We start from the raw sequence: 72,089 nt of genomic DNA on the forward strand, positions 1-72,089 counted from the left end.
CTTAAGGAAACCCTGTTCTAGTAAATTGCTTCTTCTGTCAATATTAAACTTTCACTTTTGTCCTCTAGTGAAATTTGAAATACTTTGTCAGATTGACATGAAGCTCATTCTGAAGAGTCAGCAATCTGAGTTCTCATAATTAGGGTCCAACCAGATGAAACATGACAATGAAACATATTTATTTACATGATGGAAAGATGCTCCCATTTTTTTTTTTTCTTTAAGCTTCCTTTGGGATGATGCTGGAAGGATTAAAAATGCCTTGGACACAAGAAAAATGTAGCAACAGATACTAGCACCATGGATTGATTGGCTGTAACAGCTGATGGTATTGCTTGTCATCTGTTGTTCAAGCTGTCCCCTAGGAAAAGATGCATGGTTATTGCTGTTTCTTGAACGCTCAAAAATAGGTGCAACACCTCAGCAACCTCTACAAGGTTTTATTTTTCAGAAATACAAGAATACTTTGGAAGGCAGAATGAACAAATCATCTGTAGAGAATTTCTAAACTATTTAATTTTCTGAGGAGGACAGAAATGGGTTGGAGGAGGAGAATTTTACTTGCTTTTATCATCTATTTAGAATTATTTGAAGTCTTTTAGACTTAGAGGGCACTATCTTTTAGACATAGTGGGAAAGGAGGTAAAAACTAAGAGAGGACAAGGGAAGGTACAGATGTCCAGAGGCAGGGGAAAAAAAAAAAAAAAAAAAAAAAAATCTAGCTTACTACTTTCTGTGAAGGAAACTTTGCCATAAGTCAGGCTCTATTTTCTTAAAAGGGAGGATAATATTCTGGATCTGTTCAAGTTAATAACATCAATTCCAAAGGGACCAGGCGCTGAGGTGGATCTCCTTCCATTAGTTTACAAATTATTTTGAATCTGATCATCATTATTCATATTCTAATATTTCTGACCTTTACCTGTTTCTAGTGAATATAGTTTAGCTGCTGAGGTGGTACTGGAGTTCAGAGTTTAGCTGATGGTGTACTTTTAGCATTTTAGCCTGAAAGAAAACCTCTTTCATGACATGACCAGTGTATATAAGAAAGCATATACTTGATTTCTAGAACTTTGCACTGTTCATCAAGTCATTAATTTATGGAGTAAAGTCTTGCTTGATTCACACTTATCTGTTGATAACTACATTGGATTAGGTTTACCTGAATTAATTTCTAGAAGTGTTATCCTGGTTGGTTTATACCTCATATGACTGTTAAAAAATTCTGTACTGCAGAGAAAAATACCACCAGATGATAGTATGTTTTATGTTTGTTTCTCTTTCTGCAATTTCATATCTGAAAATATGTACATACAACACTGTTGCAGTATCCTGAAAAATCAGCAATCTGAAAATCAGGTTACAGGATTTCCTTCTGCATCCACTAGCTTGCAATCATGTCCACTCCGCCGGCTTTTCTTCATAAAGCGTTTCAGGTCTAGGGCCAGTCAATGTACCTTCAGGAAGTAATTTTGTTTAGTGCATAGGAAGAAGTAGAGTCTGACTCATTCTTGCAAAGCTGTTGTAGGATGAATAGCAGTAAATATCACAGAAATTCTTTTAAGCATTATGTTCTAGTTTATCTGAAAAAAAAATTACTACAAAAATTACATATACTTAACTGAAATTTCTGAGTCATACCTGCTGAAATAAGTTTCCATTGTTATCTACCACTATTAGCTCTCACTCTATGTTCTTCCAATTTTCCTCTGGGTAGGAGTAGATTGTTTCACAGGTATTTACTAAATGGGGTGGAAAACTGGCAGCCTTTTTAAGTTAGCTAAGTAAATATCTCCTAGGGGTATCTCTGTTGATTGCCCTGAATGCTTTTCTTGCCTGTGTGAAGCTACTATAGAACAAGAAATACTAAGAAACTGCATGAAAAAGGAAGACTTTTCCCCTTTTGACAGGACACTCCAGAGGTCAGTAATTTATTATTTATCTATGATTTTTTAATATAAATATGTTATTTATTCATTACTTTTATCTACCCTCCAATAGACAAAAAATACATCAGTAAGGTCACTTATTATGAAATTTTATGTTTCTATGAAATGACAAAAGAAAAACTGAAGGATAAAAATTTCATTGTTTGAATAGCTGAATTTTCTGCCTTAGTCATTGTAATAGCTTATTTAAATGACAAATTTTATTCTTTCACTGATTTTAAAAAATAGAAACCTAGAAAGAATTAAAAGGATTTACATAAATTTCAAGTATGACTAACAGGTACTCTTCATAAGTTATTTAAATGATCTCAGTGTGTGTTAAACAAAATTGTGTTGCTTTGTACTCCCAGAGAATCAGCTGCATTTGACATTTTATAAAGGCTTTGTTAGAATCCAGTCAAGCAATTCAACATTCAAATTATAGCTAATGTAAGATTATATGAACTTTTCAAGGATCCTTTTCTCCTAACAAAGTTCACAACATTGAAGTGCTTCTGGAGTTTTATTTGGTTTTTGAAGTGAAAATTTATCCCTGGAGACACATACACAATCATTAAAATGTCTGAGATAGCCCTCCCACGATAGGCCTCCCCAGACATTCCTCCCGCCACTTCCTCTGGCTGCTGTATAGCAAAACTGATGGGATGAAGAAAGCATTTACTTATGCTTTTCATATGCTGAGCCATCTAGCATTTCTACATGCGTTTATGAAGGCTGCATTAATCTAGAATGCCTACCTACAGTACTGTGCATGCACACACATACAAATAGCAAGTTGCAAGTGAAAATCACTTAAATTCTTAGTAAGTACAAAACTGCTTCTTATTACACTAAGGTATTCTGCCATCATATACAATCAATCTGAATAAACTGTGCTCTGAACTCAATCCTTCACTGACTCCTGTCTTCACTTTAATTCTGTGAAGGGCAGAGAATTTAATAGCAGCTTCTCTTAATCACCAGAGTAATTTCACCTTGGAATAAGGAAAAGCTGTGGTGAGAGGCTTTTCCCACTTTCTTTGGTAAGCAGAACATATTCTTTGAATCTAAATGATTGACTAAATGCCCATCACTCTTTATAGTGCTTCTTTAGATGGACTTTCAATCAATACAGCAACATCCTTTTCACCCATACTGTCACAAAAACATGGCATCTGTTTCTAAATGTAAACCTGAACAATGAGCTCTCTGAGCAGGGGAAATAAAAAGGCTTCTAGAAGAATAATTTGGGATTGAAACCTGGTAAAGAAAGAGAATAGCACAACCAGGCTCTAGGCAGACTATAGTTCATGCCTATTCTAGCATTGTGTATTTGCTTTGACAGAATTCCCAGTCAATTACCAAACAGTTAAGATAGTAACACAGAGGAAAATATTCTGTGGAGCCTCACAGAATTGAGCCTCACAGTTGAGGTACCACCTCAACTTAGTTGTCTCCTACAAGAGAGAAGACTTGGACCAGGGCCGGTGTGGAACAGCTCCTTCCATCTGATGCTCTGTGGAAATGGGAAAACTCATCTGGCTTTTATTCAGCCCCTCTGAGATAATCCTTAACTGCTGTCTGCCACCTAGGATAATTTTCTGATGCTGAAAAACACATATTTCTGCTCCTTTTCCTTTCCTTTCTTCCCCACCTCTCTACCTGTATGTATAACATTGCTCAGCAGTTTAAATGCTCTCTAGGCAGAAGTGGGGTTTTATTTTGGCTGGCTGGGATCTGAGAAAGGGTGTTTGAAAATACAGAGAAAACATGACTGAAAAGAAAACTCAGTCCAACACCTGTGTGATGCAATGAAAGGAGCCTAGGAAGTCAGCTTTTAGCTCATAATCTCAGCTGCAGATTTGCATCTGGAACTGTTGCTGGTAGGTTGACTTTCCCTTGAAATGGAAGGACTTCATATGTTCTTCTAAACTGGCCAGGAGAGTGCTAGGAACATGCCACCCCAATGCCTTTTTTTTTCTGAAGTAGCCTGCAGTATCCCAGATTTTGGACAAATGAGTCCTAATGTAACAGTACAAAGGCATCTTAGCTGTCCTCTATACAGTGTTGAATGACTTTAGTTTTAGCACTTGAAAAAAGAAGAAGGATGCTATTCTCCAGAAAAGTCAAAGCCTCTAGGATGTATGCATTCTGAATTCTTTCCTGTTTAGAACAGGTAATTCCTTTCCTACATAAACTCTTTTTACATACCATTTCTTAATGAACAATGTTGGCTTTGCTCACCATCAGTTCTAGCAACAAAATGAAAAAAGCTACATAGTCAGAAAGTGTAGACTTGCATTAATTGTGCTCTGTAAGAGTGCTTATATTAAGAGACAGGCAACAAGCTCTCTCATGCTTTTCTAATTAGGCTACTGCTAGTAACAGTGTTAGAGAAGACACAGCTCTGCTGTTTTCTGCTGTTGAGCCAGGAGCAGTTCTGTTCAGGGAAAGCCCAACTTTCAGCCTCTTTCCCAACCCTGCTATTAAAGTCTCTTCCTGCAGCCTGAAGTATTTTAACAGCTACAGCCAGAAAATATTCAGTTGTCCCCATCCTGCTGAACTGTTTTGCATATTTACAATTTTTAGTTCTTTTCTCAGCTTGCAACAGAGGGTGATTTAATTTTATAATGTGATACCAAGCTTAAATTATAAATAATAAGTATAGCTTCATAAACACAACATAGTGATATTTAATGTATTCAAACCCACCCTGCAAGTCTAAAAACAATGATCAGTGATTAGAAAATAAGCTTAGCATGATTTTATTTAGGGAACATAGTTAATGAATCTGTTTTTCAGTGAATAATTGCAGTAATCATCTAAAATAATAGTAGAAGTGCACAGTAAATAGGTCAGATCAAGTAAAATTTAAAATGTTTATTCCCAGATGTCTTTTAACTAATTTCTGTCTCTGTATGGCATTTTCTTGTTGGCTTCTCTTTTCTTTTCTGCATGTTTCTGTCTGGAATTCTAGCACAGGTTCATGATAACCTCTATGGGCAATTACTTTGCTCTATTGGTAATAGAGCAAACAGTCAGTTTGCAGGGTTTTGTTTTCTTAGTGCCTTGCAGTATAGGAATGGCTACCAAAAAAAAAGTGACCGTTTGTAAGATTCTTTATGAAGGTGGCTGACTCTTCCACTCTACATCTTCAACAAAATTGTAAAATAATGTGCTTGTATTACGTGTTGTCATAAAATTCATTCACCTACAATTTACCCACAGTAGGAATTTAGAAGCTGTAAAATGAACTGCCATATGTGCCATAAGCCACTGCCAGGCACTGATGCCAGTCTGATGAGTGCATAAGATTACTTTGAGACACTTGTACACTGAAGCATATTCACTAACTCTTCAGACAGGCATTCTGTGGACCTCTACTTCAAACAAACAAAATAAAGCCAGAAAAATGAGAGATTTCCCTGAAGCGGACACTTTCTTTCCTTCCAAGAAAGGAAATCAGCATTTGGTAGTACTGGCTGATCTTAAATCAGCCAAGGAATTTAAAACATGCCAAGTAATGCTGGCCAACTTGGGTTTTATACTCATAAGCCTTGAAAAATGACAAAACCAGAATTTAATCTGCATATTGGTGACCTTTAGTTTAAGTCAATTATCTGGATTGAATCTTTGCAAGTTGCAAGAGGGTATCACACGCTTGTGCCTATTTGTAAGAGCTTTCTTTTTTCATTCTTCAAGATGTGCCACAAATTATTATTTGAGCTTTGTGGATCTTGCTGCCATGAGCCTTGGTTACAATGACTGCTCCTATACTTTGCTACTGACTTACATGTTTCATCTGCTGCTTAGGTTTTCACAATTTTTCAAGCTTGTCCACAATATGTAATGAGGCAAAAGTGCAGAGATCCTCAAATTAGCATCTACCCAAGCTAGTCATTCCACAAGGCACTGTCCTCTGATCAAGAAACAGCACTACTAAGAAGCAGAGCTTGTTAGTGTAGACCCAGACCTAACCCATGGCAGCAGTACTCTGGGACAGGTGCTCAGGACACACCAGATCAAAACCAAAAAGGACGTCAAGGACCAAAGAGCCACAGTAGCTGTCAATAAATTCTAAACATAAGCATGAGCATGATTTACTTTTTTGGTGCTTTTGTTCATCTCAGTAATGCCTGCTGAGTGTCATGACGAACACCATGGCAGGCAACTGCCTGGGGTGCATGCTGCCTTAATGGGGTCAGTAATCATAACCCAGGGCACTGGCAAATTTTTGTTTCTGTTTGTTTTGCTTATGTATCTATCTATGAGCAGATAAGTATACTAAACTAGGTTAATAACCTCAGGACTTAAACCATCTGTGGGAATGATAGGTAACTAAAAAAATTGTTGTATGCTAATATGTCTTACGTATGTGATTGCTAACCTCATTCATGCATGCTGACACCGACGATGCAACAACCAGATTTTTTGTTTGCTAGTTAAAATCTTCTTTTCAAAAACATTTGTAAACACTTATTCAATTATTTGTAAGCACTAACGGAGGCTGGCTGCTCTGAAGATCAGAGCAGAAAGGTATATTCAGTGGCTGCAACTGCAGCAAACATCTCAACAGCAGCCGCAACAAAGAAAAAGAAATAAAAGAAGTGCCTGGCAACTTAATTGAGGTCCTGCAATACAAAGAAACACTGTACCTGGGATTTCTCAAAGACCCAGATTTGCCTCTCTTTAGAAATACATACTGAGGTACCTTCCGCAAACTTCTCTCTTCCACACTCCCTCCCCAAATCTCTCTGAATCAGGAAAAACTAAAATCTTGGTAACCTGCTAAAAGTAACCTGTTTCAACTGGAGGGAAGGCTTCTACAGAGACAAATGTAATCTCTACAGAGAACTCTCCCCTGGCTGCTAAGGTTTCCTGGTTAATACATATAAAAATGCTTTTAATCTATGTTATAGGCAGCTATAACAGATGAATGGCTTTAACTTACTGAACTAAAAATATCAGCTTTTTTTTTTTTTAATCAAAAAATAAATACTTTCGTTGCAGCTACTACTTTTTACCTCAACTGAAAAGGCTTAGCAAGGCTTATGTTAACTCTATAGCAGATTCACAATACAGAGGACCTGTGGCTGGCCCCACTGAAAATGATGGTTAGTTTCTGTGTCTCTTAGAAAAGGTGTCACATGTCACTCGTTACAGGAACCAGATAACACAATAAATAAATTCCTGGTAGTTTTTTTTTAATATCTCTTATGTTTGAAATGTTAAGCAGGCATAGAAATTTGGCTCAAAATTCAGCCTTCCTTATCTCTAATTAGTCTCACCAAGATCTCACACAGGAGATGAAAGCTGGAGATGTTCCTTAGTTCTTGCAGCTCTTACCAGGTATTTTTTAGCAAATATTGAGTGTTCTCAAACACATTGAACTCAACTAAAAATTGCCACAATTACCAGGCTAAGTGTCATATGAAATACTGCCTGTGACAGCCTTAAAGGCTGACAGCATTACAAGGGAAAGGCACCAGATGGATAACCCCTGGCTGTATCCAGCCCTAAAGTAATACTGCGGCCACTAGCCTGTTTCTGTTTGCAGTATTATGAAAGGTAATCAGGTGTAGCAAGGAAATTATCTTTATTCTGCTTGCTTTTCCAATTGGTGACACTAATTACTTGTCACCATAGCTTAAATTTACAATCGGTTGTGTCATCTGAGACATGTATGTATTCCTAAGTAGCTTGGAACAGATATATCTGCAACTGACCCTTGTTATGTTATTAATTTCTCATTTGGAAATATAGTGCTTTGTCAGCTTGATGTAGATTTTGTTTTTGTTATTGCTCTCAGATGTCTATCCTCCCATTTCATCTGGAATTTAGGCAGCCTTAATAACCAACAGACCTGATGGCATTCTTCTCTTTGCCACTTCTACAGTTTCTCAGTCCCCAGAGGACCAACATTTCAAAGTCCTCATTGTGTAAAACTGAAAGCAAGAGCTAAGAGGCCAGATGATCAGTATGCTTTTACCAGTGGTGATACTGTTTAGTTGCAATTCCTGAGATATCCTTTGCAATACTATATTTTATGAGTAGAGATAGTATGTTCAACTAGAAAAGCCATTTGGCTATTCTCATATAATAGTAGGACTAGGACCTCTTTGGTGTTTTACTTCTTTTGTCACCAGCAAGAAAGATAACAGTAAAATATCACGCATTCTAACCCTGCCGGTTCTTTAATGCCGTGTTCAACTAAGTTCAATGACTATACTCTCTTTGTCTGATTGTTTAGTTTATTGACACGTATCAGTCCCGAGCTAATTGAAGTCACAAATGAAAAGACTGAGTTTTAAGAAAGCACAACTTCCAATTGAAATATTTGGTTTTAATTTTTTGGCAGGGATCACAAGATGGTGCTATTACACATGGCCATGAAGATCAATACTCATCTCTTTTGAGACATTCAAATTCTTCTTTATTGCAAGAAGAAATACTGTGTTACATTACTGTGCATTTGAGATTTTGTTTTTCTCATATGGTCTTTTGTAATCTATCACTTATCTCAGTTCCAGGTCTGGGATATAGTTTCTTAGTAAAATAAGTCTCCCAGAGTCTGTCTCACTGAGTCATTTGAAATGGAAGCAGATATTTAAGGGTATCAAGAGCACAGTCCACAATTAATTTAGGGCATTCTAGTTCAAAAATTGTGCATGAAAAGGTTGGTCTAATGCATATCTTACTAATCATTGCAAGCAACCAATAATCTAAAATTAAAACAATGAAACCACACTGTACAAGGAAATAGATCTGCTATATAATCTGCATAGTGAATCTGGGTTTCATTTTACTACACTGGTTTAATAGCTTATTACAGCAATCCAGCTGGCGTTCCAGGAATAGATTACTTTGCTGCTATGAGTGGGATTTTTTTTGTTCTCACATTTATCAAATATTCTGGCCAGCTGGCAGTCTTTGCATACTTGGCTCTATACTACACCAGTCCCAGTGAGTGCAAATAATCTATAAAACCTTGATGTGGGGACTTAGACGGGTTCTAAGAGGACATCTGTGAAAACATGGGTGAAAACCTTGGAGAATTATGCAGGCACTCGCCAAAGGTGTGTCTGCTGCTTTTCCACATGGCTGTGTATTATGTAACAACACACCATAATGCACTTGCCTTTAGAGAAGTTAAATTGCAAATAAATTCAAAACACATAATTCAACTGCACAAAAATATGATTTTTCAACGTGCGGGACTCCAGTTGAAACCTGCCTCTTTGACAAAGACCCATGTGAAAACCAAATGGGAAAAAAAAAAAAAAAAAGCATGTTTTCCTATTTTTACATTTTTAGTCAGGAACACAGTTCAGAAATTCCTGTTAAAGTCTTAACTGAAATTCAGGCATTCTGCTCTTCCAGTCAAGCAAATATCATCAACTTCTAAGGAGAGTAATAAGTATTACACTCTTAAGAGAAGTTTTGATATAGAGCATATAAAGGCAGTTTTAACAGGAGACATACTATTAAAAAAAAATATCCCCCCAAAATAGCAAAAAACACAGCCTGGGCTACTAAACTAGCAGATGAAAAGAACAAAACTTTTTGGCTTTCTTCTCACCTTTCAGTCCTTCTTTAGGATACAGAAAGGTGAGGATAAGGTAAAAAAATTGTAAACACATGACTCTCACAGCCTGAAGCAATGCTATGAAGGCCCAAACCACATAATCCCCACCACAGGAGCAGTGAGGCTGACTGAGACTGTGACTGAAAAGTAAATAGGTATAAACTAAGGAGCATTGCATTGTGATTCATCAGAGGTCTAGCAAACACATGAGACTCAAATGCTCTTGCATAAAGGAGAAACACAAACTGCAGAGGAAGGTATTTGGTTCACTACTGAGACTCTGAACTTTGAGAGTTTATGTGTGGGCATCTAAGTTTACAGTATAGTCTGTAGCGTGCTAGGCAGCAGAGCAAGAAAATGGTTCCACTGTTGGTAAATACCAACAGTGAGACTCGCCTCTCCCAAGGCAGGTGAGGAGCATCCTTATCTACATGCTGGAGAATGCTGCCTAGCCTTACACTCCCATCCCAGAGGGTTCTGAAGCACCTTTAGCTCCACCCCTGATGAAGAGCTGTCTCCACCCAAGGCAAGTAGCGTGTGATAGCAGACCTCTTAGTTGAAAGAGTCATGTTGATAACTCAGCTATATACACTGTACACTTACCAGGGGACCAACTTTGCTGAGCTTTAGTGAGGGATTCATCCATTAATCATCAAAGCTCAGTAGGAGTTCTCCTGCACCTCATGGTCTGAGAATGAAGTTTGAAAGAAATCTCACTCCTGGTGCTCCAAGACAGTTTTAGAATGTCAACCAAATGTTGGAAAGGGAGAAAAGAGGAAAAAAACATCAAAAGTATATCCAAATTAAAGTACTAATACTTAGACATTTCAGGGTAGCTCAAATGGATTTAGACACCTTTGTTTAGGCAACTGTATTTCTCTCTGGATGTCTATTTTATAATGAAATGAATTGTATTACTCCATTGATTTTCATTGCCCAGACCTTTTCTTAACATAACATGAACCTGGACACAAGTAGACCCCAAATCCCGCCCCCCCCCCCAGGATCGACCAAACATTAAGACGTATACAGCAGGACCTGAACAGGTGCTTTTACTACTAATTGAAGCTTAGGAGCATGTGTAACATATGGATAGGGTAATTAGTAAGTTAAAACATGTATGATAAAAGATTATAGCCAATAGAGAACATGTAGTATACTGCATATAGTGTTGAGTGCACTCCCATTAAGGACAGAAACAGCTCAGGTTGAATGGATAGACCCTATCGTGTGCTGTCAACAGCATTATGCTTATCAGTCACCACACTGCTCTGAATTAAAATAACCTGGGTAAAAAACAGGCAGTGATGAGGTAAATTGTGATGCTAGGAGTGTTAAACACATATCACCTGTGGAAGACATGGGTTTAGAAAGAGAATCAATAGCTACCTTCTGTGGTCACCTAAGAAAGAGATGCCCTTGTGCTGGGGAGATTTGAACTGGGTTTCCCACCAAGCCAAGAGACCTTGAGTGCTACTGGGGAGCGAAGGGATATATCCTGAATGAAAGTGTCACATTTGTGAGCATCCTGCTTGTTTGAAAGCAGTTTACAAACCTTGTTTTTTTGAAAAAAGCAGAAGTAAAAAGTTCATTAACTTCTTGCATTTTCCAAGAGCAGGCTTATACGGCCCAAAGTCAGTCAGTCCCTGTCCTCACTGCCTATGCAGTCTAATTCAACAAAAATCCTTCAGATCAGACAGATCTAGTTTTGCTTGCACTATGGATCCCCTGTCCACAGAGTAGACACAAATATTTAAAGAAATGCTATCTGAAAGCTTTCCCTTCTCCCTCTCCATTTCCCCCCCTCTGATCTGCCAAAGAGGTGGGTGTTCTTGCACCACACTGCGGGTGCATTGGGGAGTTCAGTATCTTCGCTGCCAGCATCCCATGATGTCAGGTGTCACCCTGCATGGGGCATTGCACATGGGGTTAGTGAACTTCAGCATCATCTACAGGTGTCCACAGAGCAGGAGGTCCCTCTATGTCAGCCAGGAGTAACTTGTAGCTTCATAATTCATACTGGATTTTAGGGAAAGTGACAGGGAGAACACTGATGTACCTTTTGTTCCCCATGAGCTGGGCTATCTCTTCAGCAGCAAGATTTATTGATATTTATCTCAGAATAAAATATATCCTCTCATTACAGATGAGCAATAATTCTCACTTTCAGCTTTACAGAAGTGCTTGTATCACACTGGGTTATATCAGATGTCTTGCTGGATTTTTTCAATGTTAGATACTATCCACTGTGTGGGTTGTACTGTTTAATAAACCAAAAGTAGATATGAATACATTTTATCATTTGTTTTCTATCTTCCTCCTTAGTAAAAGAGAGGAAATGCACTCAAAATTATGAAATCTTGTGTTCTTAAAAATCTAACCCCAAATTAATTAAACTGATATACTTTTTAAATCAAGTTAATAGGGAAAAGAAACGTAAAGCTAATATAAAGAAGTTTAGAAATATCTTTAGAAAACAAAGGGCCTCTGGCTTCTTTTTTTGGCGTTTGTTTTTGCACTGTTTTTCTTTCAAGCATGAATGTTACAAATTTATGTTATATTATGTTATAATGTTATGTTATGTTATGATGTATTTCTCCTTAGAGATTCCACTTCAGAATTTAGGATTTTCTAGTTCATGTTGGGGAGTAGTTTTCCCTTATTTAGGGAAATCTGGGAAAGCCATTTTCAAAAATCTTTCTTTTTTGACAGGCAATTTAATTTATAGAACTCTACCAGAAAGCTTAATAAATTTTAGCAGTGTCATTGCAACTAATAACAAACAGTCATATGATAAGCATTTTGCCCAAGGATTATTTACAGTCATTTTCAGCTCTATATTTTTCCAACTGCAAAAGTAAATATTTGCCAGAAAAGGGAAAGGAAAAGTTCTGAAACTGTGGTATATAACCCACCGATGTTTAGTTGGAATCTTATAGAACATCTCTTCCTAGTTTTCCCTACTTCCTGCTGTTCAGTTCAACTTCTGGAGAAAAAAAAAGCAAAATAAACCCACAAACAAAAATTAAATATTGATCCATGTGAAAAAAAAATTGCTTTAGCTCTGTCTGTGAAGAAAGAATCAAGATTTTCTACCAGACAAAAGACAGGTCAATATAGGGAATCAGCACAGGCTGCTCAGTTGAACTATTAGTTGAAATAATTACATCTGCAGGGGATTTGGTTTATCTATGAAGAACATGAGAATCTCTGAATTAAAGATATATGCCTTAGACGACAGGCTAAGTACTTTCAGCCTAACAGAGGGTGATACATAAAATGCAAAGAGAAACCAGTGTGTCTTTTTAATTTTTCCTGTTTGTAATTTTTAAGAATATTTGAATTATTTTACTTATTAACAATTCTTTTAAAATAGTATCATTCTGCAAAACTAGGTTAACTAACTTTAAAATCTTGTAGTTCAGACCTTTCTATAGTCAGGTTTATCCTGGCAGTAGTTTACTTTTGATTGTTCATGTTATCAAATATATCTCATTCTTGTCACAGATACTGTTCAGTCTGAATTGCCAAGAAATTGGAGTGCATTGCTGCACCATGGCATAAGAGAACTGAAACCAAAACTTTAGTGCAAGTGGGAAGGATAACAAAATTGTAAGATATGAAAGAACCTCTCTCCCAGATACCTGATAATATTGACGAACAAAAAAAGAATCTTCTTTTACAATCTTATCCTTCTTTACTTGTCATACAAAACTCAGGGTTAACACGAAAGCATGAGAACTCTCTCAAAAACTAGAGACACCTTGTAGGGCTGTAAAGCTTTGACCCAGATCTAATCTTCCAGCGGCTAAAAAAACTGGAATGTGTCACTTTTATAGACCTGGACTAACAACAACTAGACTTTTAATTTTAATTCCATTAGCTAAGAAAAATGAACAGAATGCGTAGTTTCTGAATAGTTATAGTTAATTGCTTTTTTCAGTATTAACAAATTATCTTTCTTTGGAAAACATTCACTTCCAAATATTTTGGAGATTTTTATGGTAATACAAAAGATAAAAGAATCTGTCTTCTACAGTGTACTGTGAAGATACTGATATAGGTTTGAAATCCCTAAAGATAGGTCAGTTAGTTAGAAAATCTTCTTATTGTAAGACATACACTGCTTATAAAAATATTATGGAAATACACAACTGAAAAGAAGACCTAGTTTTTTAACTGTTTCTATCCTATTGCTTTTCCAACACTTATTTCCTTAGTCTTCTCATTTATGTGGTAAAATTCACCCACAGGACTGACTTTTCAAACTGTTTTGCTATGGTTTCAGCTGTGTCTTTTCCACTGACTTCTAAATGAGAGCTATCTTGAAAAAAATCCCAAATAGCTTTATGAAAATGTAGCCTTTTGCAGCTTGCTCTGAGTGACGAGTGCTGTGATTGCAGAGGTGGGAGGTAAGAGACAGATAATAAGAAATTTCAGCTCAAAGTATCTTGATGACACATGAAAGATGAATTGAAAATGCTTTAGTTTAGAAATTAGTTTTCATGGCTTTTAAGGTGATTGATGAGACGACTTTGAACTAGATCTACCTAGCAGAGGTCGCTGTGTTGTAACAGCAGAAGACAGGCAGGGAGAGTGTGTGTATCATGAACTGCAGAAATAGCTGTCTGTCTATTTAGATATATCCAAATTGCTAAAGTTAATACATTGCTAGGATGCAAATACAGGCAATTGGAATTTTGGAAAATATTTTTTTTTCATAAGAAAAATGACTGTTATAAATAAAACTTGCTGCAGCATGTAGGCACCAGTTTCAGGAAGACAGGGTAGATAAAAGGTAGGCACATGTGGGGAAGATGAGAGAAAGGAAAAATGGTGAGTGTGGGGGTGGGCATCAAACTGAGCCCCAGATCTGCAAGAGCCTAATGGAGGAGACTCATCTGAGGCATGGCAGACCAAGGTTCAAGTCTTTGGTCTTCTGGTTCAGATAGGTTTGAACTTGGATTTCCTGTATTAGTTGGTTGTGCTCAATCAGTCTTCTTCTGTATAAAGGAGATCCTGGGAAGGGCGGGCCAAATCAGTCAAACCCTTATGTCCGTGCACTTGTCTGTGATGTGCGAGACCCTGCAGTGAGCTTTGGTCTCAGCTGACAATTCTGATATAAGAATCCACCTCTCTGTCTTTCCTTTTTTTCTTATGAAAAGATCTTAGAGGTTCATCTCAGTGGGGGATAAGGTTTTATTCTTTTTTTTAAATCTTGACAACTTTATCAGAGTAGGGAAAAGCTCTGAGTAGGATCAAGACTCACATGTTTCAGGCCAATTAGAAATTAAGCTTAAATATTCTGATGAATATTCAGCTAAGGATCATTATGTTTGTTAGAAATGGTCCAACACGACTGTTGATTTGAGCAATTAATTTTCTTATTGTTTTCCTTCTAGTAAATTCTCAGTTTGAGGTCTTGCAAATACTTTTCTTTGTGGTTCTGTCTTTAAGTATGTACAAAAAGCAATACACAGAAAAAAAGGATTATGAATGTCATTTAAATGTCAGGGTGCCACCATTCCCAACTCCTGACCATTACATCAACACAAGGTTTCTGCATGACCATGGCTGATGTGGTATTGCACAATCTCAGCTGGGAATGCGTTCCCAGGTCCTGTATTTTAAATGCAACACATGAGACAGCATAACTTCTGCTTAAAAGTAAGTTCAATCATGTTTTAATAGCATCCTCAGGCAGCCTGTTCTAGAGCTGATCGGTGTTTTTACAACTGGAAAGTTTTCCTGCTGTCTAATTAGGATCTCCCTTATTGCAACTTAAACCCCTTACTTTATTTTCAAAATCCTTTATTCCTTCCTATACACATTAGCCTTGCTGTCTTTCCCAAATCACTTCTTACAATACTGTCCTTTTTTTACTTTATTTTGTGGTCATGAGTCATGTTTCCTGGACGTGACACGGTAATATATGAAATCACAGGATTAGCTTTGTCCAGGTTTTGTTAGCTGACAAGACAGGTAAATATATAGAATCACAGAATAGTTAGGGTTGGAAAGGACCTTAAGATCATCTAGTTCCAACCCCCCTGCCATGGCCAGGGACACCTTACGCTAAATCATATCACCCAAGGCCTCGTCCAACCTGGTCTTGAGCACTGCCAGGGATGGAGCATTCACAACCTCCCTGGGCAGCCCATTCCAGTGCCTCACCAGCCTCACAATAATTTCTTCCTTATATCCAATCTAAACTTCCTCTGTTTAAGTTTTAACCCGTTACCCCTTGTCCTATCACTACAGTCCCTAATGAAGAGTTCCTCCCCAGCATCCTCATAGGCCCCCTTCAGATACTGGAAGGCTGCTATGAGGTCTCCACAGCCTTCTCTTCTCCAGGCTGAACAGCCCCAACTTTCTCAGCCTGTCTTCATACAGGAGGTGCTCCAGTCCCCTGATCATCCTCTTGGCCCTCCTCTGGACTTGTTCCAACAGTTCCATGTCCTTTTTATGTTGAGGACACCAGAACTGCACACAATACTCCAAGTGAGTTCTCATGAGAGCAGAGTAGAGGGGCAGGATCACCTCCTTTGACCTGCTGGTCACGCTCCTTTTGATGCAGCCCAGGATACGGTTGGCTTTCTGCGCTGCGAGCGCACACTGAAGCCGGCTCATGTTCATTTTCTCATCAACCAACACCCCCAAGTCTTTCTCCACAGGCCTGCTCTGAATCTCTTCTTTGCCCAACCTGTAGCTGTGCCTGGGATTGCTCCGATCCAGGTGTAGGACCTTGCACTTGGCATGGTTAAACTTCATGAGGTTGGCATCAGCCCACCTCACAAGTGTGTCAAGGTCCCTCTGGATGGCATTCCTTCCCTCCAGCATATCAACCGAACCACACAGCTTGGTGTCATCCGCAAACTTGCTGAGGGCGCACTCAATCCCACTGTCCATGTCAGCGACGAAGATGTTAAACAAGACCGGTCCCAACACCGATCCCTGAGGGACACCACTCGTTACTAGTCTCCATATGTGACAAACCTTGCTTGTTTACCATTTCTCACCCAAAGCATCTTTCTGGTCCTGTACCAACATGTAAGGAAAGCAGCAGCCTGTATTGGGATGCCAGTCCACAACTGGACCTCAGTGGTGAAGAAAGATAAATGTCAGCACAAAAGTGTCCAAACTAAGGGAAGCAAACAAAATACAAGGGGTATAAATAAAATCTCTTCTTTTTTTTATTTATTTTCCCCCAGAAGTATTTTGATGAGCAAGACTGTATACACTGCTGGCATGATCCCAGCTTCGCTACTCAGAAACTAATAGTTACACTATATATCAAGGTTTTGGAAGTTTTTAGACAAGAGATATTTTTGCATCTTTGACGTATGAAGTCTGGTCTGCTTTTTGTGAATGTTAAACATTCCAAAGGACTTTGGTTTTGACAGAAGGGTTTTTTTCCTGCCATCTTACTTGTACATTCATTTCTTTTCTTTTTCCTGTACCCTAATTTGGAACTGGTTCATGTGACATTCTTCCACTACAAATATGCCTAGGGTACAGCAGTGTTACTTTCTTATTGCTTGTTGGGTGTTATGCCACTGCTTGACCTAAAATGTTTATCTAAAATTTTAAGATGCCAGATGCAGGCGGAAAGGCCAGGGATGGAAGGTGGTAATTCAGCAGGGAAGAAGACACAATAATTTCTTACTTGTACTTTAAAAATGATGGTTACACCCACCAGTTTCAATAAGATTAAATCCTATCAGAAAGAGAAGTTTAATAGTATTTTTATTTGGGAATAAGAACGTTCCCATGGGAGGAGTATTTTTGTTTGCTTATTTGGTTTTAGGATTATTTGTATTTTAAAGTCATGCCCTGTCTTTAACTGCATAAACTAAGAGCAGACCCTTACTGGTAGCAATGGTATCTGTCCAGTAACATCCTTGAAGCTGAAACTGCTAGGAAGCAGCTTGTGAAAAGCATTGCTTCTTTTTTTATGCCTTATGGAATTTTCTGGCACACAGTCTGTCTCTTTTTGTTATCTGCCAGCAGATCTTTGAATGCATGACCCATACCAAAATCTACTTACAGGGTGAAAAACCTGAGTATCATTTTATGCTGATTAAAAAAAAAAACCCAACAAGCTACTGCTTGGAGAGACAGAATGCTGAGTTTGAGGGTTTTTTTTCTTTAAAAGGCTCTAATTATGTTTCACTTCATCATCAGCATCAAATAAGAAGGTGTAAGTACAGGAATTAATATTTACAGAAAAAAAAATGTCAGATTTCTAGAATGATTCAAACAATTTAGTTGTGATAATTAACCATTAAAGAAAAATATTAGCAGCACCACATAATAGTAGCACCATAAATATTCATAATTTAAAGCCTTCTAAAACAGTTTATCGTGTAGAAAACTAATTCAAATCTAACCTCATTTTTTAAATCAGCATATTCAGTCAGGCTTAAAAATGAATATGTATAAACTATTTATTAGATTCTGGATGTGCAGAATGAAGTGGCATGTGTTTAGCCTACTGGTATGAGGTTTCCATAGCCGTCCAAGAGGTCTTACTGCAAGAGGAAGTTTTGCATAAGTCACTTGAAGCAGCTCCTTAGCCAAATCTGTCCCTATGAAAAGCATGAACCCCACGGTGCTGTTAGAAATTCACTGAACTGGGGCTTTTTCAAGAAGCAGGCATGGCTCTGAGATAAAAGGACTGCGTATCCCTTTGTGCATCACCCAAGCTTGGCTTTGTGTCTACATCCACATGTTATTGTATCCTAGCTAAAGCCTTGACCTGGGGCTCTGACATCCTGTCTGATATCCTAACACCAAACGGGAAAGGAGTGAAGAAGTAGTAAGGCAAGCATTTAGGGAGGAAGACAATCACCCAGGTGGCTGTCAGAATGACAAAACCTGTCAAAAGTTTAAATCAAAGCTTAAAATTCAGGTACCTGTACAATGCAGACAGAGCAGTGTCAAGGACGGAATATGTCTTCCTGCTTGGAGTAACAACCAGGAGAGCATCTCTACTCTAGTAGCATGGATTTCCCATTTTTCCCATTGTCTACATTCAATAACTTAACATCACCTAAGAGAACCTCTACAAGGGGTCATCTGACCCTGTAGGTGAAGGTGACTTTCTGTCTACTTCTTGATGTCTTTACTATGTAGAACAGATCTGAAAGGGTAATATCATGGCCTTCTATATGCCATTTATCGTTTATATGTAATAGGACTGATACTGTTCAGCAGTTGATCACAGGGAAATATTGATTGTGGATTGCTAAGGCATCAGGAGACCTTAATGGTTGTAATAAAATATATTCATTTTTAGCCCACTGATAGCTATTTTATTGTTTTAATAAATCCACAAAAAACACAACCTGGGGATCCCTGTAGCTCAGGAATGCTCAGAATTGTGAAGCAATTTTCTCTAAAGGTTAAGTCACATGAATCTGCACAATTACAGCCCTGGACAGGTCTGAAAATGTAGGTGTTAGATTAAAGTACTACAGGAATTACTGATCCTCATGGCCCTGTGTCCCATTGAAGCTTTATTGCACCATGGCAGCAGAAATGTTTCATGGCAGTTATTGTAGGGGATATAGTGGGCAGTTATGGTGCAGGCTTTTCAGAGAGATTTGTTGCAGTTATAGTTATAGGATTAAAAGAGAGGAAAAGCCCTGCAGAGTTTAGTCATGCAGCTCTCCAGGAGAAACCCCTCCTGGCTGTGAGGTTCCCACCTTCTCCTGCCCACCTTATCTTGACAGGCAGTGCTATCTCAAGCCAAATGTTGTCTCCCTCTCCGTGACAGAACAGCTGGCTCTGGCACATTTCCTCTGGCTGAAGTGACACACAAACCGGTGAGTGTTTCCCTTCCCAATGCAGTGTTTTTGCCTCAATGATCGCAGCTTCTTAACTGGAGAGGAAGCCTCTGTGAGGGCAGTTAATGGATGGGGAGAGTCAAGGGAACAGCCCGGAAGGTGATACTTTGCAATCAGTAGAACAATCTAGTGCTATTGATCCTGGCTCTGCTCTTGAGCTTAATTTGGAGATTCTGAAGGCATAAAACCCCATTCTGGTACACTAATCTGATTTCCTGTACATCACAGGGTATACAAATTTGTGCATTAAATCAATTCTGAACTAAACACTTTTATTTAGCTGGAAGTACAACAGGCAGGAGCTCATTCTTGGCTAAAAGAGTAATTTTCGAAGCAGAAATCTGGGGCTGGAGTGTTGGTGCAGCATCCCTTTCTTACAGTCCAAGCAGCTCTTCACAAGTCTTTACTTGTCTGGTTTTACCGAAAAAGACACAGTGTCTTGATCTTACACCAGTGCCAAAGTAGCTCTCTTTCTATAGAGTTTTTACTAAAAACATCTGCTGGTCCCAGATTAGCAATATTTTATTGTAATCTATGTTACATTGTTATCTGTTTGTCTCAAAGTTATTTTTAAAGATACTATGCAACATAGAAAATATGTATATTATTTAAATTATAATTGGTTATTATAAAAATCTATTTAATTTTAGAGAACAAATGCTAGAACTTGCTTCATGACATCACCTCTGGAATAGGAGAGAGCACTATTAATTAACTGCTTGAGGAGAAATCAGAACATCAAATTGCCTCATGCGTACCCAAATATTTCTTGTGATGTAGGCAACACCTCTGCACAAGGAATTCTTTACACAGGGATTGCGAGACATCGTAAAGGAGATGACTGCCGCAGAAGCAGCTGTCCATAAATCCTGCTTGATGCCAGTATGTGTAATCTGTTCCCCAGGTCTCTAGTGATGTATGTCTGGTCTTCAGGCAAGATGTGGCAGAGAGCCATTTTCCCTTAATTTCTGCAGAGAAACAAAGGTGTTACTCTGGGTATAGTAAAAATGACATTTTTTTCTGAATTCATGAAAACCATTTAAATCTATAAACCCAGCAACATGAGAACCTGTACCCAAATTAGTCTAACAAACAACATAGATCTTGGCTGGTTTGGGTGGGTGTGTTTATCTGTACTGACCTTGAAAACTTCCTTCTTCAGGAGAGCACAGGTTATGGCTCTGGATGATCTGTTCTTTTGGATGTAATTTGGCCTGTTCTCTGCATCTCAAGGACTGAAGAAGCAGAAGAGCCAGAGATGGAAGAGTTAAGAAGAAAATGCACGGCTGATCGGGTATCATCCCTCCTTCCTAACAGCTGTCATCTGCAAAGCTGGTAAAAACAGTATCATGTAGTCCAGAACTCAAGGGAGTTTTCTAAGTCTGGCACTATGACTTACCATGCAAAATAGACTGGGCTTACGCCTGTCTTTACTCCCAGTGATCTTTCCAGGTATCACTGGGGGCAAAACTCACTGAAACTGGTGGGCCTAGCAATCACACTGGCAGTAACAGCAGCTGTCCAAGGAAACAGTGAAATGACAGTCTGTTTAGTAAGGCACGAACAGATGCTGGTGCATGAATGCCAAAGAGTCTGATGTATCAAATCCATGTTATAGTTCTGCCTGTTGGAAATCATCGGTATAAATAGGAGGAAATGCTCAGCAAGCAGAAGTGGGGATGTAGTGAAAACAAGTTACATAGTCCCAAAAGACTGAGAGAAAAATTTATGGATTAAATGCTAGCTGGCAAACTGTAATCAAGGGCGCTCAAGTCAGAAACAGGAATCCCTTAAGGGTGCTTTGACCAGATTCTTGTCAAGGGAGAGACCTCTCCCACCTAACTGGAAGAATCATTGCCAGAAAGTAAGTTAAAGCTTTCCCTCTGCATTCTCAGCAGAAGCAGAGACTAGTTTGAGAAGGATTTTACTAATATGTATGTATCAGCCAGATATGTTCAAGTCCCACAGAGCTGTCACAGTGCAGACCTTCCCATGATTAAACCGCACAGCATAATGTGGTGACAAAGCATAATTTGCAGTGCTGTCATAAGGAGCATTTTTCTGGCGACTACTTAAAACATGTTCATTCATATGTATACCCACAGAGCAAAATGTTCATAAAAAATGTTCAGTCACTTAGTGTGTCTTATTCTACAACTGAATTAGATGATACACATGAAAAGGTTGAAGTTTTTCTCAAAACCAGGATAACATGGAAAATAGTTATATGTTATTCTCAGAGGATCCCCAAATTTGGACAGACCTTTTAGTTTCCAATCTGCCATATGTTTTCTTTCTAAATTTTTCTCTTTTTTTATGTGGTGATAAATTGCATAAAGAACCAAATTTCTAAAATCTGAAAAGTCTCCTGAAAGACCTAATTAATATACAGTATCCTGCAATGTAGAGTACCTTGAACCCCTTCAGAAACAGACTTTGGCAAATCACTTGCGGCAGTATACTATGGTTACATGTGACACTTTGCCAGATTCAGCTCCTCTCCAGTGCCCTTCTTATTTGGCAGAATATTCCAGGAGTGCCAGAGGCTCGTAAGATAAAAGCAGTGTGGCCTAGAATAATATTTAGATGTACCGTATCTACACCAGTATTTAGACATCAGTCGTGCTCTTTAATCTGAATATGGTTCACAGAGAATTGTTGTATTTAAAATTGACGTAGTTAATTTAAGGTAATAAAAAAAACAATGGAATTTTGTGAATTCTGTGAAGGTTTGTTAATGGTATCTTTTCTAGGAAAAAAAGGTTTCCTTGTGTCACTGGTGTTGTCAAGGGCAACTAGTTATAATTATGTAGTTTTTACTTTATTGATATTCTCTGCATAATAGTTTATGTCTTCTTTGGGTTCATGCTATGAAGTCAGCAGTGGAGGTGATTCATCTAACTCTAGACTGCCTTGGCAAGAGGCTGACTCTTTGTTTTGTTTGTTTTGTGAAAAGAGGGTATTCCCACAGATGATCTAACACTGCAGCTCAGCTCTTACACCACTTGCAGCATTTGTCATTTGTCATGAGATACATCTGAGGAGTATTAGCAGCCTACTGACTCCAGCAAATTATTTTTCATCCTGTTTCCATGACCTCATTCCCATGGAGACCCCTGTTTCTCATTACGAGGGTTCTCCCTCTTGTTTTCATGCTGTTACATGATCACTATAGAGTCCTTTCAGCCTGTCTAATATTTAATGAGGGAGGTCTGATTCTAAAATGACTAGTCAACAATGAAAGCTCTATCTTGAAAGCCAGTAAGGAGAAGGTGAATAACTGCCAAAAAAAAAAAACCTTTAAATTAGTTCTTGCAAAGAAAATTAAGCAAACAGAATTTTAGACAGGCAATTACAAGTAGCAGAAATTTAGAACAAAATAAGTTACTATTCAGTATGAGGCACAAATGGAAGGTAGCTTTGTTACTGTAAGCAGAGGAACATCACCTTTGTTCATTCACCATCTTGCTTAGAGCTGAAGCCTACTCCAGCGTGGAGGAAGAGATACATTGTATCCAACTAACACAATTGGTGCATGAGCACTGAATTGAGAAGAGTTATAACACAGCAGTGTTGCACATCCTCATATGCTGGATTAGACCAGTGTCAGTATAGTTCTAGAAAAACTTTATTAAAAAAAAAAACAAAACACAGAAACCCAAAAATAATCTGTTCCCTTGTCTAGGAGAGAGCGCCAGAAGCACACTTGCATACATTAGGTGCTTAAGCAGGAAGACAGCAAAGTACATCTTATTGTAGAATCCATAAATAATGGAAATGGATGCTAGTGCTCAAAGTGCATTCCCTTAGTTTAGCTAAACTTCCTTCTAGAACTGTGAAATACTTACCAGAATAAAGACTGCTGATTCATGAGCAAAGGTTGCAAATTAAACTGAGGAGCGGAGAACCAAAATAAAGCAGGGAGGGGGAGGGGAGATGGAAACACAAAAATTGTTCGTATATTTCTGCAATAAAACCACCTGCAAAACCACGGTCCATTAGTCTTACCTCAATACTAAGTGAGGATTTGGAAGAAATGTGAAATCTGTAATGTGAATGGGAAATGAAAAGCAGGGCACAAAGGGGCTGACAATGTTCATTTGTGCCAGATTAATCTTTATATAATAAATGCTGTTATGGGCTCCTCCATCATAGGGCTTAGATGAAATGTTTGATATGATAACCAAAAGAATATTGTATGTTTTACTGGAAAAGATGGAGGTTTTTTTTAACAAGTTCCATGAAACTGTCATGGAACTTACGAAGACAGATTCAATACATTATGCTAACAAGGGACTTGTTGAGCTGAAGCCAGTTTATCAGTCGAGTTTCTCGAGGATGACGCTTGGAAGAGTCAACTGCTTCGCTTCCTTAATGGCATTGGCAGAAGATGCTAGTGAAATGAATGGAATAATAACATCAGGAAACATCTTGTTAATACAAAGGATAACTGGCACATCACTTAAGGAGAAGTAAACTAGAATTCTCAGAGTGAGAATGGCTCAATACTGAAATAATAACATAAAATACAGGATTTGGACCTCAGAATTAAATGTCATGAATAAAGAACTTGTCAGTTAAGAGCCATGGTAAGGGGGAAAAGAACTGTGTGCACCTGTTGATCACAGGATGAATATGACCATTAGTGAGATGTGGCAATGAACAGGATAAATTAAATCCTAGGGTACAGTGGGAAAACATTTGCAGTGCAGATAGGGAATGATGAATAGTGCCATATAACTCATAGTGAGATGTAATCTAGGAAACAATGTGAAATTCTGGTTATCATTGCTGAGGACATATTAATTAAGACAGAAACAAATGTAGGGAGGAAGAGGGACAACATAAGGACAAGAGCAAATATGTGCCCTTATATTAATTTAGCCTGTGTTCAGTGTGCAGAGCTAACAGAAGTGGTGGCCAGGTAATGAGCATGGTTTCATGGTTAGACTCTGACAGTTTTCCGAAGTATGAGAGGAAAAGATCAGCATTTCATAAGACCTGTCATATTCTAAATCTGAATATTCGCTGTGGTCTTCTGTTGCTTTGTTAAATTCATTTATTATGGTAAAAAGGGAAAGTAAAATACAACAGTTCTTACTCATGGGGAATTGATAGCTCAAGTTCTCGGCAAATTTTCTCTGAAACGTCACAGAAAATATCAGCCTACAGCCATTTTAATGAGCTGCTTCTATCCTAGTATTTCTAAATATAGGAAAGAGATCTCTACTAATTGCAAGTCTTTTTCTCTAAGGACTTCGGTTCAATGAAATTATTTCAAAACCTGAAAGTGGGATCATATGCTAAGAATATCCAGTAATATTTATACAATAAATACTACATTCTGATTATGCCGTAATAACAGTAATACTCAGGATTTTCACTTTTGTATGGGAGAGTGATAATAATTCAGATAGTATCTCATTGCAATTTTACTCTTTCATTAAATAGCTAACTTTCAAAATTGTCCGCTACTGTCTTTTTTGTGCCTTCATCCAGCTCTATTTTACCCATTATCATTCTTTCAGCACTGACATTTTCAATAATGTCATACAGAGTATGTCTTTCTGTCATAAGAAAGGAAGCAGAAATCTACTCAGCATGGCTGCTGTTGTTTTTTACTCCAGCTGCAGGGATACTTAGGCTATCAAACAGGGATCAATACCCATTTCAATGCACTAGACACTCCATGGACAGCAGCCGAAAAGCAGCTCCTTTCCTGAGAGTTCAACTCATGATATGCAGGGTGAATAAACATGCAAAGTGGGGAACGGAGGACAGATAACAACAGAGGCATGTACTTACAATATTATTTTAATAATTCACTGCATTATTTCAGCATGCTTCATCAAATCTTTTCATCTTTTTTTATATTGTTAGTGATGATAGTTATGTATTAACAGTTCATGTTGCCCCAAAGAGAATAAGGAAATTATATGGAAGTTCAGCTTCTACCACTGACAATTTAGTGCAGACCTGGGAAACATGCTAAAATATGTAAGGCAAAAGTAGCCAGTGTATGATGTGAGAATGTGCCTAAAGGCATATATTTTAGCAAAAAAAAAAGTCACCAAAAATTTATTAATAAATATTATCAAATTAGTTGAAACACTCAAACAGAAGACACTATTCCCACAGCCGCAATCACATTTACATCATGGCTTTTCTGCAGTATCTTTATGCTCAAACATACTATCAAGCACCTCTCCATTGCTGTTCCTCAGGTTAGGTACAGGCACATAACAGAGGCAGAGGGTTGACTGGGAGGTTTGCTCTCTTTCAGCATAGCAAAGTCATGAAAACTGTCAGACTTTGAAAATCATCTACAAACACTGAGAGAACCGGGGATATTTTTCCTCAGAAAGAAAAGGGAAAAAAAAAGAGGGAGAAGGCACAATAAAACATAAAAGGCTGCCACAGAGGGAAAAGGAATAACCTGTGCTCCACATCCATGATGAATAGGGCAAGAAATAGAAGAACTGAATGCCTACTCTGTGTCCTTTCCCTCTTGCTGCCTCCCCCCAACCAGCAGGTCCCTGTGATCTCCCCTAGGATTTGAGTCTTGCTTGATTTACCAAATAAGGTTGAATGGGGGACAAATTCACCCTCTTAATGCACACAGCCGAAGCTGCCACTGTTACACGACGGGTGAGAGCCGGAGAAGTGAAATCTGCACTGACCCTCAGGCTACAAACTGAGTGCTGCATTACTGAGTATCAGCTGGGCCTCTAGGGTGGCTGTATCAGATGAAACATAAACAGCAATATCCAATGTGACAGATCAGAAATTAAAAACTGAATCTGTCTGAGCAATTACAGAGGTGGGTGGTTTTATCCTGGCTTTTGCTTTCAGACAAGAAAAACCTTCACTGCATGAAATTATCTGGTGAGTCTGAGCACAGTCCAGGACTTTCATGAATATAACAACAGGTATTTTTTGACAGTAATTTTAGGGTGTATGGATGCTTTGGGGGCTTTTATTTATTTATTTATTTATTCAAGCAGTACTGCCATTATTTATGTTTCATTTGAAGACAGAAAAATCAGATGCACTCATTTTTCATGGCTTTCATACCTTATTATCTTACACATAGTTTCTTGTAGCATGGTCATCACATTATCACTGGAGTCTCTTCAAACAGTAAATTAAGCAGCTTGAGTGGCAGCTGTCTGCTTTGTCTTCTTTCATATTTTTCCTGATAGATGTTTCTTGAGTGAAGGTATCCAGCTTCATATTTCAATAGCTTTATGTAAATGCTTCCTGTAAGTAAACATACATTGCTTTATGATCAGTACAGGCAACTCATACTTGTACATGAATGATGTGGTAGGTGCTGGCAATCCTATGGGAGTCATTTCTTAGCCTCTGGGACTCCAATGGGAGTCAATCCTGTGTCTTTCTAGATTGGCCTCACCTGAAGAAAGGTTCATCAGGAAAAAAGAGTGGTCGTCACTAATTTTTTTTCTCAAAATTTGGGTGATCATTTGTATTAATAGAGTGTTTTCTGTGGAGCACTATGACAAAGAAAATGACTGAAATATTGACAATTTTCATGCCAAGCATAGTAATTTGAAAATATCACAGTATTAAGGATATTAATATTGCAAGGAGCACACAGACCTTGGAGTGCTTTAAAAGTAGTATGGTTGGTATCCCACTTACTCCCCAGTTTTATTCATGTCATTCTGAAATAAATTTAAAGGTTCAGAGAGCCAATATCTGGCAATGGTACAAGATTTTACCTATGTCAATGTCAGCAAGATGCCCAGCACAAAAGAAGTGCATCAGTAGTAGCCATTAGTGCTGAACATCCCCTATCCGCTCTACATGCATGGAGGAGACAGGAGGTGGAAGGTTGACCCCAGCCAGCAGTCAAGCACCTACACAGCTGTTTGCTCATTTCCCACTCCCAGTGGGACAGTGGAGAGAACAGGAAGAGCAAAAACAATTAAACTACTGATTCAAGACAAAAACAGCTTAGTAAAAGGAAGAAAAGAAGTGATGCAAAAGCAATCACTCATCACCTCACACAGGCAGACCAATTCCCAGACAGACTCCAAGCTATGGCCAGCCTGGAGGCTAAAAACCACCTTTCTTTTTCCACTATTTCAGTTTTTATCATTGAGCATGATGTTAAATGATATGGAATATTCTTTTGGCCAGTTCAGGTCTGCTGCCCTAGTTGTGTCCCCTCCCACCCTCCCCCTTGCCCACCCCCAACATATCTGATGGAGTTACAGAGTGAAAAAAGTAAGCCTTAACCTTCTGTTCAGCAACTCTTTAGCAAGACCCAAAATACTGATGTGTTAACAACAGTTAAGGCACAAATCCAGAACGCAGCACCATATGGTCTACTATGAAGAAAGTTAGCTCCATCCCAGTTTGACCTAGTATGGGGACGGTGGTGTTACTTTAGAGTAACTCTTATCTCCCCTAAGTAGTGACACGATGATGTATATTATCAGCTGGATCATCTTCTGAATACAGTTTTATGGAGAACATCTTCCTGCTCAGTTTCATCTGAAAAAAAAACAGTTTGTGCACTCCTGAACTCCACAATCTGAATCAGAGCCTGGTAAATATTTCAAAAGAGCACAGGTCACCTGAGCTGCAAGACTAACATGGAAAGCATGGTGGATGATCCCAGCTGTTAGTCAGCCTTCTCTCACAAATTCATACCTCCTGGGAGTAGCTGTACAGTGGCCACAGTTCATGGGCCAGGTGTTAGTCATCACGCAAATGAGCATTACCACATAGCTAAACGAGAGTGTGAGCTTAGAATCACAGAATAGTTAGGGTTGGAAAGGACCTTAAGATCATTTAGTTCCAAACCACCTGCCATGGGCAGGGACACGTCACACTAAACCATGTCACCCAAGCCTCTGTCCAACCTGTCCTTGAACACGGCCAGTGACGGAGCATTCACAGCTTCCTTGGGCAACCCATTCCAGTGCCTCACCACCCTCACAGTAAAGAACTTCCTCCTTATATCCAATCTAAACTTCTCCTATTTAAGTTTGAACCTCTTACCCCTTGTCGTGCCACTACAGTCCCTAATGAAGTTTCCCTCCCCAGCATCCTCATAGGCCCCCTTCAGATACTGGAAGGCTGCTATGAGGTCTCCACGCAGCCTTCTCTTCTCCAGGCTGAACAGCCCCAACTTTCTCAGCCTGTCTTCATACAGGAGGTGCTCCAGCCCCCTGATCATCCTCTTGGCCCTCCTCTGGACTTGTTCTAACTGGGCTTTAGCTTTCCTAACCTGGTCCCTAGCTTCCCGGATAACATCCTTGTAAACCTTTAACTTTTCTGCTGCCCATGACAGAGAAGTTGGGATCACCAGCAGTGAGGCAGGTTTAACAACTGGAAACGGTGTCCAAAAAAGGCATTATAGATGAAAAAATTAAATCCTTTCAGTAGACTAGAAGATGAGAAGAAATACCTCCAGTACAAACTATGACCTAGAAAACAAGGCTTTTTCTGGACTTGCTTCGTTATGATTTTTTGTTTTGTTTCTGATTTTTTGTAAATCTGGCAAATTGAGAATGGTTGCATGAACCCAACTGCCTGTAAAAGAGGCAACTAACCTGTGTTATTAACACAGGGACTTCTCAAGAGGTGGCTGAGAGTGTCTGTATGCATTTCTCTGGGAGACTGAAAAGCATCCAGAGTATATCCAGGAACACAGTGAATACTGCCTGCATGTCATAAGCATAATTAGGTTGGGCTTTGCGCTTAGAGGAGAAAGAACAAGAAGATGTTGATCCTTTCTGATACTCTGCCTCAAAACATAAGGCCTCTTTGAGAAAGAGGCTTTGTTTTAATCTCTATAAGAGGTTTCTGATAGCTTCTTCTGGGGAAGACAAGCCAGCTCCCTAACCACTATTGCTTATTGCGGTCACCCGCTGTTCTCCTCAGAGGCTTACCTTGCCGTTTCAGCAGTGCTGACAACTCTCCAGCCAACTTGAAAAATGGGGCTGGGTGCCAGGTGGGCTCCCAAGGCAGGGCAATGCAGTCAGGGGAAAGCTGATGTTCAGGGTGGAAAGATCTGCTTGCTGCATTACACACAACCACATTGCCAGAGAGCTGCCAAGTGTTTTGTTCTGTTTTTCCTGTGGGTATATATGAAGAGAGATTTCTGTTACAATATAGATTCTTTATGAGAAATAATTAGGCACAGAAAGGGCCTGAGGGAAGCCAGGGGGGAAATATCTAACACAGGGATGTCCCATTGCAATTAGACATTTACAGAGACAGTGTATATGTTACTGAACATCTTCTCAGTTGCCATTTCACTTCTTATATGCCCACTGCCTTAAACCAGGGAAAAATGTCTTCATGCTTTTCTACCTAACCCCCCCCCCCCCATTTTAGAGTATAAGAGGACAAAAAGGAGAAGGATGGCAGTGCATTTTCAAAAGAAAAATATGGCTCCTAAAATTCCCTAATGTAAGCCGTGGTGCAAAGGTGTAAGGGAGGGGAGGAAAAAAAAAAACAAAAGAAAAGAAAAAAAGGAAAAGAAAAAAAGGAGAGGAGAGGAGAGGAGAGGAGAGGAGAGGAGAGGAGAGGAGAGGGAAAAGAAAAGAAAAGAAAAGAAAAGAAAAGAAAAGAAAAGAAAAGAAAAGAAAAGAAAAGAAAAGAAAAGAAAAGAAAAGAAAAGAAAAGGAAAGAAAAGAAAGGAAAAGAAAAGAAAAGAAAAGAAAAGAAAAGAAAAGAAAAGAAAAGAGAAAAGAGAAAAGAGAAAAAAAGAAAAGAAAAGAAAGAAAAGAAAAGAAAAAAGAAAAGAAAAAAGAAAAGAAAAGAAAAGAAAAGAAAAGAAAAGAAAAGAAAAGAAAAGAAAAGAGAAAAGAAAAAAGAAAAGAAAAAAGAAAAGAAAGAAAAGAGAAAAGAAAAGAGAAAGAAAAGTAGTGTTGTTCAGTTATTGTTGTTGGGCAGGATTTTTAATTCTTTAATCCTACTATTATTGGGGGGGGGGGGGGGGGTGTCTGATATAATATCTCACTAGTCCTCTAGAAAATGCCAAGGTATCTCGCATCTTTTCCTATTACATCAGAGGGAGAGGCTGAATCACAGGAAAAGATGCTTCTTGCCTCCTTAGGAGATGAGACTCTCAGAGAAAGAGACATGAGGTGCTACAGGTATCCAACCAGGATACCTGTGAAGCATTTCTCATTACTGAAGAACACCCAGCTAGCTACAACAGGGTGGGGGAGGACATTAGGAGATAAAAAATAGCTATACTACTACTGAGGTAATTTCTTTTTGTTATATATCAATAAATAAAGAAGAAAAAACATAAATAGAATGCTGTTACATATTAACCTATTCTGAAGCAGGATGATCTTTTAGGTATCATTAAGATGGTTTTGGAATGCCCCTTTGCATTTTTATAGTAACATAAGACACTTGGGACAGGATTGCAAGCTGATACCTACAGATAGAAAGACCACTGTTGTCACTGTCTGGCAGGTTAGATGTAGATTACAAGCCCTTCAGTGAGTGACCATTATGATGTTTTGTGTCCATGTAGATCAGACACCATAATTTTGTTTTCTTTCCTAAAGATATAATTAAAAAGGAAGCATGGATCTAACAGGTGTCACTTTCTCGTAAATAATAAAACTATCTCTACAAGTTAGGAAAAAAAAAAAACAAACAAACCCAATACAGAAAGAACAGTTAACAGCATAAGTGAAGGGATAAAAGCCTTTTTTGATTAGCTCACACAAATCCTGCACTCACACTGCCAATCATATTGGTAGAGATGCCACCTGTCATGCTGGAGAGGCAATAAAGTACAAAAAGAGATATTAAGGATGTCAGAAGAGTGTTTACAGCTACCAGCCATGTATGCTCATCTGCACAAAAGCAAGAGTAGCAGCTCAGTTTTGATGAAACCAATACTGATAGGAAAACAGCTTCCACTGCTCAGAGGAGACAAGAGAACAGGAAAGAGACAGTTTTAAATGATGCCTCAAAAAATCCTTTCAAGTGATGCAGGCAATTAAGACTTCACACGATGATACCTAGGAAATGCTCTGGTTATACTGCACCTGCCTTCTTTATGCCCTGAAACAGAATGCATTGCAAAAAACACATCTGAAAATCTGCCTCTAAATATCCTCTTTACTGTTATCCTGGTTAAAAATAATGGTGTGTGTACTTCACACTACTTTTGGTATAGAATATATCATAGTGGTGCTTTACAGCCCAGTTGCTACTCTGTTGACAGCAAAAAACGTGTTTGTTTCGGGTTTTTTGCCATGTTATTAAGGCTGAAAGGAAGAGTTAGTAGTAGGGGATTTCTTGTAGTATGTGATAAGTAGAGGATTGAATCAGCTTTAGGGAATTGTTTTCACCTTGCAAAATACCCCTCTTCCAAGTTTTCTATCCCTCTTGTGCTCTTCGCTCTTCATGCACAAGGGTAACAAGAAGGAAATATCCTGACACACAGCCAGGTAAATAATGCCACTAATCATACCAACGTTCAAAGTCAGACTGAACTGCTCTTATTCCACTCCTCCCTCCTCCCCCTGATTTTTCCAGATTGCACCATTTCTCTTGAGGTTTGGGTGAGCACCTCCTTCTGCTGCCAGCCCTTCCCAAAGCCACCCCAGCTCCCAAGATATTGATGTTATTCCCTGAGAAAGCTGAGGAAGGGAGGAGAGCAAATACACCCAAGGGCAAGGAAAGGCCCATGTATTTCTTTTTCCCTGGGAACCCTGACACTGTGGGATATTCTACCATGCTGGAAAGATGGTTCTTCCTTTTGCGAGTGGTAAGCACTGTTCATCTAATGGGAGAGCAGGGAGGCTGGCTCCTTCAGCATTGTGTGTGCATATTTTGGACTGAGCATCTTTGTGTCTGGGCATTTTATGAGTGGGCACTGTGGCATCAGCTGTGATTGTGAAAAGGGCCACACTCATTTTTCCTCTCCTTGAGGCAAGGAAATTACTCACCTTTCTGTTTCCTAACTCTAGTCTGACAGATGTCTTTTTTAAGATGTTCCTAGTCAAATAACCAGGAATTATATGAATCTCCCATTTTGTCTGCTATAACCTGCAGAGCCACAGCTGTCTCCTGCTCTGCCTCACCACCCCTTGGGAATTTCACTCCTGAGTCCTTCCATCAGTTTTTGCAATGGATGGGAACAGCTTTCCTTTGCTTCTTCCTTTTCTTCCTTCTTGCTCACTCGTGGAGCACACTGCTTCTCAGCTTTAACCTCTCCTGCTGTTCCATCCACTGACACTTATGAAAACACTGTATAACACATCAGGGAGCCCCAAGTTAGGCAAGGATTACCTTGAGTTTCCTTCTCTCCCACTGTATCTTCATATTTTGTCTGAACTCCCTTAGCTGTGCCTCTAACTCACTGATCCTATCTTCTGTTGGGCAATGTTTTATACAGAAATAGTTCCAGAAAATCTTACTCATGAATAATAGATCCCTTAAATAATTCATGTAGGCATTTCCACTCTCTCTTCTCTGGCTGGGGTCAAGATGTCAGGCTAAACAGAGCAATGACTTGGTGTAACATACTCAGTGTGCCTTTTACCAGGCTTCTGTTTGGTTTTGGTTTTCTCCCCAGTCTTTGTCTTGAAAGTAAACATGATTATGTTTGGAGCCTAAATAATATTGACAAAGCACAACATAGATGCTTTTTTTTGTTGCCATTTTCTCCAATTTATTTATATTTCTAAAGAGTGTCATAACAGCTTGATAACCCCCTGGTGATTATCCTGACAAGGACTTTAGTTGTTAATTAGGTATTGCTTACAGATTATAAATATTATCTTATAGACTTTTCACTCAATTATATGAAGACATCAAATATGTATAGAATTAAATTCAAGCAATTTGGATTTATAAGCATGGCAAGTAATAACTGGAGGTTTTATCAAAGATCAAATGCTAGCTGCTGAGCTGGGGAAATGAAAGTAATTACAGTTCTGATGTTTTTAAGAAGAGGAACACAGACACTTTCTCTCAAACCCTCTTTCTTGGGGACTGACTGTAAACAGATCTCTTTGACTTCTGAACCTCCACTTACAGATACGTGAAACAATTCAGAGCACAAATACTTCAAACAGCAGTCTTTTCCACGGGTGGTGGAAATACAAGGATACTTACAGTGCGGGACAAGGATTATGTTGAAGGCATTGAAGAACACTGGTTCGATCATGTAATTATTTTTCTTGTAAGTATATATTTCGGTTCTTTGAAATAAGCTAGAAGGTCCACCATCAGAATTTGCTAGCAGGTATTATTTTGAAAGCTGGTTAGGGGCTGAAAGAAGGGAATATTTTTCTACTTTGCTGGGGTATGAAATAAATAGCAGAAAACAAAACAAAACAAAACAACCAAAAAAAAAAAAAAACAAAAAAAAACCCCAAGAAAACTATAAAACATCCAGGACAATTTGCTTCCATTCATGTCAGAAGAACAGCAAGAGCTGATTACAGATGAATTGCTACGAGCATTGTTTTCACTTTATGGAAGAAGGAGGCATGCATGCCTTTCCCAGTTCAATTTGAAATAGCATATCATCCTGACAAGCTAAAGTAGAGAGACAGTATTATTTATAATGGTCCCTGTTTCTTTTCCCCAAATTTTCTTTAACTGTCAAATGTTCATTCTTTCTCTGAATGTGTCTAGAAATATAATACTCCTTTTCTTTATGTCTTTTCAAATTTACTAAGAGTTCATACCCTTTTCAGGAGCAAATGCGCAAAAAGCTTTCATAATATACATACAGATATGATATGAATACTGAGATGAGATTGGGGAGATAGCTCTTCAATGAAACAGCACCTTGTTACCTTAGCAACCTGCCGTCATAAGCCTGGATTTTTTAATATTTCCAAAGAGCTACAATTCTGTGAAGGGACATAGAAAATAAACAAAGGGTCAATAAACAAAAAAGTACTGTAAGTATTCTTTTCATACTGTATGTTGGTGTCAGTATCTCACCCTCTTTTTCTACTAAGCAAAACAGTTCACCTGCCGTGTGGCCCATTCCTCCAGCTGAAGGGTACTTCATAGCAACTGGTGAAGAAGTCACAACCATGTAGTGCACCCCCTGTGCTCTGTGCTTAGCTGGTGGTATTTCCTGCCCAAATATTCCCACTCTTTCAGGCACCTGAGGCTGAAAAAGGTCTCAGTGACTTCAGGGAGTTGCACTTGCACAGTAAAATGCAAATCACACATGTTTAGGAGCCACCCAGATCCTGTACTGGAAGCTAATAATTGTGATCTAGGCCATTGGTAACAACTCCTATATTTATCCATGCAAGGCTTTTTCTTGTGATTTTCATTCACCTGTAAATCTGACAGGTCTTAATTACTGAGGCTATATTCTTGTGCTTAAAAATTGCCTGGAAAGGATTTATCGATAATTCTGTGGGCTCTCTTAGGAACATTTCTGTGGCAATTTTTTTGTTTGCAAAAATCCAAGATTTAGAAGTTCCTTAGAGAACAAAGGCGCCTTAAAGAGCACATATTTTTTTCTTGAGGATCAATGGAGGTGAAGAGATGGAAGTGCTTCAATCTTTCTCTAATATTTTTCCCCTAAGTGGATTTGCATGGTACATTAAACTAAATGGTATTGACTTGATATTCGGTCTAGACCTTTGAAGTATACTGGATGCTGTTCAATATTAAGCATTTATGCTGAATCAGATGCTTTGTTTTGCTGCACCTCTGAGATGGGCAATGTGCCATGAACAATAAAGAAATGCACGTACCAAAATTAATTGTGTAGAAGTTCCTGGGGATGAGAACCAAGGGACCAGCCTCATTACCACAGATTTAGAATAATACTTTAACATAGTTCAGAACTATTGTTATTGTATAAGTCCTCATAATCCAGGAAACACTTAGACTTTGTTCTTTCTCTTTTCAGGAAGAGCTGGTTAGAGAGGAGGCTGCAAGATGCATGGGGCAGCGTGGCAGCCCAAAGCCTGCTAGAAGCTCCCACCAGCCAGTCCAGTCCTGAGCCACCTGTCTGCATGTTGTTTAAATCATCATCCTCAATCGTTTCTCATTAGGTGCACGAGCACCATATCACCTCTTTCTTAAACTTTAGTCTGCTTTTCAGGCATTTTTGCCAGCCACTCACAGGACTGGCTTTCTTTCCTTTTATCATCCGGTTAAAACGCCTAAAAACCTACCAGTCAAGGAACAGCAGATAAACTCCAAGTAACCAATACAGTGTTTGTTGTCACATTTGTGCACATTAATGTAGAAATGATGGTTAAAATGGGAGGGCTGAATTAGGTCCAAAATACATGACATGGGCATAAAAATTTTGCAAGTGGCTTTTTCCGCAAATAGGAAAATGCAGTAAGTATGACAGGCAATGCTCCTAATTAGCAAAACTATTTATATTACATAATGTCTGGGAGGGATGGCATGCATGAAATGTGTTTGGAATTATGTGGTACCTGTAGTGCAATTTAAAAGCCATTAATAAGATTTAACTGAAGAATAATTCTATAAAAGCTAGAGAAATAAACTGGATTCCTGTATGAGCAAATAACTCCACTGCATGCATTTGGTGAGTCACCACTGCAAGCAGTAGCAGCCTCTAAGTGGAAATCCATGCAATGGGTTTCTAAGTGGAAATCAGCATGCACCATCCAGCATAATGAAAAAATGACTGCTACTAGAGAGCACTAGATAATCAAATGAAAAATAATGTTGTTATATAACTATCATAGGATCATCTACTTTAATTTCCATAACAAAAAAAAAAAAAAGGTAAACTAAATTTGTTAGTGAAAGAGTATCTCACAGAAGTCCCTGCAATTATTTGAACAACCAGGTAACAACAGCAGCAGCCAGTATGGAGAGTATGTATGTAACCCCAAAAATGTTTTTTTAATATTGGCTTTAGCTACTTTTCCTGATTTCAAAATGAACTGAGTCTGTAGAAATTCTTCCAACTGTCTTACTGACTTAGTGCATTTTAAACCGTATCAACTTTGGTAGGTTTAACACATCTTAACTGAAGCTTAAGTTATAGATTTGGAAGCACTGTCTTCATGAAACGAAAACCATTTTCCTTGGTGTGTGCTTTGTAATGCTGCAACTTTATATTTTCCATACTCACAGCTTCCATCTTTATAAAAGCACATTTGCAATATAGGTAGACCACTTCTAAGGTAAGAATCACCAGCAGAACCTAGCTTCTTCATAAGACTATCTCCAATGATACTTTTGAAATGAAATCCAGATTCACTATCTATCCTTATCATTTGCCTGCTAGAAAGCCTTTGAGACAGCTCTGGGACAACCTTAATTATGTTTTGAAAAAACTCAGCATGGCTTGAATGGGCTAGCATGAGATTCAGGCTTGGAAGGGACCATCTCTCCTGCCCCATGTCTGCAGTAGTACTGAATGGCCACAACAATTCACTCGGAATCTGCCCACTTTCCACTTTCAGTATCTGTATCTATCCTCTTATGCACTGTTGATGGTCCTATGTGAAACTGTCAATCTGGATACAATCACAGCTTAACTGCTCATTTGCCCTGAACAGCAAGGGAACAGCAATCTTTCACCCAAGATTCTGTTTGAATCCATGACACCAAATTGAAGAAAACTGGTTAAATAGCACAGGTCAAGAGTCTATCCCCTCCAGTCTGTAAGACCTGCCTTCTCAGGCAGTGCCTGTTTACAGTTCAATTTTGAGGCTGAACAACTGAGTATTTTTAAACTAGCTACTGTGAATACTGATTCTGCTCCTCCCTAATTTCTTAATTCAAGTGTTGTTTGATGTCATGTCAAATGTCTTTCGTAAGTCACTATATCACACTGATATTAAAACAACAAGTAATGTGCTCAAGTATATACCAAAATACTTAATGCTAATTTGATTGTCATTATAAATTGCCCTCCTTTATCACTTATTAAGAGACATTTATACTGGCCACTCCACTGTTTTGTCTGAGATTTACAACTGCCTTGGCATCATATTTATTCTCTGAAATTCAGGCACAACATTAACTTATTTTTTTTCTAAGGTAGTTCAAAATTAATATTAATGACTGAGGAGGTCCCCTGTAGAGCTCTTCCGATATTCTAATTTTAAGCAGAAGGCTTATATACCTACTTAAAGAATTAGCGAGCAGTAAACATTTATGAAACCAAGTTTCAGTGGTTAAGGAAGACAATGAGCAGTTCTTGATGGAAAAAACCCTCCCACTTCCTCCAAAATCATTTATGTTGATAGATCACCATATCACTTTATGAGAAAGTCCAGGGGAAAGGAAAAGTAGAAGAAATACATGAAAGATTTTCCTCTGAGGTTTTTCCATAATTATTTTATGGCAAGAGGCTGTATGAGAGTGTGGTGAAGTGATGTGCTTTGGAGCTGCTCTTTGAAGCTCTCAGCAGCAAGTGACTTCCTCTCCAGCATATGTTTTAAATGTTTTGCTGGATTACAGTCCACCTGCACAGAACTGTTCTGACCTTTTTACCCTTCCAATATATTAAACATTTGACCTGCTTTCCTTCCTGCAGTTTTGCTTCCGAGAATACTCTTGAAATAATTATGTAAATGTCATCTTAATGCATTTTCACTGCCATGTGCATTTTCAGCCCCCTTATGATGTTGTCTTTTCAGAATGCCAGAAAAACGTGAACCAGATGTGCTTCACACAAAATACCACAGCAGGGATTTCCCTCACTGCAATCACGATATGGAAGTTCTTAAAGGCTTGCCATGAAGTAATAGGGCTATTTTTAGCAGCAAAAATATAACACATGAAATAAATAGAGTTTGAAGTATAGTAACTATATATATATATATATATATATATATACACGAATTTACTGTGTTTTATAATACTGGTCTGCAAACAAACTTTTCAATGATGAAAGAAAATCCAACGCAAACTATCCTTGGTATTTTAAAATTGCCACTAGTAATTTGGGTTTCTTTAATATTTACAGTTAGCTCATTTACTTCATTAATTTATAATATAAGGATAGTAAAAAGGTGAGTAACAAAAGTTGAGCTCTAGACTGCTGGCATCCCATATAGATGTTTATTGATATTCATTAGTCAGTTGATTCTTGAAGTTGTGCCAACTGACTAAACAGTGATTCTATATTTGATTGCGGAAGACCTTTGTTTGAGACCTCCTGGCTGAAAGCACAACCAAGCCTTTCAGTCAAAGTGTCTGTTGCTTGTGACAATTTGTTTATGTGTGCTGGACTCATTCCTAAATAGCATCATCTATTCACAATCCGGTTCCATATTCAAAAGTGAGACTATACTGGCTCCTTTCTACCACTCTTCAGCAAAGAGTGACTTTTATTATTTTACTTGTTTATATAGTACCCAGTGCTGTAAAAGCCACACTGGAACTGAGGCCTTTAGCAAATCCTGAAATTCAAAGGATGCATCAGGACTCTGCAGACAGTACTTTGCCATGTAACCCAGTCTTTTACCTCCTAATGCTAATGGCTAGTGATCTACCCCATTTCTTCTTCTGCATTAATTCCATATCTAGGTGTAAAAACAGTAATAATATTAATGACAGCTGCAGAGTGACTATAGTTTCTACTAAAGCTGCATTATATGGAGTCTATCCTACAATTTGACCCAGGGTATTATAGGGTGAGGCAGTGCTGGTGACATCTATGCTTCCATGTAGGTCTTTGCAGCCACTCATAATTTGTAAAGAGGTCTTTCTCATTTTTGCCACACAGATTTTGGGTTGGTTGGTTGTTTTTTTTCTTATAAATGGCATGAATACTGTGAATACAAAGAGGACAAAAAGGTGTAAAATGTTGTAGAGGGTTACCAGCAAAACTCCTAGTTTGACTCAATGCATTAAACTCCTCAATGTATAAAGTTAAAATGAGACTTTATAGCTTTTTGCAGACACATGGAGATCTTCTGCTCAGTGGTTTCATTCCAGTTTTTTACTTTCACTTTTTAATTATGTTTATACTGGGTCTGAGCCTTGTCCCATAAAGCCTGACACAGATTTGGATGGTTATTCTATCTTTTGACAAAATGCTGGAGCTGGCTGTGAGCTCACATGCATCTGCCATTTGACCTCTGTGAATTATAGCTGGATTAAGGTCTGCCATGTCTTATTAGCTTAATGGTAGCTGCGTTAGACAAATCTACACTCTAATGCACAGATTTCTTTAGTTGTTCATGACTCATTCTGTTAAAGCTTCTGAGAGTTTTTCTTAGCACCAATTCTAAAGTTTAAACAAAACTGGTTAAGAGACCTTGAGATGGACAAGTAGGACTGTAGTACAGACCATGGTTTTTATATCTTCAATAAGACTAAATTTTCTAAGGCAGAAAGAACAACTTTAGCACATTTTAGAAATCTGTGATAATCGTAAAACTTGGTTTTATTTATACGACTATAATAGAGCCTAACATTTCAGAATTGGTGCTGAATATGTCTGATTTGGACAAATGTAATTTCTGTGGGTAATGCCTGTTTGTGATGGAAAGAGAAAAATCAGTGCTGTGGACTGTGAAACACTGACTAAACACCACTGAGAGGTTTGACAGAGGTTTGACAAGGCTCTGATAGACTGGCAAGAATATTTCAGATAGACGGTGCAGGGGTGTAGTCTTGCAGTACGGGTGTAAAAGGAAGAGAAGCATGGGAATATGTCAAATTCTGATTCTCTGAAATCACTGGCAAAATTCCCACTGAATTAAGTAGGAGCAGAACTTCATCCTACATATTAATGTGTATGCTTATTGAAAAGAAAAAGTATTGAATTTACAATCCTAGATTACAGAATTTGGGCAAATTAAAAGTGAGAGTCCTGCGCAACCTCAGTTCTGTTCTTTCATCCAAACACCTTCTGACACAGGTCTTCACTAACACTGCTATGCAAGATTATTTCCATGGTATCTCTGATTCAAACTGAAGAGATTCACAGGTACAGACTATAATAATAACAACAATAGGTTTGAAAAATATTTGCAATAGGAACTGTAAATCAGCTTAAAACCTAATTATAAGGATTGCTTGATAATATATGACTCTCCAAGTCACAAAATCATTTTTCAGCTGCCTTCAGAAAACACCTCTGAAACCAAGCCCACATTCCAACAAGTTTGGCTTGAATTCAAGCCTCAAGGCAGCACTTCTAGCTCCCTTTTCTCTAAACCCTGACTTCACAGACAAATAACCTTACAAGGGAACCTTAAACAGAAGGTGAGAGTAGGCTAAGAGGAGCATAGTCTGAGAGGGCAGACTGTGCAGAAAAGAAATTAGACATTTCTTAAGCTGGTTTCATTCCCCAAGCCCTTTTCTAGTGCCAGACTGGGAGACTGGTCATGGCATCCTCCCCTCCTCTCAACAGTCTTCACCTTGTGCTGCTCAACAATCAAGACATTATGTTCTATTGGACCATTTGGGCTGGCAATAGCTTTTCGCTTTGTAAGCAAACAAGCTGTGCTTGCTTTTCCTTCTTTGATTTGAAATAAATAGCATTTTAATTTTGAATACAAATAAAACTTAACATAGAAAAAACTGTGCTTGCAGATGCCGAGACATGCCCCACCACTCTATTAACTTTTTTTGCACTTTCCCTGCAGAAGTTGCTTCTGTCAATTTATTTTCATTTCAGCTGAGCAAAATGGGAAGGAAGAAGCAGGTTGACACAGATGGTTGTCAGCAAAGTGATGACTGCAGCTGAGAATGGGTGTACAAAAATATACAGCTTGCTAAACTGTGTATTGTTTAGCTTCCATGTGTATCAAATGTCAAAAGAAATAAAACTTGGAGAATATATTTAGAACTCTTTTTTTAAAGGTTGTTAAAATTGTTGTTGTAAAATGGAAGGGTGGTCATATGTAAAGGAATTACAATGCAGAACACAGAAAATGGAACAAATCCTACATCCAAAAACTTCTAAAAACAGAACAAAGAATAGCCTCTTAAATGCAAAGCTAAGCCCCTAAATAAGTGATGTGGTTTTAGGGTTGTTTGGGTTTTTTATAATTGCTGAGCACCCGGAGTCCTAATTAGGTCACCCAGGGAGCGTTCATTGTTTGAAAATCAGACCATTAAGTCTGAATACAGATTTTTGAATCCAACCTTTAGGACTCTGCTTTTAAAAGGTTTCTTGGATCACGCAAATGATCACAACATTGTGCTTCAATAAAACAACTAAACTTACTGAGGAGAAAAATTTAAAATGAGCTAAGTTTCCCTCAAGTTTTTAGAATGCTGCCAACTTCAAGGTGAGGGCAAGCTTTGTCCACACTGGAAAGCTGCAGCATTTTAACTACAATTGATCTTATTTTAACTTAGATCTATCTTGAACTAAGGCTAAGCCTAATGTAGACACACTCAAATCGATTGTAATGTTGCCTGTGTCAATTTAGCTAATTTAAATGTACATGCATTAGCAGATTGCATCAGTTCAACTAGACTGATCTTTAAATTGCTTTGTCTAAAGTTGTGTCATTTCTAGGGAGCCAAGAATTGTGTTTGGAAGAGAAAGCTGCCAAAGCTACTTGCCTTTCTCCTACCTGTCAGCTCTGCAGAGTACTACCCCAATCAGTATAACCACTCATCAACTGATACTCATAAAACTGTGCTAAAATATTCCCAGAAAAAAAGCCATGGAGGTATACACATTTCTATTGCAACTCTACCAAAATTAGTTAAATTTTACCAGGCATAAATTTGGACCATAGCAGACACAAATCATTGTCAACATATGCCTTATAGTCAGACTTTAGGTAAATAAGTCAGTGATGGCTTTTGAATGTTTTATATTCTTTCTGTTCTTGAGTTGCTGGCTCTATGAGCTTCAAAGAAGACTAACAACCAAGCATAAACTCATTTCAAATTGCATGTCCTTTCCCTACCAGCTTTCAGAGCAATGTAATCTCACCTTCATTTTAGCTGGGTAAAAACCAGGTACAGAAAATAAGTGTGAGATAATGAATTTCTCTTACTTTGCCTAATCATTAATAAATGAGGTTATTTTCTCTCTTGACTCTTGGAATTAGATGTGACACAACACCTTAACACAATCAGTTTGTTCTGAAACCCCGATAATAGGAACCCATCTGCTTAGAGACATAAAGGAGAATTCATTATATACCCAGTAATTACTTTCAATGCAACATAAAGAGATTGCATGCACAGCTTCTTAGAGTTAAACATGCTGTCAGAAAGAATACCTTGATGTGTAGGAGTAAGAGAAGCTCAGAAAGGTGATAGCTAATGATGACATTTAAGGATTTTTGCAGGAAAAAATGCATATTGTGCCTTATCATCCCTGTCCCTAACTGCAGAGAAACCCAACATCTTTGTGCAAGATTTCTAAAAGGGTGTTCCTGAATACCTCCACTGAAGACAACTCTTTTCTGCATCTAACTGCATTATGACAGATAATAACTTGTATAAAATGGACATTTTCTTATAAAATAAGGGAGGATAAAATGTCAAATTTTGAGATCCAGGTTTGATGCCTAATCCTTGTGGCTTCCTCCCAGAGCTGGCAAAGCCTCCAAGTGCTCTGTCAGGAGGCAGGTTTTGCACATGATTGAACATCAAGTGTTAAAGCCACATAAAGTGTGGTACCTGTCAGGCTACAGCGCAAACCTTTTTTTCTTTCATTACTAGAAGAACAGGACCAAAGCCTTGAAAGATGAAGTGAAATGAGCTGGGTCAAGTTGCCAGAAGAAGGTGACTGGAACTTAATCTGGGAGGAGATAGAGAGAAAATAACAATCCTTTGGTCTTTCTGACATACCATCCAGATGGTCCTTGCTAATTACATTTCCTCTTGTGGTTTTTCTTATCAAACATGTACAAATATTTACAGTGGATGAAAACACAACTTTGTTTAAATGTCACTTTTTAATTGTGTTTTATCCTTTAAACAGTACAGTTCCAACACTTTTTTGATTATATTTTCACCTTGTGAGCTGAAGTGCTCCAATTTTCTTTTCTCACTTCCATTTCATTTATACCTTTCATTCTAATGAAACATGGCATGCTAAAGGGCCATTATTTTTTCAAATCAGGCTGCATTTTAAACTGCTTAAATCTTCCTTCCAGCCAGGCATGAAGTTGCTAAGATAATTAACATGCTTGAGGTTGAAAATACACTTAAGTGGTTTGTCAGATAAGGCCTTAAATATGAGCTTGTGCCAATAAATTTAAGATGCTCTTCGTTGATTTGGCTCTTTACATCTAAGACTTTCATGCTCAGTAAAAACAAGAATATTCTGGGTACAGTGCTGAAAGCATTTGCTGGAGGATTCTGTAGCACTTAGCTTTTCCAAAAGATAATACCTTCTAAACATTATTAAATATCACTCTCTCAGAGGATTTACCTGCTCGGCGTGTGTTGAATATAATTATTTGGCCTTAACAGAACTCTTGGCCTAATGACATTTTTCCTTCTTTTTTTAATTATACAATAAAAGCTCTCATATTTTTCTGTAACTAAATATCCAGTGACACTTTAAAACAATAACATTAATGATAGATTCTTGATAAAACTGGAAGTAAAATCATCTCTCCTCCAAGAGAGATGGTAAAGCTGCCACTATCTTCCTTGAGACCAGGATTTTGTTCTTATATAAAGCCATTCTGCATATATATAAAAATTCCTCCTACATTTCAATTTTTATTGTCAAGGAGATGATCAGACTTCTACTAGGGTTGGTAGAAAGCCAATTCTGCCACGAGCAAATATATTACTTCGTCCTAGTGATTATCTAAAGACCGTGTATTTTGTACCCAGCAGTTTTTGTTCATGACCAGGTCTATGAGAAGCAAGGTTTCCTTGAAGTAGAGAGGGGAAAAGCATCCCCGAGATGATACATCTGGGGCAGGAGTGAGATGGAGGAAGGAACAGCTATGAGAAGGCTTTACTGGGGTACTTTGGGTTTCCACTGGTCCTACAGCTAAGTCTTAGCAGGTTCCCCAGGACAGGTGACTGGCACAGTCACATGAGCCCCAGGGACTATGAGGGTGGTGAATTACTGGAACAGAGAAGTTGTGGATGCCCCATGATCAGGCTGGTTGGGGTTTTGAGCAACCTGATCTAGTGATAGATTTCTCTCCCCACAGCAGGGGGCTGGGCTAGATTATGTTCAAAGGTTCCTTCCAACACAAATCATTCTGTGATTCAATGATTCTATGAAGGTTCCGAGGATCCAGCTTATCCCTTCTATGCTGGTTCTGTATGCTGCTACCATCCCTGTCCCCATCCAACTGCTTCCACCCTCACTGCCATCACAAGTCCCTCCTACACCTGCTCCACAGCCCATCCCCAAACTCCTGTTATCTGGAGGACAAGTGCACAGAGAAGAGGTGCAGATGACGACATACCTTGGGAGAGGAGGTGTGTTGCAGGCAGCTTGAAAAGCCCAGATCTAGTCTGCACCAGAGGGCCTGCATTTACCTTGGAATTTAAAGGACTTCAGGATGCTGTCTGCAGTTAAACTGAAATTTTTGCTTAATATTAAATGTGTCATAAAGGGATTATTTATAACTAGTAACACTTATCTCATCATATTTTAAAACCCTTTAAAGGAATTCAGAAAGTTAAAAACAACTTTCTTCATTAATTGCTGCATTTTAATGCTGTTTCCTTTAAGATAAACCCTGAGAGTTTGTACACTGTCATTCTGTGTAATCTGTTCTGCTGTTAAATACAACTGAAGAAAACTTATTAATAGATGAATGAGTTTCTAATATTAGCTGATATCAACTGTCTAGTTTGTCAGTCAGGAAGAATGATGGATGGCCACAGGGGTTATTGGAGATACAGGGTATGCAAACTGTACTGCCATCTACTATGATTAAGTTCTATTTTACGCATTTCAGCATGAAAATTTGCCTTGTTAGTTTACCTATGTCAAATTTAAAACCCTTGACATGAAACCATAAAAACCTAGGGGCTTCTTTTCCTCTCTTACAGAGATAGTGAAAATGTCCACCCAAACACTGCTATAAAATACTACAGTCAGAAACACAAAAGTTGCCTAAATATAATAGATCAGCAACAGTTCTGTTTTTGAGCAAGGACTGCTAAAATAACAGCAGAAATCAAAGCAATACCTAGCAAGTAGTTTTGACCATGGGTATGGGTTGTTTAAACGATGCCATAATATTGGATGTTCCACTCTCATTGAATCTCTGGTGCAATCTTTTTTGTTCTTCTGTGACTGATGTCAGTATGAATGAAAGAAGCAAAAGTAGGGCATCAAAGCTGGAAATCATTCAGAGTATTAACTACCTGTATGACATCTCCAACTAGAGAAAATTTCCAATTCCAAAAAATGCTCATGATGCAGTGGAAAGAAAAATCCTAGGAGAACATTAGCTGTTCGTTGTCTAGGGAATTTAACCTCACAATTCAAGTAGAAGGAGTCAATAATCTAAATTCATCTGTGCCATTCTGAATATTTACCTCCTGAAGTTGGCTAACAGAGATGAAAAACCATGTGCAGGTTTTCTCTTTTAAAAAGAAATAAATAAAGAGGTTTCCAACACCCAAAGGGCAAAATCCAGGCATACTTCAATAGTTTAGGAGCAGAGCCAGGTTCATACTAATATGAATGTGAGATTTCTGTGTTCTGTTTCAAAAGCCTTTCATGCCAATTTAGGAACTAAAAAAAAAATAAATCCCAGCATAACTTTAAGTAAGTAATTTGAGAATAAAATAATATTTGTGCTTGAAAGAATTTGTTCATCTAATCATTCAGGTCAAAACCATGTATATTTACTGGTTTAGAAGAAATGTGACTACGATTCAGTCTGTTTCCCAGAGGTAATGAAGGAAAGTTTCTCCTGCATCTGGATTGAAGGGTTTTTTACCCTTTTCAACAAACAAATCAGATCCATTGGGAATCCAGATCAGTGGATATGGTGTTTTATTGTAAGCTCATACAATATGAAATGTCATCTTTCATGATGACATTTCAAAATCAAACTGTCTGCCAATGAAAGATCTGCCTTATGAAGATGTTTTCAAATTCCCACCAACATAGTGTACATTTAGAAAATAAAAAGTCTTTCTGCTTATAAGATGTCCTGAGGTCTCCATCCACAGTCCTGCCAGTCCTTTTTGTGCTCAATTTTAATGTCCAAAGCAGTTCTCCTCATTCAGGCATAGGCCTGTCAGATGCTTTTAGATGATCGTTATCTTCAGCTGTGACAGCAGGCCACAATGTGCCTCACAGAATTAGATTTTATTTTGTCTCGTGTTGCCACATAACCTGACACATCAACATGAGTTCATTTAACTTAATTTATCCTTCACTGTTTTTGGAATGAATATTAGCAGGAAGTCAATATGTATTTTCTCATTGTGGTCTTTAAACTCTCTAGTTCTGTGGTTCTGCCAACCTGGCAATATAGCACCCCTTAGCAAAATTTTTTTCTTTTCAATCTTTAATTAGTTTCTAATGCCTTTTTTGATCCTTGATAAATAAATCTGTAATTTTGGGTTTATGTAAGTCTTCAAAATTTCACCAAATACTGGTTTTGAAGACTAAATTAGTTTTTCATCCTATGGAAAATGTCTCCTATACAGCTATAATGTTGCTATCACGATGTATCAGGAGCAATCTGAGAAAAACACTCTTTTTATTTTTCAGTACTGCAGTTATCAAAGAAGGCAATTTTATAACACTCCATAAGATTCTGTGTGATCCTTCCAAATAAACTTCCAAATGTATCCATCAGGCCAGTTATGAAATCAAACTCTTTGAGCTTGATACTGCCCTGCCTGTGGAGCTGTGCCTCTCACTTAGATTCAAGTTGCATCTATTTGCATTGGATCTGCCTCTTTCAAGTTTTTTCCCTTCAAAAATGAGAATATTGACAGAAGTAGCAGCATAAGTCTGTGATCTTTAATTTTCAAAGGGACCGACCCTTTTTCCACCTCTATATAGACAAATGCATAAGGAGATTTTTCAGGTATATGTTCTGTGGTCAATAGTGCTGTAAAAATCATTTGGGGATTATCCAGCTTATGAGCCTATCTGTCTGCTGATTTTATTAATTTAAATAAGGGATAGTTTAACGTATCAATCAATTGCAACTTAACCCTGTGAAATTTACAGATTTTAGAGAACTGTATCACAAACTATCAGCAATATCAGTGGCAGGTTTGATTTTTGGGGGGAGGGAAGGAAATACAGAAAGGTCAAAGACTAAATCATAGTGTTGCAAAGGGAGGTCAGTGGGGTCACAAGGATTTGCTGCTTTCACAAAGGACACTGCAATCAGCAATCTGCTGTCATGCCTCATGTATTGCTTTTTAAATGCATTTGAAACTGATGCATGGGAAGCAATCCGAGTAGGGAGCTAAAAAGATAGTTACTACAAACATATGAAAAGCACACTGCAATTGTGATGATGTTAAAACAGAATTAAGACCAAAACCTTACAAACAACACCCAAAAAACTCCCAAAACCCAACCCAATAGACAAAAACATTATTTGCCATTATAGATGGCATGTCATAATATACAAAGGATGCTAAAGCAAACTCGCTTAAATTATAAAATTAGTATCATTAGTACCATCACAATATGAGTAAAACATTGGAAAACCAATGAGCAGCAGGGACCAGCATCAGACAATGTTTACCTGAATAAGCATCGACCCATTTCATTTGTCTCATCAATCTAAATACTTTGTTTCCTACTAGGCCACATGAACCCTAACAAAATTAAGATATATTTTTTAGCAATGATATTTGAATAAGTAAATTGCAATCAATATGAGGGCTCAAATCTGGAGCTGATCTGTAGAACCAAATAATGACATGGGTTTACATGATTGATTTTCAAATGGACAAGGTTAGATCAGACCTGAGGGCGCAAGCTGCCTCATTCTCCCAGCCCAGTGATAATTGCAGCTTTGCCATTAAAGTTTTAATTGAATGCTAATGATGGGGTAGGAGTCAGTACTTGCATGAGTGGCACACAACCTGCCTTAGCCTTAGTCGCCCTTCCAAACCCTATCCAAACATTCATCCTAACAATGCTGCTTCTTACATCACAGACATAAATACACACCTGAGCTGAATTCATCTACCCAAATGAAGCTCCTTATTTAAACACCAAGCTATCTGGACAGAAATGTGTTTATCCTATATCCATTTCTTTTTACCTCTGTGAAATACAAAATATTTCTACAGTAGCTTGCTCACGCTCCCCTGTTGACACATATCTCTACCATGTGTCACACCAGTATCTTGCAATGTTGATATGACTGTTGTCAGAAGTATGACATGGCATATACAGCTGAGACGTGACAGTTGATCTGAAGAGCTGTAGATTTGCATCCTTTGAGAGGGGAGTTTAAGAGCATTTTCCTTTCAATTATAAAAATGAAAAAAAGAATTAAAAGTGTACACAACATTCTGCGCTTACATATAAAAATATTAAGTGGTTTCCTTCAACAGAGTATTTATGGGGGTTTTTGTTCCCTTGTGAGATCAAAGATCTTGACTGAAAACAGCCCAGAGCATAGGCTCAGGCTGCTCGAGCTGCCCAAAGGTGAGTACCTGGGAAAAGTCCTGGAGAACTGCCCCTGAGCATCTTTCCCATGAGCAGTGCAAAGGGCTGGAGGCCTGACCCCACAGAAATCAATAGCTTTATTAGGGCTAAGGTTTCCTTCCTGATCTCTGCAATCAAACAGCTAGGGTTCTTAATAATTCCTTTTCTTTTTCTTGCTGGTAGTAAATTTCCAAAATTTCCAGGTCCCTACAGGTTTTTTAGACTAGGCTGCAAGCTTCAAAATCAGTCCAGCCAGATCTCTATTTTAAGTCTTCAGAAGCAGGGATTTCTATTTTTTTTTCAAGTCAGATAATTTTATGGCTTAATACTCCCAGTCAAAAGTGACACTGCACTCTTACAGTTGCACAAACATAAAATGAAAGACTCAAAATCACTGCAAAGATTTGGGAGGGCGATGGTCACTCTCTTTACCGCATTGTCTCAGCAAAAAGGATATTTGTATTGATTCTGCCTCTAAGAGTAATTGAATTAAAACAATTTCACTCATCCCTGTTCTCTCTTTTGTGAGCCCTACCAGATGCTCTCAGATATTTGATGCTGAGAAATGCACTTTGCACTGTTACTCAGCAGCACTCAAAATCCCTAACAATACCATACTGTAGCTGGGTGAAATCCGAAGCTGAATGCTTCAAGGGACCATTATTACTAGTAGGATTTTTTATCTGAAACTGTGAAATCCAATAAAAATGGTAGAAATTTAAAGTGCAAGGAAGAGAGGCACTGAAGTCTGAGAGTATCATTAAAGAATAATATTTTATGAGATACTTTGGTCAGGTTACAGCCCATCACAGAAAATGCACAGAGACTTTTCAAAAACATCCAAGTATCTCAGAAACACAGTGTAGACTTCCAAGCTGAAATATAGCTTTAGTCTAATTTAAAGTATTTAGTCTAATTTAAAGTATCTGATTAAAAGCCACTGACCCCCACACCATAGTCTTGCTGCTAAATGAAAGGAGAAAATACAAAAAGCTGGGAACAGAATCCAGATAAGCTGCAGTATCCCTTGCAAATATTTACTTGTCAGTAAAAATATTTACCTGTCAGTACAAATATTTACCTGTCAGTACCTACATTACCGCTATGCTAAGAGATCCCATCTCAGAGTGTAGCCTCAGCACCCCAGACACTACACAAACACCTACAAGGAAATAGTTCTTCTGAAGATCTTAGACTTAGAGGGAGAGTTAGACAAAGGCTTGTATCTGAATGTGTATGTTTCACTTTTGAGAGCCTAGAATTTCAGATATGTCATGTGCTCGTAGCCCCAATTAAAGGTACATTACTCAACACATTTGAAAATTTCATAACAAAGGGCAGAGGCACTTCAGTTCAGGGGCAAGGTTATTGAATTTTTACTGTGTGAATAAGGAAATGATACATCAGTGCGAAAAAAACAGCTGAAAGGTTTTTACAGATTCACACAACTGCTACTCATGGAGCTGTTAAGAACTAAAAGATACAGAAGCTACTCTGAACCTCAGAAGTATAGATGACTAAATAATACTCTTTGATACAGCAGATTGCATATTTCAGCAATACCAAGAAAAACAACTTCTTACATGTCATTTGTGAAAATCTGAAGTAATCCCAGGCAGAAATTCACATTACACAGCAGGAGTATGTTTATCACTACACTGTCACTGTTGCTTGGGCAGTATGTGCAAAAAATATTGCCCAAGAATTCACATGCTGTATGTCATCCTGCTGTCTACCTTTCTTTAAAAACAGGATGGAAAACTCTACCCTATTATTAGAACTTCTCCTTCATGGTGCAGGCATAATTATGGGAACCAAACTTGCACTTCACAACCACTCTGTAAATGCACATCATCTTGTCATTATGAATACACATGAAATGTATCAAGTCGTATTTATATCCTTCTTCCTGCAATTTAATATACCTACAAAAACACCCCAATGTGAGGATGTAAAGAACTTGTGAAAGTACATCTATCAGACCAGTCTCAGCTGTTAAGAGCCCCATGAGACATACTGTACACTAGTACCTGGAGAAAAACCCTGTAAGGGAAGAAATAACATGATTTTCTTCAATGTTGTGAATCTCCACCATGTAATCTAGGCCTATGATTGCCCCGGTAGTCTTATCTACCCCAGGACTATTAAAAGCAGCAAGTACTTAATTTATGTAATCTTTAACCAGGAGAACTAAGTACCTTTTTGAAAAAGCCATGAAGGTGAAAGACTGTAGAGCGTGCAGGCAATCTCGTTTATGTTCTCAATGCTTTCATCCCTTTTATGTTACTTCATTCATCTGCAATATATAACATTGGAAAGAAATTAGAAACTGTACCATGCTTAGAAATTTTCGAAAGCAACAATAGCAAGATGGTGCCTAATAACAGAGACACAGGAACATGATGTGATCACTAGGTGTAATGAAACAATCTCACAGTTTAGACAATGCCGTATCGATCATGAGGCTTTCTATTGTAATTTTGGGCTGGAAAGCAGATCTAACAATTCAATGCCAAATACAAAAAGAGGAAAATAGCTATCGATTAAATACCTCAAAATTTAAAAGGCAAAATAGATTTTTACATTATTTGTCACTTCTAACATTTGCATGGGTATGTTCCTATTCACAGAGGTTCCTGGAGCTTATGTAAACACCCACTTTGCTGCTAAGTTTATTATCCAAAAAAATCAGTTCCTTGGCTTGCAAAGGTGAGAGCTAAACAATTCCTGAATCTATTTATCCTTCAGATTTTCAGATGTTCAGGTTTGTTTGCTTTCACAGGCAGTACTGCATTCGCCTTCGGTAACTTGGGGACTCAGATTGGAAAATCTGACACAGGTTACAATAATAAATGTTAAAGAGTGATAAAATGCATCTGGTGAGTTGCAGCAGGATTGCTTGAAATAGTTCTAGGTTGTTGATGTCATTGCTTGATGATACCTCCAGCTGTATTAATATACAGTGCATAAGAATGTCTGTAGCAGAACATCCCATGGTGTTAACTAGTCTGGTGGCCTGTCTCTGGCAGTAATCAGCAGTGAGTAATTAGGGAAAATCTACAGGGCACAAGAAAAGTTGGGGCAGTCAGGATGAAGCCCCTCAGCCTGCAGCAGTCAATATTTAAGGGACTGCTTTGGGCATGCTCTATTTAATAATTGATGCAACCTCTTCATGGGTTTGGACTCCATGGATCCCGTGAAAGAGTTGTGTGGCTTTGTTAGATTTGCTCAGAAAAAAAGGTGTTTCCTTTAGTTCTGTCTCAAAAGACATCATAATTCTTCTTCTATGACAAAAATGTTGTTTACTAGCCATCTTCCTGCCCTGCCATACTCCCCTTGGAGCTGCCTTTTCCCAAGCCTAGAAGTTCTTCTAGGACTTCCCCATTCAGGTACAGGCAGGGCCTACTTCCGAGTTTGATCAAAGATTATCTACACACTTTTCTTTTACACATTAAATTTTATCTGTCATTTCACTGATCGGTACAGTACACATGCATTTCATTGCATGCTATTATCCTTCTGTTACTCTCCGAATCGCCATTACATCTAACCAGCCCAGTATTTTGCCACTGTGCTAATACTTTTTTATTAACAGCAAACTTTATCATCTCACTGTTCAGCCCCCCCTTACAGAAAACAGGAAAATATGGGGAGACAATCCCCCTTCCATTTACAAGACTGACTGTTTAATTTCCAGCCAATTACATAGTCTCCTAATTTAACTACTCTCCCACACTGCAATTTCTGGCAGTATAACTGGCATAGAAATCAAATGTGATGATCTGTAGTCATCATGTTTCTTTCTAATTATTCAGTAGGCATCCAGGAAGCTTTTTGCTTCTCTAAGGAAAGACTGCAGAAAGCCAACGTCCTTTGGTTGCCTTCTTGCAAGTGTAGGGAGCTTCTGTTTCCAGCCATATTGAGTGAGAACAGATGCTCATTGGTAGCTAGAATATTTGATTTCACAATTATGTTAGCTAAAGTCAGCTGTCCAAAAGTGTCAAGTCCAAAGCAGTCCTTTAAATGTCCTCTGTCGTCAGGATGGAGAATAGCTTCTTCAGAAGGCAATTCATTTCATCCCTGGCTCGACATCATGAGTGACCCCATGGAAGTACAGTCCCTACCCACCTTCATTGAAATAAAAGGATGCAGACAACTTGATTAGAAGATTACACTTCAGATGGGTAGTGCAATGAATCTCACCATATATGCTCCCAGTGAAGGTAATACCACTGGAGACAGATAAAACGGCATCACCTTAAAGCAGCAGCTCTAATGCAGGTGTGTTCTGTTCTGTAACCCACGTCTTCCTCCAGTGCCCTCTTAACTGCTCCACCTCACCCCTCTGTGTGTCTCTCTTTCCCTGACTGAATGAAAAGCAGATGACACCACATCTTGTACCACGATCAATACATACAGACCGGCCAGGCAGGACAAGCATGTTGTTAGGAAACAGGCACACAGGACAGAAATCTCTATTCCTGAACCCAAAATTACATCTTTCTTCATTGAAATTTGTTCTTTTTCCTCTACATCACTGCATTTTTTTAGGTATATAAAATTAGTAGAAGGTTCTTGCTTCTATTTCAGATACAACTGAAGCTACATAATGGGTTTCAAAGCTACAGACACAACTGAATTAGCTTCATTTCACTGGGAAGTCAAGCTAAAAAGATGTGTCTCACGCATAATAAATGATACATTTCTAGAATTGCCTGTTATGTATTCTCCTCCCATCCTTTTCCTATAATGCCCATTTTTCAGAAAGCAGAAAAGGGTGCTTGGCTAACAAGCATGTAGAAAGTCCATGAAATAAGCCTCTAATCTGAGAAATAGGGTCATGTTTGATCTTGAGTTCTTCTGATAGAGATTGAATTATTAAAAGTCTATTGTCTGCTTTAGAGTGACATTCTGTCTGAACATATTGTACTTCACGCAGTTCATAAAACCAATGTAATATAACTTAAATAAAAATAGTAGCATCTTTAAAGCTCCTCACCCTGTTCATTTCATAATATTCTACCCATAATCCACTTCAGTACTTTCACTTGCCATGCTTTAACCCCAGTCATCAACTAAGCACCACCCAGATGCTCACTAGCTATTCCCACACTCAGATGAGGAAGAGAATTGGAAAAATTATAAAATTCATGGGTTGAGATAAGACAGTTTAGGTAAAGCAAAAGCCATTCATACAAGCAAAGCAGAACAAGGAGTACACTGTTTCACAACATCAGGCAGGTGCTCAGCCATTCCCAGGAAAGCAGGGCTGCATCACACGTAACGGTAACTTAGGAAGACAAACGCCATCCCTTCAAACATCTCCCCTTCCTTCGTTCTTCTTCCCCAGCTTTATATGCTGAACATGACGCCATATGACACGGAATATCCCTTGGGTCAGCTGGGGTCAGCTGTTCTGGCTGTGCCCCCTCCCAGTCTACTCACTGGTGGGGTGGGGTGGGGTTAGGACCAGAAAAGGCCTTGGCTCTGTGTAAGCACTGCTCAGCAACAACAAAAACATCCCTGTGCTATCAGCACTATTTTCAGCACATATCCAAACCACAGCCCCATGCTAGCTACTAGGAAGAAAATTAACTTTATCCCAGCCAAAACCACCACATCACTAAACAATTAGTCAGTCAGTTCCTCAGGCTGTGTTTGTGGGTATTTCACACTGCAGTGGGGAAAATATTAAATATAAGCTTAAAAAAAAAAAAAAGCCAATGACGTGTAGTTGCAGCTAATGTAAGTTATGTTTTATAAAAACAATTAGTTTTCAAATGCAAGATGTCTTAAGGTGGTTTCCTCCTTTTTCTGACTTAAAAACCTTTTCAAAATACAATTAGTCAGCATTATTCTCATACTTGTAAATTACAAACATCTTAATAAACCCCTTTATTCATACAGGTATATTGGATTTACATGCATTACTTGTAAGATAAATTGACTTCTCTCTTGGGTAATTATTTATATACAAGTAGTTTTATCTTTGCTTTCTTAGAGCATCTGACAATATTTTTCACATACATTTAAACAGATTTCTTTGCAGGGGAAGTGAAAAGGAAGAAAATATTGTGCTGTAGAATTTTCCTGCCATGGTACAGTAGATGAGTTTTGTCCTTTTTTTAATCATTTAGCATGTACTTTATTTTTGGCTTTATGTTTATTTATGTTTGAAAGTTTAAGTCAGTTTGGATTTCCTCAACAGAAAATAAATTATTGCTGCATTTAGCAGCATGTGTATCTATATATATGTATGTATGTATATATGCATAGTCTTCAGATAATTTTTTTTTGTTACATATTAAAAATCAGGCCCAGATTACTTCTTGTCCTGAAATAATCTGTGTGCAGGAGCAATCAAAGACTAAGCAAATGTTTTCTTGAGTCTCAGGATGCCATGTTTACACCATTTTTAGTGTGGTTTTATAAAACTCCCCACAGATAGTGGGTACTTATAATTTTGCTAGCATACGTGTGATGTATCGGCACAGCTGTGTTCTGCCTACCTTACACAACAAGGGAAGATCTCCTGCCTGGCTGGCCTTTACTACTGCTGTGCTATCCCAAGGATTTTTCCTAGACCAAGTGCTGGCAAAGAGCCACTGTCACACCCTGCATAGTTACCTGCCCTTGCACTCAGCATCTGCAAACTGCAGCCATCATTGGTTGCATGGTATCTTCTGCAGAGTAAGTAACTCTCTGCCCACGGAGAAGAAATGAAGGTTCAGGGATTCCTGAAGACATACTGCTGTCACAAAGACGTTTTTGAAAGCCGTCACTACTGAAATAGCTGCTAGACATAAAAACCACAAATCCAGCTTATAATGCCAATGAAGAAGAAGTTTCAGATGTTCTTCCCAGGAAAAAACAGGATCACAAGAAATTATTATATTGAATATCAATATCACAAGGCATTGACCAGAACTTAGTCTTAATGCAGTAAGGAGACGCAGACACAGGTTCAGCCCTCAAAGCTGGTAGCAGTTCAGGAAATCAGGACCTCTACAAAAAGACATGATAAAGTAAAACCTGAAAGCAGCGCAAGAACTGAGGCAGACCCAGGACAGCTGGGAAGACCAGACACAGCTCTGAATACCCAGCTTCTGGGCAGTATGGGTAACCACATCTGTAGGTACCAGCAGTTTGCACAGGAGTGCATGAAATGGTGAGCTGCTCATCTGAACCCTGTTCATTGGAATTACAGTTTGAAAATAAAAAAAGGATACTGTGTGTTGTGGCATTCACTTAGCTTTGTTTAATTTTTAGTGCACACTAGGTATCTTTGCGTCTGGGAAGGTGCCATTTTGAGTTTCACGCCTGCTCCCAACTAGCAAAACTATTGGCTGCAGTGGGAGATTCTGTCCCAGATTAGCTTCCATGTGTGTGTTTGAACACCCTCAGCACTCCACCAGAGACCATTGGCAGCCCCCCAGCCCACCTTGCAAGCCTTCCCTTTGAACTCAGTCCTGTGACTCCCTCAGGCCTTGCTCACACATTCACGATACAAAACCTTAGAATGGAAACGTGCCTGTGGAGGGACATGGGGGAAGAACGTTAAATGTGACGAATGCCACTTACAGTTTGAATGGCTACTACCTAATTGTTTTGCCTTTCTTGGACACTACAGCTTTCATGAGGTTTTATTGACTCCTTTTAAAAGCATTCCATCTTAACATACTTGGCATATTTTACAGCAGCCTTTTCAAGTATGAAGCACAGGATTTCCATGCTATTTTATTTCATTTTTATGGACACAAAACGCTGGCTGAATGCCTTTAGGAAATAAGATAGGTTGCATCATATCAGTAAGTCAGAAATACAAGATATTGTCAGCCTTTGAAGTCATGAACTTTTTGCATGTCTGCAGGGATAAAAGAGAATAGAATTTGGAGGTGGTAACATTTCAGCACAGACCTACCGTTCCACCCACACTGCATGTGCACCCAGCAATGGAAGACAAGGGGAGCTGGGAGTTCTAACCCAGTACAGCTTGTGGGACGCAGAGGATATTGCCACACCATTCAAACCAAGAACCCTCGGCAAGACACTGCTGAAGTGCATCACGATGCAGTGCTTCTTAGTGTCAAGAAGCACATGAGGCAGCATAAAAAAAAAACAACATTCATCATCTTTATGTGACCTCAGTATGCTTAAGAATGGCAGCTTGAAATTATAGTGGAGAGAGCAGGGCTCAGAGAAGAGAGATGGAGAAATGGTAAAAAAAAACAAATTTCCTTGTGCTGCTGTGTCTCCAGTGCTCCGGACACAGTTCCTTCCATAGGAAATAAAAATGGTTTCTGAGAGCCCCTCTTCAAGCAGTCTTGCTCCAGCTGGGTTGCTGTCCCGATATTATACTTCTAGAGCTTTCTAAAGGATAATTAGCCTTAACGTTTTAAAATGATACAGTTGCAAGTTTTAAGGCAGAAATCACATGTATTTTTAATAAAATTCTCCAAAGGGCAAGCATAATATCACAGGAGTTCAAAATTATAATTTCAAATTTTCTCTGTTGTCTCAGTTTTCCTTTAGCCATAATTTTGTGCTAACGTTTTCTTATGTGCAGTTCATGACTCCACTGAGCTTGAACTTTTGCTAAAAATTAGTTTCACACAGTGGAAATATATTTTCTAAAATTTTCCCTAGACATGCTTCTCATAGGCACAGGACTTGAGAACTTCAGAAAAATATTTCAATGATTTTTAAGCTTCAATATTTTTAGAAAGAAACAATACTATTTGAAACATTGCCTTTGACCTTAAAATTCATCAGAAAAACTCATATTAAGAACAAAAAAATAAAACATGCTCCATGAGGAGATGTGTTTATGTTTAAATGATGAAATATTTCATTAAATTATTTTTTTATATTTTTTGTAACAGAAATGCATTAAAAGCTACACAAAACATAAACAATACACATAATGTCACAGTAAACATTTAAAAATTATCTATCTGCTGTCATGCCATCTCTTACCTAGAAGCCATTCTGGAACAAATGTGCTTCCAGAAGTGAAAAAGAACCTTCTTCAGTCCTCCCCTAAGTTCACTTCCACCTTTCCCATACTCTCTAGCCTGGCTCTTGAGGGTCTAGATTGCAGAAGCCTCCATGGAGTCCTGTTGTCACACATTTAACAAATACCTTACTCATCACTGGCTGTTCTCAGGACTCTAAAAAACCCATTTGCCAGTCTACCGGGAGGCCCTCTGTGTTTCTTTGGCATACAGTGTGCCATCCACACTGTGCAGTTATGATCTGAGGCAGACTCTGCTCAGCAATCTCTATCCTTGTCACTGAACTTTACCACATTCCCTTTGATCTCCCAAAAGCAACCACTGCGGTTGTTCTGCAGATGCTCTGACATCAGTTAAAGAGTTCAATTTTTTTCCATCCAATTGTTCAGTCTTCATCAGTAAAGAGAAGGTATCTTTTATTTTTTCCCTGAAGTCCTGTGATTTTTTGGCTCCCTTGATGTTCATTACAGCCACTTTGGAAAAAAAACATTATTTTTCATTAAAGAGAGAAAGTTTCAAGTTCCTATAGTAGTGACCATCATGAAAGTTGGCAAATTTACCAGGGTGGTGAGCTGGACATAGTGACAAACCAGAGAAGTACCCCTTTCTGTTCATAAATTGAGTAGCTTTTTCTGAGAAGAGCCACTGAGTATGAGATGGGCAGCACTGTGGGGCAAGGGAAAGGGGGAAAGCTAGATGCACGCATGGTCTTCCACAGTCTTTTGAGGACAGTAAAAGGTTGAAAATATACATATATCTTAATGGCCCAAATATACTAGCGCTCATACTAAAATAGCTGCTGACTGATGACTTTCAGGCAGCAGTGGCCACCTGCTTCTGCACAGCATGGGAGACGCTGAAGTGCTGACTCAGCAGATCTGTGGGAGCTTCGCACACCTTCCTAAGAACTTGCCCATTGCCATTAGCCATGATGGGCTGTGCCCTGACTGAAACTGAACCCTGAAAATGGCTTTCTATTCCTTTATATCCTCTTCTTTTCTATTACTGTTCTTGCAGTAGGTCTGCTGCAAAGAGATGGGAGGCACTGCTGCCATCAAAAATTGCCTGATAATGCTGTTGGCATTATTTGCTTGCAAATACATGAACCAGAAATTATGAAAACTAAATCCTGTGAACAGCCCAGATCCTGATACCATCACTGCTTTGATCTGACTCCTGCACAAGCTTTCCTACATACTGAGCACACAGAGTCAAAACCAAGCATGTAACGCTGAGGTTATTCCTGTAATATGGATGCAGTGACTGAGTTACTGTACAGCAGACAAAACCATTTCCTATACCAGTGTCAGCAACTTCAGCAGAAAAGGGGCACGTGGTCCTCATCATTTTATTGAAGAGAACCTTTTTTGTGTTCTGATCACGTAACCCGAGAAGTTGTGACAGCAGAAGAAATATAGGGAGTACTTCCCTGGTTTAGCCATGGGCCAAGTACAGTCATAAAAAGAATAATCTCCTTCCTATCATCACTAAGCAGAGATCACTAGGCCATTTTTAATTTTCTTGGCAAAGCCAAAAGGTTGAGTCTTCTGGCATTATATATCTGCAGTACTGACCAATTTACAACACCTTAACAGAAAGTATTTGGCCAAGTCAATAAAATGTACCACTGTCAAAGATGTAAATTGTGACTTCATGGAGCTAGCAGCACTGTCAAGGAAGGTAGAGGATACAGGAAGTATTTGGCTGGCCTGCATTTGGTTTCCACATGCAGCGAGCTCTGCCATCAGTGTTGCCCTAGCAATAAATAACAACGTTTGTCGATACAGATGCATAGAACTTAAAAGAAGTATGAACTTTGCAGTCATTAAGTCTTACCATGTTACTGAGAACAGCAGAGTGCATATGCTTCTGTATTTATATTTCTGTCTACAGTCAATAAATCAGACTCTGTAGTACCTGCATTATCCAAGCCATCTGCTTTGCCACATTAAAAAAATGAGTAGGTGGGAAAAAAACCTCATGATAGCTTCTTTTTTCTCCTGTTCCTGTTGCTAGAGAAACCAATTCTTCAAAGTATTTTCTGACGTCTGAAGAGGAAGCTGTCATGTTCCCTTTGCCCCACAAAAAGCCTGAAACGGTGTGTGTTTTATGATAATCCAATAGTTGGTGGGAGAAGGGAGAGGAAATCAGAAGCACTGATTTTTCCACCTTTTCAAGCTGACTTGTTTACTGACCTTGGGCAAATTGTTACGGGCTCCTGTGAGTATAAGCTATATTAGGGAATCATAACAAGTGCAGAGCACAACATTAGAGGGAATGGTGCCATTCAGAGAAGGACTGAGATTGTAAAGCAGAACGTAACTGTATGTTTTTAGAGGGCCCATGCTGGCTTCAGCTGCAGGGCTGGATGGTACTACCATTAGTGGGGTTGGTTCATCTTTGTTAAAATACTTTGGCCCAAACAAAATCAAACCAATAAGTATTGGAGAAAAAATACCCAACATTTCCTTTGCTTTCTTCCCAGCCTATGAAAGGGACAGAGAAGGTTATTCATTCCCCTTGTCTGTTTTTACACAGACAAAGAGGGCTAATAGGTGTACTAATGCTGCAGTGGTAGGAGAGATAGTTATCACTGGCAATATTTTTGGCTCTTTCCATAAATTTATATAATTACTAAGTAACATAATTGATATTCTCCTCAGAGTTTTTGTCCAGCTCCCGCATTAATTTATAACGGTTTTGTATAAGATGGCAGGATGTTCATGGAGTACTGAAGACTTCGTTGCTAGTATGCATTTCAGCTGATATGCACTGTTCAAATGAGCTGTGAAAAGTGATCACACAAAGCCAGTTAATATTTCCAACTACTGCCCTTTTTAAAACTTTTTTAAACTTCCTGACACTATTTGTGTCTCCTATAATTTCAAAGACCCTTTTTCCATGATCTGATCCTGGCATTAATTTAAAATATGGTTCCTAAAGGACAGGACACCAGTTTTCTCAAACCCTCTTTTTTATTATTGTTTCCTTCTTTCTTTTGAAGTTCAAATTAACAGGGAGGAAAAAAAAAAAACAAAAACCCAAAACACTAGCCAAACAGACCAATTTCAGCCTATCCTTGCACAACAATTTATTCACTATTCCAGGACCATATGGAGGAAAGTTTCATATTTAAATTTGTTCTCTATTTTGGGAGACAAGATTAGAAACTGCATTGCACTAATATTGCTGCTTGAATATGTGTCATTGTACAGAGATGGGATATTCTTTTGTTAGTTTACCTGCTACACTCTTCTCACGACTTCAGGATTTGCTGATCAAGTCTCAGAAGCATTCTTCATAAGCTTAACGTGACTAGTGATTTTCCTCTGGAGATTGGTTTAGCTGGCACTGTTTTTTCTAATCTAGCCATTTCTTTGCCATATAGTATTTTGGCAGAGGCTCTACTCGGACAAAAATGGAAGCCAATTCGTGATAATTCTGTTATGATCCTAATGTAGTTGTAGTCTGACACAAACCACATACATGTGGAAGAAAACTCTAACATGATGACAAAAGAGAAGTTCCCCAGCACTGCTAAAACAGCCACACACAGTATTTTACTGCATTTTATGACAGTTCATCTTTCCCTTTTTTTATTAAGAATTTTAGGAAACATTTTGGGGACTTCCTGCTAAATGTGGGATTTAGGGATATGAAAGCATGAAAATGTGGAATTCCTTCTCTTGGAGTGCTGGACAACCAGCTTGTAGCTTTGAGATGACTAGATACAATATTAATTTCACAAACACCCAACTTCCGTGAAAGCTGAGGCCTGACTTCAACTAACCTGAATGGCTCCAGGGCAGTTTTCTTAAGTTTATAGGTTTCTCATGCAGCAGAAACTGGGGACTTTTATGTCCCATAAATGGGTGAAGGTGCAACCAAGGAACTTAATTGTCGATGGGAGCTCTGTTAGTTGCCTGCCACAGGTAGCATCCAGCCAGTTGTTAGGCTCAGAAAAAACACCTAGCCCAGAGTAAATATGTAGTGTGTAGGCTCAGAAAAATAAGCGTTTTGGCCACAGGGCAGGAGCTGGTACCAGGATGCTCCAGTCAGGGCTGTCATCCACAAGGCAGATATGATCACTGCTGATGGGGTATCACACCAGGCATTTCTCCTGACCTAATGCAACCTGGGAGCAGAAAGGCAAACAGCACCTTACAGATACCATGGCTTTCCTTCTGCTGGCATATATGTTATGCTGGAAAGCATCCTGTCCACTGCCTTTACATATTTGCAGTACAATTAAGAGTAACATTTAAGCAACATTTAAAATTCTGTGTGGACATGGTTTCATGTTTGTATGTTTATATGGGTATGTGTGTATACACCTACAGTTACAAAATTATGCCCAGAGCTGGTGAAGTTAGAGGTCAAAAGTGTCTGGGCTGCATTTCTTAAGGGTGCATTTGCAGGATCTTTCTTACACTGCAGAATTAATCTTCCCCATGTATTAGTCCTTGTGTGGAATTCCTCCCAGGCTTTGTACTTTCCACATTAGCAGGCGACCTACGCTAATTATACACTTTCTAAGTCATCTGCTACCTCAGCCATGAACATGAATTTCAGAAAATGATGCCACACCAAATGGCAGTTCTGAAGAATGCTAAGTTTAAATACATAGATTTTTTTAAATACCTGAAAGATTTAACATACACTATCCAACATGGTAAAGTTCAGCATCACGTCCAAGAACCAAGGCTGGCTTCTATAACAGAAAATCTTATTGCTTTGGGAATTAAAGAGAAAAAATTATGCTTAGTTCTCCCTGAATATACTTTGCCTCACAGTTTAAATACCTAAGGCCAAGTCTTCTTTCAATTACCCTGACACAACCCTACTGAATCCTATGAATATGAAACAGCCTAAATGGCTCCAGAATCTGGTCCTTAAGGTCTACTCAAATACCATTTATTCAGATTCCTCACTTTCACCAAGACTGTCAACATAATAAGTGAACTCTCTTACACATATCTGCATATTCCCATTATACAAAATGAAGCTTTCTCTTGTCCTTTTGCCCTACTATATGTTGGGAAAAATATGTCCAACATCTCAATGTTTGAAACTGGTGTTAATTGGAAAGAAGTTCAGTGTAGAATTGATTTTGACCAAACCTCTTAATAAGACAACAATAAAGACTTCACATATTACTGCACATATTCAACCTAGATAATGAATCTATAAAATAGCACTGTCTGTTCAATTTTCAAATTCATTGTTGCTTTCCCAAACACTCCACTTTGTGACTCTTTAAATTAAGCTGAAGCATTTGATTTCCATTACATTTTCTACCACACCTTACAACTGGAGGTGGCTGACCGGTGGATTCATGTTGAGCATAACTGACAAATCTAACCATTTTTTCCTGTTCTTAGCTAGTCCCCAACATGAACAACACTTCAAAAATCTATGTTTTTCACCACGAATCACTGAATAATCCATATGATATTAATTTAAGATGCTATACTGTGAAGTATTTTGTGTTTATCTGCCTGCATTGCTATTGATTTACTGGTGTTAATTTGTTGCCATTATTCATTGTGAGATTCCCCTAGGATACCTTTTGGTTTTATTCTGTATTGAAGAACATAACCTTTCCCTAAAGACAGTGCCTGAGTGAAGAGAGATTTAAGTGAGCCATGGAGCATGGAATGGCAAAGAGGATTGACTTGCTTAAAAGAATTTTTCCCTACTTTGCACAGGAAATGCACACACCTGCAGCTATTTTCAAGAATGCCACATTTTAAAACAGTCCCTTTCCTGGCTGAGAGAGAAATTAAAGACTTCACTTATCAGTGTTTGCATTCATTATTTTTTTACTAATAGGACAACTCTAAACATTTATTACTGCCCGTATTATTCAATGTTGTATTATGGAAGCTCTTAAAGAACTACAGGCTGGGTTCCAGGAACAAGGCTAACATGGTGTTTGCTGTTCAGGATAGGCAGGCTCAATTTCTTTGCTCACCACAAACTGCTGTGATCATGGGCAAGACACTTATCCACCATTCCTCCAGCTGACATCTGCTAGACAGATTTTATGACAACCAAAGTTTGTGAAGTGCTCAACAATATAATTGCAGCCCTCTGTAAATTCTTAAGACAGAAGCATAACAAGAGAGTCCCTGACACAAACAACTCCAAAAAGTGTGCCTTCATGTACAAGAGCAATCCTGCACGTAAAGGCAATGGATGCTTCCCACTCCACCATCTGTTGAACACATTTGAATTCTGCCACAAGGGGTGATTTAGGGATACCTACATATTTTACATTAAACTAACATTGTTATAAAACACAACCCTTTTTTTTTTCCTGAAATCTGGCAAAAATACACATCATTTGGAATCAGCAAGATGTACTTTCCATTTTAAAAAATAATTATTTCATTCAGAACCAGCTCTGCCTTTTCTCTTCAGTGAATCCATTTAGAATTTCTAAAGCTGCTTAATTTCTCCTTGCTTGTAGTACTTGCTCCTACTTAAAAGTATAGTCCAGACTGTTAGTTCATGCTTGCTGAATAGAACAGTCTTGTTCTATTAAGTCATGAATTTTGTCACTTTTTGTGTGTGAAATGTAAAGCTACTTGTATTATTGATACCTTGAGTGGTATTCATTTGGCCAGAAAAGATATCAGTAGCATTAACAATAATAAATTATTGAATGTATACTAACAAAAATAAAACAACAAATCATAATAAATAATAAAATTATTACTTAATAATAAGAATATTTACATTAATAGCCACCCTATTTAAGTGGTTAACCTAAGCTCTTTCAATAGTCAATAGGGACAAGAAGATACTTTGACAGTTCAACTTACCTCACACTAGCATAGATGCTGAGTCCTAAGAAAGCCTCTGTCTTCCAGCTAACTTGAAAGAGGTACAAGGGAGATTAACTCAGATGATGACATCTATATTGCAGATATATCTAAAATATATTGAAGATATTTAATGCCTGACAGCATAAAACCCATCCTTTACTTCTACTGAAACTTCACATTTCAGAAACCAATGATCTTGGATAGTTTCCTCATTTACCTACTAAAAATCATATTCCAAACTAAAAGCATTTTGGTAATCTTGGCATAACAGTATTCTCAACCAGTTACATCTACGGTGAAGAAAACAGAGGTTCTTTCTCCATACTGAGCCTTTTAATGATGTCATCATCTGCCCAGTAAAGACCTTGAGAAGCTGAAATTTGGTCTTTGCATTTAAAATGACTACTGATGGACAAGGCAGTGCTATTTATTCTCTGCACTCCTTAAAAAGTGGAAATAACTCATTCAGAACAAGACTATAAAGGCAGATTTTAAAACTTTCCAAACCTTTCTAAAATGTTGCATCTCCCCACTCTTCCCACTTTCCAAAGGTCTGATGAAAATGAAGCAGAGGGGGTGCAGAAGCTCCATGAAATAGTGTGGAACATTCAAATGACGGGATTTTGGTCCAAATTTCAATAAGTCAAAGGAAGCTAGAAACTTCAGGCACAAAAGCAGTCAGCAATCATTTTCTTCTTGTGTGCTGTCATTGACTGTGATACTCTCTTGTGTTTAATGATTTTCCCTTCCTACTCTCACAACAGAGCTCTGATGAATGAGGCAGTTTGCTAAACAGGAAAATCAGCATGAAAAGGACTGTGTTTAAGATTTATAAGGGACACCAAAATGTAAGTTTCTCCCCCTCTGCCCCTCCTCTTTGTTACTCAGTACTTACAACAGATAACAGAACTGTCAGAAATTCTTAACAAAAAAATCTACTAACATCACCATTAACTTTTATTTGACACCCAAAGCAACCAAATACCTCTTTCTGTGTTTCAAAAAAGTGGAGTTGGTTATTCAATACAAAGAACTAGCAAGCATAAATTTGTGTCCCAAAATATTTATCAGTTTTCCTCGCAGAGTCACAGGAATGTTCATTTTAATTATACTTTGGAGAAACAGAATTGACCAGAAGAAAAAGTTAGCTCAATCTTACTTTCATCTTGCACAGATGCCCCAAGCTTTACTTAAAGTGAGGTTTCCTTTGCTACACTGTGAACCCAGACTCTTCTGTAAGGTTTAGGTTTAGCCCTCCCTACCTTCCAGGCAGAAACAGCTCTATCCTAGCTTCAGCAGCCTTTTACAGCTTTCTTTCAGGGCAGGTCAAAGAATGGGAAACATGCTAATGTCTAGCTTCCTGCACACTGATGCTAATGTGTATGTCTGATACAGGGGAGAAATGTCTGCAGCAAACAGGAGGTAGGGAAGATAAAAATGTCTTCATACATGATCTGTTGCTTGTTCTTTGAATCCAGACTTCTCTTCCTTCACCAATAAGGGAAGCAGTTTGCAAAAGCTAAAAGCACCTGAACCACCTGATGTGAAAAACGATGAGACAGTAAACCTTTATTTAGCATTAAGTCATATCAAATTATGCTAAATGAGCACCTCTACTGGAGTACTGAATAGATTCACAGGTACACAGAGTATGTCAAATCCTTGACTGTTCATATAGGACAAGCATAAGCATTTCACATTGCTCTATACTGTCCATAGCAGCCCTGTGGGTATGGAGCTTCAGTCTGATCAGGCTCACAGCACTTCAGCTGTGTTTGAACAGCAAGTACACTTTCTCAAATAGTTTTTTTCTGGTAGGAAGAAACAAAAATGTAATTTTTCTGAGAAAGGGCATTTTCCCTCATGTCTGAGTCTAACAGTAGCCTTAATGCTAATAACTGAGAATATATTTTGGCACATGGCAGCTGGAGAGACTGATTGGCAGTTAATGAAAAATGAGGATCCGCTGCATGGAAAAAAAAATATTATTGAACAACTGAACCAATGCTTGTTACACCTGGGTTTTCCAGTCCCAATCTGAGCCAAATGTTACATCTCAGTCTGCAAAGTGTGCAGTATTTTACAGATGTCTAAGGAAATAAATTGTCATGTATATCAATTTTCTTGTGACATTTACTCCTCATAGCAATTCATCTGAAACCAAATGCATGTTCCAGCAATTAAGCTGACTGAAACAATGTAGAACTATGGTGTTTTCAGAGGCTCCCACTCTTCCAATTTAGGAAAAAACAAAACAAAACTATATTGTAAGGGAGAAAATTCCAGCTTTCCAAATGCTGCTTACTGAGTATCATTATTTTGCTTAACAGCATTGGAGGCTTCAAGATTTAATAAAAACATGAAGAAATATTTCATCTCTCTTTTAATCAACAGTCATCCCATAACTTAGGATAAGGACAATCCTGCTAACACAGTTATTATTTGTTAACAGGAAGGGAAAGTGAAGGCAGTGGCACACAGCATTTAGTCTATGGTCAGCTGCTTGTCAGGTGAGTTGTACAGTGTGATACACCAGGCTTCCTGTATGTTTTTTAATGTAATTTTTATCTGGTGGTGTGAGAGAAAAAGAATGCAAAACAACAGGCTAACCTTCAGTCTTCCAAGTAATGCACTAAGCAAACTTGTTTCCATAGAAAATGTGTATTTATCAATAGGTACACAATTTATCTAGAGAAAAAAGACCAATACTCAGTGAAGTGTCACTGCAAGAAATGGGAGTATTTTTCCCCCTGTCCATGAACCAGGACCAAAACTTATATCCAGCATTCTGTTTGCAGCACAAAAAAGGCAAAGGAACTGAGGAATTGCCAAAGGGATATAGAAAGGAATGCTGTAGTCTGCATTTCTGTTTCTGCATTTAAATGTTTACATTATTATAGTATTGCCAATTTTCCCAGCTCAGCTATCTACAGCTTTTGGCTTCAGTCCTGTAAACAATCCATTCTCATGCTTAAATTTCTTCATGTGAGTAATCCCTACTGAAGTCACCATAACTATTCAGGTGCATAGTTATACTTGCAGAGAAATGCTTGGAGGCTTAGGGTCTTGGAAAGAAAGATTAAATGAATAAATGAAATATGAGTTTATAAGAGAAGCAGTCATGCCTACAATGATTGCAGCTGAGCAACTGCTATTTTACTCATGTATAATGGATGCCACGTTGTAAAAACACATGGTGCTCAGTCTCTGTCTTGCCATCTCTCTCAGTCTCTTTTTTTTCCCCTGAGAAATTTTAAGATGACATCAGACAACAAGAAACTGTGTTCAATAGCATAACATTGTATCACTTCAATATGGCTTTAAAGAATATTGTAATCAGACAGGGACCACTTAGACAACCTACTGTATTTCTTTTTTTAGCTTCCCGTCCAAGACACTGCCAAGAGTCACTTTAGCATGTCAAGTTGTACACTCAAAAGTCCCACATGCTGCACTACCAGAAGTTAATGTATTTGCCTTTTGGTACATGTGAAGGAAAGTCAGAAATTACTTTCCTAGAATATACAAAAAAAAAAGTCATTTTGAGACAATCATTTAGTAGCAGCATCAGTGTTTTATCCAGCATTCTTTCTTTGAGTTCTATTTATCTAACTTCACTCCTTTGAAGAAAGCATCTGTGAGAAGTACGTCTTTTGTGGCGCTGGCCAGATGAACTGGATCCAGTGTCCCCAAATGCATCTTGTGAAACATAACGAATGTTTGTCAAGGCATCAGATGATCCTCACTGTGTACTTTAATTACATGTAAAAACTCTTATTTTTATTTGGTCCTTTATAAGGACTAGCTTTGCCATTTATATTAGCTTTTCTGTTTATACCACCTCGGCATCTCAGTGGGATTCTCTGAATTTTTGTTGAAAAGGGGCAGGATTTCACCTTGCATCCCATTTGTAGTGAGCATCACAAATCACATTATTAGTGTGTAAAAAGTAAGCAGTGAGAGAGCCCACCCTCAGATGGAGAATGGCAGTTTGTCAGTAAGCTGTCTATTTGAATGGTCATATGTAAAGCTTTATTTGTAAGTGCATTTTGGAGTTTGTTTCTTATTTAAAGAATAAAACATTTTTAAATGTTGGAAAATGCAGAAGGATACAGAATTACCAGAATATATTAATAAGTCTTTCCTTTTCTAGCCATCTCCAAAACAATAAAAATGTTTTCATTGTTCTGAAATGAGATATGTGTTTTTCAAGACTTTCTAATGATATTCATTTTCCACTGTTGTCTCCTGAAATTCTAGGTCAAGCCTATTAACTTCTGTGAGGTTCTGTGTGGCTTAGAGATGGTTTTAGGGAATGCAAAATCAGTACTTGAGATTTACAATACCTTTAGAACAGAGTGGAAAACTGAACAGTTACATATAAAGAAGCTGTTCTGAAATAATTTGCCATGGTGTAATAAAAAAAAGCTGGAAAGATTTCATCAGAAATCTAGTGCTTCTTAGAAAAGCTACCCGTAAGTCAGTCAGTGATGAAAGGAACTAGGAAAATGTCTTGCTAAGGGCTGACACTGGCTTTTTCCAGCAGATTTTAAAGGAAAGTTTTCATCGTTTCTATTGTGCTTGAAACTGGCACAACATCGGCTTTTATTTCCACAGGACTGCTTATCTGCTTTCACAATAAATGATAGATTTTATTCCTTTACAGATGTTACACATGTAACACATTCATTTTCATAAATTATAATAAAATCCCAAGAGAAAAGCATTGTTAGGCAAGAGTTATACTGGAAAATTGAGTATTCATATATGCAAGTGCGTGTGTATGCACTTAGGGTTTTTTTACTACACACGATATGTTATCCAACATTACACCAATTTTTCTATAACTTATCTAAACCAATATGATATAGTAAGAGTATATGAAAATTATAGAGCTCTTAAAATTTATTTCCCTTGAGAAAAAAAAAAAAAAAGATATAAAAAAGTTTCATTTTTCTATCCTGAGTATAGAATCTTGCTTCCATTCTGGATTCCATCAAAATTAAGTCATTATGGAACAGGCATAAAGGTCTTACAGAAATTCAGATGCAGGATCGGTGCTTTAATTCTCTCCATTTCTTTAGGATAGCTAAGTGGTTATCAATTCCACTTCCACTAAACATTACAGTGCTTTTCCACAAAGAACAGCGTTTATAACACTAAAACCCATGGTTTGGTGTTGTCAGGAGCATTCTATTTATTTAAGTGCAAGTGTTAGCTGCATTAAAACTGGTCACAATCTATTGCAAAGGATAAAATACCAGCTGGAATGGAAAAGACATGCATCAGCTGGCATTTTATCCCATGCTCACTGGAGGCTGACTTGATTCACGTTTGATTAGGTCTCTAGAGATTCAATATTCCCCAGTTTGTCATCTATTAAGTGTTCTATTTATCACCAGAGAGAATAAAATCAACCTTTCCCGCCTTGTCCTTACTACTGCTAGACACACTCATGTACAGCACGGTAAGAAGGTAAGCAGAAGTAATGTTGGTAGTAGGGAAAGCCAATTTTATTTACCAGGTTTTCTAGACAGGTGATTAGGTTTGTTTTGTGGGTTTTGCTATTGTTCCAAGTCAGCGCATCTACATTTTTCAATGCTAAGCTAAGCTTTATTTACAACTTCCATGGTTCAAAATAGGTACAACCACAAGCTGTTACAAGCTTCTCACAGAAGAAGATGGTTACTTTCACAGACGTTTCCCTTGGTGACCAGCCTTTCCATATATTGACACTGGCATTCCCATTCAACCTTACAAAGAGCGGAGGTGCTCCTTACCAAAACACTGTCTCAAAACGAGCTGTGTAGAAAAGCTCACTGAGCATAGTCCATGCTCCCATTTAAATAATGAAAAATCATTGTCTTTTTGATGTACATGAACATATGTGATTGCAGTTAAACCCAAATGCTGTGAGCACAGCCATCGCTACTAAATCTGCACACATCAGTTGGTAGGGTGCAAAATTATTCTCACGTCTCCAGATGCAGCCCATGACAAGGGGCATCGCAAAGAGTGGTGTTGGTAAACGTGACACTATTGACAGACATGGATTTTTTATTTTTCAACAAATTGGAACTATTTGATTTATGCACCTATTCTTAAACCTTACAAATTGAAATTACTTCAACAATTACTGTAAATCTAATAATCCCTTCAACAAAGGAGTTCCTTTTTACCTGGATTTATTCAGCATTTGTAATCTCATGGGGTAATAAAGGCACTTGATATTTAATTCAAAGCTACTGGAGCTGCTACCACTCTTGCAAAGGTATGAGAGAAAAGCATGAAAGAAAGCCTTCTTAAAGCCACTGTGTATCCTGTAATAATATACCAAATAGGCCATTGCTTGTCTTCTGAATGCTGGGAATAGGCAGGCTGTCTGACCCACAGATACACTGGACCCCAAGGAGTACCACCAGACTATTCAGAGGTTTTGCTACACCCCCCTGCCTGTCTAGAGACAGCAACTAATTCAGCTTTGGCTTTTCATTTCCATCCCTTTACTTAAGGTTGAATATGTAAAAGCGGTGTTCTGTGCACATCAGGTAGCTTTTAGCTTTGCTCTAATAATCCTGACTCCACAGAAGACCAAACACTAGGAGAGCAAACGGCACAATTTGTCAGTGTGATATAAGGCTTTTTTTTTTTTTTTTCCCCAAAGACAATTTGTGAAGTGTATTTTAGGGAAGCTAATGTGGGGGAAAGGAAATTTTATGTTGCTGTGGCAACTCAAGTGAAAAAAAGATTCATGCTGCAACACCTATGTTCAGCACAGCTTACTTTTAAAATACCACTGATTTCCTCAGCGAAGGAAAGCAGTCAGCCAATTTTATAGAAGACAACTTCTGCTTCCAAATCCTGTAGCGTTAAAGGTTCAAATTAAAACAAAGCTCTTCCCCAATATAATTCATTGAGACTTTTCAAAATGGGAACCAATGAGCATTTGGCTGATGCACACAGTCTCAGTGAGTGGAAAGTATTCAGCTCTTGGTCCAACCTGCAGCACATGAAAAATGCTGGGAAATTCCACCATTCTATATATGCTTAGACACAGACCAATCGTTTTTTTCTTCCTACGGCCCAACTTCAGCCTGTCAAAGACCTCTTCCACTAAGTAAGTTGTAGCCAAATCAGTACTAAATCTAGAAATGGAGAAAAAGCCATTTTTTCCCCCCCGAGAATGGGGTTTGTAAGAAACAGCTGCAACTCGAGAAACATAGAAAACTCTCAATTAATTACACAAGAGATCAATTAGAGGAAAGACTTTAAGGGGAAGAGATGGTGTCCCACTGATCATTACAAAGAAATGGGGCTTCATGAGGATGAAAGTCTGAAACTAAAACTGGAAAAA

This window comes from Pezoporus flaviventris, unplaced genomic scaffold (assembly GCF_033815535.1).
Source record: "Pezoporus flaviventris isolate CSIRO_AGI_PZ_B2104156 unplaced genomic scaffold, CSIRO_AGI_Pfla_v1 ptg000030l, whole genome shotgun sequence".
NCBI classification, from domain to species: Eukaryota; Metazoa; Chordata; class Aves; order Psittaciformes; family Psittacidae; genus Pezoporus; species Pezoporus flaviventris.